Source organism: Hyperolius riggenbachi, chromosome 9 (assembly GCF_040937935.1).
Source record: "Hyperolius riggenbachi isolate aHypRig1 chromosome 9, aHypRig1.pri, whole genome shotgun sequence".
Taxonomy (NCBI): domain Eukaryota; kingdom Metazoa; phylum Chordata; class Amphibia; order Anura; family Hyperoliidae; genus Hyperolius; species Hyperolius riggenbachi.
The window spans coordinates 66,342,600-66,414,688 of record NC_090654.1 but is presented as its reverse complement, the minus strand read 5'-3'; the positions used below and the strand labels follow the sequence as shown (position 1 = coordinate 66,414,688).

Below are 72,089 nucleotides of genomic sequence, written 5' to 3'. Positions count from 1 at the left end.
TCATGACAAACTACCTGAAGTGTAGAAAGTCATTATTGGCCACCAGCTCATGTGTGCATGGGGGAAGGAAGCTGTGTGTATGGCTCCCCTCCCAGCAATACTCCTGGTCTCATAACATTCCTTTATCTGTGGCCTGTTTACCATGATAACAGGCATGCCACACCTAGCTGGAAAAACAAGCTTGAATTCAAAGGACAAATTAAATCCCATTCACAATCCTCAACCGAAGGAGGTGATCAGAGAATCTATTAATATGCAAAAACTGTGTTCCACAAGCAGTGGATTTTGCAGGACCTGATGCTGGGAATACACCAATACATCATACAGTTTTGGAAATGTATCTATCGTTACCATCTATCTGCCGAGCAATTAGACAAGACAACATTTATATCGCGCTTTTCTCCTGGTGGACTCAAAGCGCCAGAGCTGCAGCCACTAGGACGTGCTCTATAGGCAGTAGCAGTGTTAGGGAGACTTGCCTAAGGTCTCCTACTGGTGCTGGCTTACTGAACAGGCAGAGCTGAGATTTGAACCCTGGCCTCCTGTGTAATGCTGGATACACACCATGCGTTTCCGCGTCGAATGCGTCCGTCGATACGCGTCGATTCGATTATTTCCGAGCGCATTTCAATGATTTTTAGGTGGATTGCCATGTAAAGTATGGCAAATCGACCTAATGATCCATCGAAATGTGAATTGGACATGCTGGAAATAATCGAATTGATGCGTATCGACGGACGCATCGAACGCGGAAACGCATGGTGTGTATCCAGCATCAGAGGCAGAGCCCTTAACCATTACACCATCCAGCCACCAATTAGGCATTGTTCTACTCAGCAGGAGATAAACAGAAGACAATGCACCAGAAATAATGACCATTCTCTACAGAAAATCTAATTATGCAGTCTAAAGGTGGCCATACACTGGTCGATTTGCCATCAGATTCGACCAACAGATAGATCCCTCTCTGATCGAATCTGATCAGAGAGGGATTGTATGGCCACCTTTACTGCAAACAGATTGTGAATCGATTTCAGCCTGAAACCGATCACAATCTGTGGAGCTGCCGCTGCTGCCAGCCCCCTCCCCCTGCATACATTACCTGCACCGGCGGGCGGGAGTCCCCGCTGTCTTCTTCTCCGCTCCGGCTCCGCTCCGGCTACTGAACTTCCTGTCCAGGGAAAGTTTAACCACTTGAGGACTGCGGGCTTTGCCCCCCTTAAGGACCAGAGCCTTTTTTTCCATTCAGACCACTTCAGCTTTCACGGTTTATTGCTCGCTCATACAACCTACCACCTAAATGAATTTTGGCTCCTTTTCTTGTCACTAATAAAGCTTTCTTTTGGTGCTATTTGATTGCTGCTGCGATTTTTACTTTTTATTATGATCATCAAAAAAGACATGGATTTTGTCAAAAAAATGATTTTTTTAACTTTCTGTGCTGACATTTTTCAAATAAAGTAAAATTTCTGTATACATGCAGCACGAAAAATGTGGACAAACATGTTTTGATTAAAAAAAAAACCCATTGAGCCTATATTTATTGGTTTGGGTAAAAGTTATAGCATTTACAAACTATGGTGGAAAAAGTGAATTTTCCCATTTTGAGGCATCTCTCTAACTTTTTTGACCACCTGACATGTTTCATGAGGGGCTAGAATTCCAGGATAGTATAAATACCCCCCAAATGACCCCATTTTGGAAAGAAGACATCCCAAAGTATTCACTGAGAGGCATGGTGAGTTCATAGAAGATTTTATTTTTTGTCACAAGTTAGTGAAAAATGACACTTTGTGAAAAAAAAACAATAAAAATCAATTTCTGCTAACTTTTGACAAAAAATAAAATCTTTGACTCGTCATACACCTAGCAGAATACCTTGGGGTGTCTTTTTTTCTAAAATGGGCTCACTTGTGGGGTTCCTATACCGCCCTGGCATTTTACGGGCCCAAAACCGTGAGTAGTCTGGAAACCAAATGTCTCAAAATGACTGTTCAGGGGTATAAGCATCTGCAAATTTTGATGACAGGTGGTCTATGAGGGGGCGAATTTTCATAAGCAGGGTGGTCTTTTAGATGACATGTTGTATTCAGGGCCGGTTTAAGCAACAATGGGGCCCCAGGGCAAAATAAACCTGGGCCCCCCCCCCCCCCCCCAACATATACCCCGGAACAAAAATCGGCATTAGGGGACCTTTTTTGCAGCTGACATAGTCAGGGTGTGAAGTCCCAATCGGTCAGAGCTCCACATTCTGGCTATCCCAGCCTGCATGGGGGACAAGGGGTTAAAAAGTTTCAGGAGGGGGGACCCCACATAATTTTTAAAAAAAAAAAATTCCCACACTCTAAACATAAAAAAAAATTGGGAAAATAGGAAAAAATGCCAGGGATCTTCATACAGCCATATTGCGGCTGTATAGCGATCCCTGGCCAAAGCGCTGCGTATAGACCCCCCTGGAAACCCCTTCAGGAAATTTATTGCGCTTTCGTTTGATGCATGTAAAATTACCCTACCGTTAGGTTTGCTACTAAAAGTTACATTTACCGCATTTAAAACTATACTTTTTTCCTTCTAAACTTTAAAATCGATTTTCTCAAAAACTATAAGGTCTTTTTGAAAAATTGTTTTTTCCTCTTATTCCTAATGATCTCCTTAAAGGGGAACTGAAGTAAGAGGTATATGGAGGCTGCCATATTTATTTCCTTTTAATCAATACCAGTTGTCTGGCAGCCCTGCTGGTCTATTTCTCTGCAGTAGTATCTGAATAACACCAGAAACAAGCATGCAGCTAGTCTTGTCAGATCTGACTTTAAAGTCTGAAACACCTGATCTGCTGCATGCTTGTTCAGGGGCTATGGCTAATAGTATTAGAGGCAGAGGATCAGCAGGGCTGCCAGACAACTGGTATTGCTTAAAAGAAAATAAACATGGCAGCCTCCATATACCCCTCTCTTCAGTTCCCCTTTAACATATCCTGCAAATTTAGGGTTTCTAGCATGTAAGGTGGATTTGCTATTAACCATTAAAGTCGGCAGGTTTTTAAATGTGTTTTTTTTCCTTTGAAACTTTAAAATCGATTTTCTCAAAAACTATAAGGCCGATTTGAAAAAATTTTTTTTCCTCTTGTAGCCACTGGGGGCCCCTACAAGCTCTGGGGCCCTGGGGCAGCTGCCTCCTTTGCCTTAATGGTAGCGCCGGCCCTGGTTGTATTGGGCCTGATCTGATGGATAGGGGGGTGACAGGAGGTGATTGATGGGTGTCTCAGGGGGTGGTTAGAGGGGAAAATAGATGCAATCAATGCACTGGGGAGGTGATCGGAAGGGGGTCTGAGGGGGATCTGAGGGTTTGGCCGAGTGATCAGGAGCCCACACGGGGCAAATTAGGGCCTGATCTGATGGGTAGGTGTGCTAGGGGGTGACAGGAGGTGATTGATGGGTGTCTCAAGTAGTGTTGGGCGAACATCTAGATGTTCGGGTTCGGGCCGAACAGGCCGAACATGGCCGCGATGTTCGGGTGTTCGACCCGAACTCCGAACATAATGGAAGTCAATGGGGACCCGAACTTTTGTGGTTTATAAAGCCTCCTTACATGCTACATACCCCAAATTTACAGGGTATGTGCACCTTGGGAGTGGGTACAAGAGGAAAAAAAAATTAGCAAAAAGAGCTTATAGTTTTTGAGAAAATCGATTTTAAAGTTTCAAAGGGAAAACTGTCTTTTAAATGCGGGAAATGTCTGTTTTCTTTGCACAGGTAACATGTTTTTTGTCGGCATGCAGTCATAAATGTAATACATATAAGAGGTTCCAGGAAAAGGGACCGGTAACGCTAACCCAGCAGCAGCACACGTGATGGAACAGGAGGAGGCGCAGGAGGAGAAGGCCACGCTTTGTGAGACACAACAACCCAGGCCTTGCATGAGGGCAAGAAGCGTGCGGATAGCATGCTTTGTACCGCCATGCAGTCATAAATGTAATAAAGATAAGTGGTTCAATAAACAGGGACCACGCGGCAACGCTAACCCAGCAGCAGCAGACGTGATGGAACAGGAGCAGGCGCAGGAGGAGAAGGCCACGCTTTGTGAGACACAACAACCCAGGCCTTGCATGAGGGCAAGAAGCGTGCGGATAGCATGCTTTGTACCGCCATGCAGTCATAAATGTAATAAAGATAAGTGGTTCAATAAACAGGGACCACGCGGCAACGCTAACCCAGCAGCAGCAGACGTGATGGAACAGGAGCAGGCGCAGGAGGAGAAGGCCATGGTTTTTGAGACACAACAACCTAGGCCTTGCATGAGGACAAAAAGCGTGCGGATATAGCAGCAATGCTTTTTGCCGCCATGCAGTCATAAATGTAATACAGATGAGAGGTTCAATAAACAGGGACCGGAAATGCTACACCATCCCAGATGTTCATTGGTCATGTTACTTGGTTGGGGTCCTGGAGTGTTGCGTAGTCATTTCCAATCCAGGATTGATTCATTTTAATTTGAGTCAGACGGTCTGCATTTTCTGTGGAGAGGCGGATACGCCGATCTGTGATGATGCCTCCGGCAGCACTGAAACAACGTTCCGACATAACGCTGGCTGCCGGGCAAGCCAGCACCTCTATTGCGTACATTGCCAGTTCGTGCCAGGTGTCTAGCTTCGATACCCAATAGTTGAAGGGTGCAGATGGATTGTTCGACACAGCTACGTCATCTGACATGTAGTCCTTGACCATCTTCTCCAGGCGATCGGTGTTGGAGGTGGATCTGCACGCTTGCTGTTCAGTGGGCTGCTGCTGCATGGGTGTCAGAAAATTTTCCCACTCCAAGGACACTGCCGATACCGTTCCCTTTTGGGCACTAGCTGCGGCTTGCGTTGTTTGCTGCCCTCCTGGTCGTCCTGGGTTTGCGGAAGTCAGTCTGTCTGCGTACAACTGGCTAGAGGAGGGGGAGGATGTCAATCTCCTCTCTAAAGTCTCCACAAGGGCCTGCTGGTATTCTTCCATTTTGACCTGTCTGACTCTTTCTTCAAGCAGTTTTGGAACATTGTGTTTGTACCGTGGATCCAGAAGGGTATAAACCCAGTAATTGGTGTTGTCCAGAATGCGCACAATGCGTGGGTCACGTTCAATGCAGTCTAGCATGAATTGAGCCATGTGTGCCAGAGTCCTACCAGAATCCTCATCATCCTCTTGTGAGCGTTGTGATAGTTGTTGTGATGCATCATAGTCGTCACCTTCCTCCTGGTCTGCTTCTGCTGACCATTCGCGTTGAATTGTGGAAGTCCAACGTGCACCGCTCTGGCCCTCGTCAGTGGTGGCATGAAATTCCTGCTCCAACTCCAGCTGTTCCTCCTCCTCTTCTTCGTCATAGCTGCTGGGGCCAGCGTTCCCTGAGGCGGATGGCCTGATGTTGGTACCATCACGCTGATCGTTTTCTCCTTCAGATTCCCCCAGTTGCATCATGACAGCTGTTTCCTTGATTTTCAACATTGACCTCTTCAGTAAACACAGCAGTGGTATGGTAATGCTGACTGAAGAGTTGTCACTGCTCACAAGCAACGTGGATTGCTCAAAATTTTGGAGGACTTGGCAGAGGTCCAACATGTTGGCCCAATCGGATCCACAGAAGCTTGGCAGCTGTCCGGATGCGCCTCGGTACTGCGCCGTCATGTACTGGACCACTGCACTCTTCTGCTCACAAAAGCGTGCTAGCATGTGCAGCGTAGAATTCCAGCGCGTAGGGACATCACACAGCAAGCGATGGTGGGGGAGATTGAAGCGCTCCTGCATCTTGGCGAGTGCCCCCGAAGCAGTACTGGAATTTCTACAATGTTTGGCCACTCGACGCACCTTCAACAGAAGATCGGCCACGCCTGGGTATGTCCTCAGGAACCGCTGAACTACTAGGTTCATCACGTGCGCCAGGCAAGGGATGTGTGTCAGCTTAGCCAACCTTAAAGCGCGAATGAGATTACTCCCATTATCACACACAACCATGCCCGGTTTCAAGTCCAGCGGTGCCAGCCACAAATCCGTCTGTTCCTTTATTCCCTTCCAAATTTCCTCCCCTGTGTGCTGCTTATCCCCAAGGCAGATCAGCTTCAGCAACGCTTGCTGACGCATGCCAACAGCTGTGCTGCACTGCTTCCACAATCCTACTGCTGCTGGGTTAGCGTTTCCGGATGAGGTACAGCTTTGAGATGCGTTGGAGGAGAAGGAGTCAGAGAGGTAGGTGCTGCTGTTGTTATCCAGTGGGAGGGACGGCGGTGCAGCTGTTTGCGGCGTGGGCAACACCCGCGCCGTAGCAGGTGAGGAATCGCTGCCAGGCTCCACAAGGTTCACCCAGTGCGCGGTAAGGGAGATGTATCGACCCTGGCCGAACGCACTCGTCCAAGTGTCAGTGGTGAGGTGAACCTTGCAGGCAACGGCATTCTTCAAGCTTCGGGTTATTTTGCTGACCACGTGCTCTTGCAACTCAGGCACTGCAGAGCGCGCAAAGTGGTAGCGGCTGGGAACCACGTAACGTGGGATGGCCACTGACATCATGCCCTTGAAGCTGTTTGTCTCCACCACTCGATATGGCAGCATTTCGCAGGCCAGAAGCTTGGCTATGCTGGCTGTTACTGCCACGGCCCGGGGGTCATTTGCTGGCAATTTCCTCTTGCGCTCAAACATCTCCGACACAGACAACTGAACCGTAGCGCTGCACACGGAAGGGCTGTTGGTTGTTGTGTTTGATGAACACTGGGAGACCTCAAGAGCACTACTCCGGAAAGTGACAGTGTCAGCGTCGTCTGATGTTTGTGAATGTTGTGAACCACGCAATGGCTGGGCTACTGCTGCTGCTGAGGCGGGTCTGGTGGTGAGTCTGGTGAACCCAAGGGAGGCAGTGTTGCTGGTACCCTGTCCTGCCGCGTTTGCCCACAGAGTGGGATGTTTGGATAGCATGTGGCGGCTCATGCTGGTGGTGGAGAGGTTGTTAATACTTTTCCCCCTGCTCAGGCGAGTCTTGCACACCTTGCAAATCGCCATGGTAACATCCTCAGTGCAGTCTTCAAAGAAAGCCCAGACTTTGGAGCACCTGCCTCCTTGCTGGCGATTTCTGTTTCCTCCTCTTTTGCCTCTCACTCTAACTTCCACGCTTGTGGTGCCTGAAATTGCGCGCCGCCTACCTTGTGGCACAAGGCGAACTCGTGCAGCAGTGGGTTCTTCAACAGACTCATCTGTGCTGCTGCTACGACGGCGATGTTCTCGTTCACAAATAAAATCTGGGTCTCTGTCCACATTGTCCATACCCTCCTCTTCCATCTCCTCAAACTCGTCATATGTCATTGTGGGGGGCCGCCGCCGTGGAGTAGAGCTCCCCAGAACAACCTCTGCGCAGCTCACTCCAACGTCGTCTTCCAGATCTTGTCGGCCGACCTCCTGCAATTGCAACCCCTCCTGCCCAACTTGCTCTGGGATTTGGGTTTCCGAGTCCTCCTCGGACTCGCCTTGTATTTCAGTGCGCGGTGCATTTCCCACAGTTAATGGTTGTGAATCCGGGCACAACATTTCTGGCTGTTCCTCCATTGACCTTTCATAGGTGGAAGTTTGTTGGGCTGGGAATAGCTCCTGCGAATACCCCATTGTGTCCTGAGGTAATTCATAGGACTGGTTATCTGGCAGTTGTGTGCGTGGTGTCGCTGCCGGTTGTGTCAGCTTTGTGCCCACTGGCTCCTTGTAACTGGCTGAGGACTCGGACCTCGTGCGTGATGTGCTGGTGCTGCTTAACCCACTGCTCGACGCTTGAGAGGTCATCCAAGTAATTATCTGGTCCTGTTCTTTTGGATTTGTGAGGGTTGTTGTCCTGGACAACATGGGCGGTATTGAGTGGGTTTTCTTGGGTGCTCCCCTGTGGCCTGTACGTGAACCGTCAGGGGAAACACCTCTTCCCTTGCCCCTTCCTCTTTCACCGGATTTCTTCCTCATTTCACTTATCCTTACAGTACACGCTGACTGGCAGCAGTACAGTGGCAGTACAGAAATGCTATACAGTACCACTATTCCCAGCAGCGACACAGAGCACAATGCTATACAGTGGCGGGTGAGCGATGTACTACTGTTCCCAGGCCCAGCAGACACAGAGTGGCAGTACACACAATGCTATATAGTCTGGCTAAGCCGTGTACTCAGAGTGTCAGAAAACACAATGCTATATATAGCGTGGCTGAGCGAGGTGCACAGTGGCAGTACACACAATGCTATATTAGTCAGGCTAAGCCGTGTACACAGAGTGTCAGTAAACAATGGTATATAGTCTGGCTGAGCGGTGTACACAGAGTGTCAGTAAACAACGGTATATAGTCTGGCTGAGCGGTGTACACAGAGTGGCAGTAAACACAATGCTATATATAGCGTGGCTGAGCGAGGTGCACAGTGGCAGTACACACAATGCTATATAGTCAGGCTAAGCCGTGTACACAGAGTATCAGAAAACACAATGCTATATATAGCGTGGCTGAGCGAGGTGCACAGTGGCAGTACACACAATGCTTCATAGTCAGGCTGAGCCGTGTACACAGAGTGTCAGTAAACAATGGTATATAGTCTGGCTGAGCGGTGTACACAGAGTGTCAGTAAACAACGGTATATAGTCTGGCTGAGCGGTGTACACAGAGTGGCAGTAAACACAATGCTATATATAGCGTGGCTGAGCGAGGTGCACAGTGGCAGTACACACAATGCTATAGAGCCAGGCTAAGCCGTGTACACAGAGTGTCAGAAAACACAATGCTATATATATAGCGTGGCTTAACGAGGTGCACAGTGGCAGTACACACAATGCTATATATAGCGTGGCTGAGCGAGGTGCACAGTGGCAGTACACACAATGCTATATATAGCGTGGCTGAGCGAGGTGCACAGTGGCAGTACACACAATGCTATATATAGCGTGGCTGAGCGAGGTGCACAGTGGCAGTACACACAATGCTATATTAGTCAGGCTAAGCCGTGTACACAGAGTGTCAGAAAACACAATGCTATATATATAGCGTGGCTGAGCGAGGTGCACAGTGGCAGTACACACAATGCTATATATAGCGTGGCTGAGCGAGGTGCACAGTGGCAGTACACACAATGCTATATATAGCGTGGCTGAGCGAGGTGCACAGTGGCAGTACACACAATGCTATATATAGCGTGGCTGAGCGAGGTGCACAGTGGCAGTACACACAATGCTATATTAGTCAGGCTAAGCCGTGTACACAGAGTGTCAGAAAACACAATGCTATATATATAGCGTGGCTGAGCGAGGTGCACAGTGGCAGTACACACAATGCTATATATAGCGTGGCTGAGCGAGGTGCACAGTGGCAGTACACACAATGCTATATATAGCGTGGCTGAGCGAGGTGCACAGTGGCAGTACACACAATGCTATATTAGTCAGGCTAAGCCGTGTACACAGAGTGTCAGAAAACACAATGCTATATATATAGCGTGGCTGAGCGAGGTACACAGTGGCAGTAAACAATGCTATATATAGTGTGGCTGAGCGAGCGGTGTACTACTGTTCCCAGCAGCGACACACAATGACTGGGGGGGACCCTGGCTAGCGTGGCTGGAGAGCGAACTACCCTGCCTGCCTACCCAAAGCTAAACCCACAGACAAATGGCGGAGATATGACGTGGTTCGGGTATTTATTTACCCGAACCACGTGACCGTTCGGCCAATCAGAGCGCGTTCGGGCCCGAACCACGTGACCCGTTCGGCCAATCACAGCGCTAGCCGAACGTTCGGGGAACGTTCGGCCATGCGCTCTTAGTTCGGCCATGTGGCCGAACGGTTTGGCCGAGCACCGTCAGGTGTTCGGCCGAACTCGAACATCACCCGAACAGGGTGATGTTCTGCAGAACCCGAACAGTGGCGAACACTGTTCGCCCAACACTAGTCTCAAGGTGTGATTAGAGGGGGGAATAGATGCAAGCAATGCACTGGCGAGGTGATCAGGGCTGGGGTCTGAGGGCGTTCTGAGGGTGTGGGCGGGTGATTGAGTGCCCTAGGGGCAGATAGGGGTCTAATCTGATGGGTAGTAGTGACAGGGGGTGATTGATGGGTAATTAGTGGGTGTTTAGGGTAGAGAACAGATGTAAACAATGCACTTGGGAGGTGATCTGACGTCGGATTTGCGGGCGATCTATTGGTGTGGGTGGGTGATCAGATTGCCCGCAAGGGGCAGGTTAGGGGCTGATTGATGGGTGGCAGTGACAGGTGGTGATTGATGGGTGGCAGTGACAGGGGGTGATTGATGGGTGATTGACAGGTGATTGACAGGTGATCAGTGGGTTATTACAGGGAAGAACAGATGTAAATAATGCACTGGCGAATTGATAAGGGGGGGGGGGGGTCTGAGGGCAATCTGAGCGTGTAGGCGGGTGATTGGGTGCCCGCAAGGGGCAGATTAGGGTCTGATCTGATGGGTAACAGTGACAAGTGGTGATAGGGGGTGATTGATGGGTAATTAGTGGGTGTTTAGGGTAGAGAACAGATGTAAACCATGCACTTGGGAGGTGATCTGACGTCGGATCTGCGGGCGATCTATTGGTGTGGGTGGGTGATCAGATTGCCCGCAAGGGGCAGGTTAGGGGCTGATTGATGGGTGGCAGTGACAGGGGGTGATTGATGGGTGATTGACAGGTGATCAGTGGGTTATTACAGGGGGGATAGAGGCATACAGTACACAGGGGGAGGGGTCTGGGGGGGAGGGTCTGGGGAGAATCTGAGGGGTAGAGGGGTGATCAGGAGGGAGCAGGGGGCAGTTTAGGGCATAAAAAAAGAATAGCGTTTACAGATAGTGACAGGGAGTGATTGATGGGTGATTAGGGGGGTGATTGGGTGCAAACAGTGTTCTGGGGGGTGGGCAAGAGGGGGTCTGAAGGCTGGGGTGGGAGATCAGGGGGGCTGTGGGTAAAAAAAAAAAAAGTGTGGTGCATACTTACTACTGCTTCCTCCTCGCTGGTGGTCTCTGGAACAATGAGATCACGAGGCGAGGAGGAAGCGTGTATAAAGCACTTTGTTTACCTAGCAAAGTGCTTTACACACTTAATTTCGTTCGATTGCGGATTTCCTCCGCCCGCCGGCGCTGCTAATTGGCCAGGGACTGGAGTCTAAGTCCCCGGCCATCGATTCCCAGCGGAGGATGGCGTCACGGATGACGCAATCGCTCCGCCCATGCCCGTACAAGGACCGCCGCCTCCGTGCATGCGGCGGTCCTTGCGGGATCCACTTTCCGCCCGCCCCTGTGCAGTGGGTGGTCGGTAAGTGGTTAAACAGTAGAGGGCGCTCTACTGTTTAAACTTCCTGCCGGGACAGGAAGTTCTGTGTTGCTCTGGAGCCCAAAGCCCGAAGCTGAGAAGAGGACCAGGGATTCGCGCCGGCTGGAGCAGGTAATGTATTACCGCTGTATTGCGTCGGTCGTCGGGCATTCGAACGCTGCTAACGATGCACTCCCGACCCGCCGGCGACCAAGAAAAATCTTCCACACGGATGGGTCGACGGGAATCGATGGGAACAATCAATTTCGGACGGAAATCGATCGTTCTGTCAGCAGTGTGCGCGGCGATTTCACAGCCGTTTCGATCACTGTATATCGGCGGGAAAATAATCGGCTAGATAATGCTCCGGCATCGAGCCAGAACCGGATCGATTCCCGCTCGAATCAGCATTTCGTTTTTGCCCATTGTTCTCCCCACCGGTATCGAGCGGGGAATTGATCCGGCTGGGTATCGGACAGGTTGAATATTATCAATCAAGCCATCAGCAGCTCGATTGATAATATAAAACGTGCCGTGTATGCCCAGCATAACAGAAAAATCTAACAGAAAATTGTAAGGTGTATTCCCAGCATAAATGCAGAACTTCCCCTCTGCTCTAATGCTGGGCATACACTGGTCGATCCGGCGGCCGATTATCCACCGGATCGACCCCCGCCGCGTCCCCCCGGATCGATTCCTGCTCGTCCCCACCGGGGCTTCTTATCTTCCACTTGATTCGCCGCTATTGTCCGTCCGCGGGCAGAGCCGGCGCTACCATTAAGGCAAAGGAGGCAGCTGCCCCAGGGCCCCAGAGCTTGTAGGGGCCCCCAGTGGCTACAAGAGGAAAAAAATTTTTTTCAAATCGGCCTTATAGTTTTTGAGAAAATCGATTTTAAAGTTTCAAAGGAAAAAAAACACATTTAAAAACCTGCCGACTTTAATGGTTAATAGCAAATCCACCTTACATGCTAGAAACCCTAAATTTGCAGGATATGTTAAAGGGGAACTGAAGAGAGGGGTATATGGAGGCTGCCATGTTTATTTTCTTTTAAGCAATACCAGTTGTCTGGCAGCCCTGCTGATCCTCTGCCTCTAATACTATTAGCCATAGCCCCTGAACAAGCATGCAGCAGATCAGGTGTTTCAGACTTTAAAGTCAGATCTGACAAGACTAGCTGCATGCTTGTTTCTGGTGTTATTCAGATACTACTGCAGAGAAATAGACCAGCAGGGCTGCCAGACAACTGGTATTGATTAAAAGGAAATAAATATGGCAGCCTCCATATACCTCTTACTTCAGTTCCCCTTTAAGGAGATCATTAGGAATAAGAGGAAAAAACAATTTTTCAAAAAGACCTTATAGTTTTTGAGAAAATCGATTTTAAAGTTTAGAAGGAAAAAAGTATAGTTTTAAATGCGGTAAATGTAACTTTTAGTAGCAAACCTAACGGTAGGGTAATTTTACATGCATCAAACGAAAGCGCAATAAATTTCCTGAAGGGGTTTCCAGGGGGGTCTATACGCAGCGCTTTGGCCAGGGATCGCTATACAGCCGCAATATGGCTGTATGAAGATCCCTGGCATTTTTTCCTATTTTCCCAATTTTTTTTTATGTTTAGAGTGTGGGAATTTTTTTTTTTTTAAAAATTATGTGGGGTCCCCCCTCCTGAAACTTTTTAACCCCTTGTCCCCCATGCAGGCTGGGATAGCCAGAATGTGGAGCTCTGACCGATTGGGACTTCACACCCTGACTATGCCAGCTGCAAAAAAGGTCCCCTAATGCCGATTTTTGTTCCGGGGTATATGTTGGGGGGGGGCCCCCAGGTTTATTTTGCCCTGGGGCCCCATTGTTGCTTAAACCGGCCCTGTCCGCGGGTATCGAGCGTGGAATCGATCCCCGCGGTGATCGGACACGTCGGATATTATCTCGATTGATAAGCCTCCCTCGACGGCGTGTATGCCCAGCATGATGCTGGGCATACACGGTGCGATAATGCGCCGGTACCGAGCCAGCGGCTCGATGCCGGCGTGTCCCCACTTGATTCCCGCTCGTCCCCGCGGGCACTTCCTTATCTGCACTTCGTTTTTGCCCATTGTCCACTAGTGATGGGCGAACAGTGTTCGCCACTGTTCAGGTTCGGTTCGGCACCCCCGAACACCTCATGGTGTTCGGGGGTACCGCGATGACGCGTACGAGGGTACCGCGATGACGCGTACGAGGGTACGTGTCATCATGTAGATGACGCGTACCCTCGTACACGTCATCGCGGTACTTCTGCTCTCTCGACGCGACTTACAAATGTAAACAGGAAGTGCATCAGAGAGAGGGCGGAAGTACCAGATGGTACTAGCGCCTATGCTCTCCGGCTGCCCGCTTGCTGTCCTCTTCCTGCCAGCCTGCTACAGGTACTTTGGGGGGCTTCTATTTAATTTTATAGAGTCCAGCAGAAGGGAGAGCTTAGCGGGGAGGGGTGGGGGGGGGGGCATGCTCTCCCTTTATGCTGGGACCCTATAGGGGCCCCAAAGGGACATATTCGGGTTGGGTTCGGGGTTCGGCCCGAACATGCCGAATATCGGGGGCATGTTCGGCCAAACCCCCCCGAACCCAAATATCTGGATGTTCGCCCATCACTATTGTCCACCCACGGGGATCGAGCCGGTATCGATCCACGCGGTGATCGGACACGTAGGAAATGATCAATTGAGCCATCAGCGGCTTGATTGATAAGGAGCAGTTGAGCCGTGTATGCCCAGCATAAATGATATGCAACAGCATACATACAGGGTGCATTTCTCCATGTTTTCCTCCTGTCCTGTGCCAGAGTTCAGGTCCACTTTAATTGGAAAGGATAAAGAAAACCGTGCCCAATTTAGTGTAATGTGATCAGCAGCAGCTTAAATTAATGAGGGTTGCCCCTCCCTCGGCAAAGCATTGAATTCTTAGAACAGTACCTGGTTTGCGATATTGGGATTGGTTCCCACTATAATTAAAAAGCAATACTATATACTGCATACAGCAACAAACTTGCTCAACTGTGCAATAAGTCAGTTTCATAACTGGCTATAGTAAACCACAATAGTTTTATTAATACATTACATTGATAAAAACATATATAATGCAGAATTATAACTCAAATTATGGTGCTGCAGCGTCATATCACACCCAGCATTGGAGCTGCAATGCCATATTTTGAGTTATAATTCTGCATTATATATGTTTTTATCAATCCTATACTATAAAACCCCTGTGTCGCTGTGTCCAGCGTTTGTCCCTGTGTCCCTGTTATTTGCTATTGCGCAAGTGCGCAGTAACAGACACGGACAGCTGGACAGGACCAGGGAGCGAGGTGGGTGGGCGGTTGCGTGTGCATGCGGCGGGTGCGCGCATGCGCACTGACTGGTAGCGGCGGCGGCAGAAAAACAGTCCTAGAGCCCGTTTTTAAAGGGCTTAGGTCCACTTGTATTAATAAAACTATTGTGGTTAACTATAGCCAGTTATCAAACGGACGTATTGCACAGTTGAGCAAGTTTGTTGCTGTATGCAGTATATAGTATTGCTTTTAAATTATAGTGGGAACCAATCCCAATAGCGCAGACAAGGTACTGTTTTAACACTTTAATTGTAAGTTTTCTGTTGCGGGGGGGGGGGGGGGGGGGGAATGTTTGGGGCGGTTGGTATCTGGCATCGCAAGTGCCTGTTCCATGTGACACTGGCGCATGTGGGAGGGGGTTGGTGGCACGGGTGTAGGGGCCCAGAGGCTTTGGGGACTCCTCCTCCTTCTCCCCAACCACAAGTGCAGGCAATAAGCAGGAAAACCTCCCCATTCGCTCACAAAAACAGGCCCCTCCACCTCCTCTCGCCATGCAGAGTAGTGGGAGTGTCTGTAATTTTTCCTGCTTCCAGAAGCTGCTTCACAGTAGAATACTATCTGCTGCCATTCCGCACTCCCAATCATGTGACCCTCATTGGGTTCGGGGACCACCGGGGCCTCATGCTATAATTTTTGCAGGGGGGCTCTATTAAATCTTGTTACGCCCCCTGGTTGGCGGGGACACTTGTACACTTGGGGGTGGGCAGCCTGGCAGGCGGTGGCAGGAAGACTTCCAACAGATTGAAAATCGGTGTGCAGTGTGTGTGTGTGGCCTGATAATAGATTCCTCTCTGATCAGATTTGATCAGAGAGGAATCTATTTAATGGTTGATCGGACCATATATCGAGTGATGTTTGACTGCTTTAAGCCTTGTACACACCGAGGCACTTCTGTCGCACACCCTTTGGCGACAGTTTACCACCGATGCTGTACAGATGCACCACTAACCTCCAGGCTAGAGATGCTGTTGCTATGGAGGGACAACGAGCAGCAGAGCAGTTTACTGCAGGTGGAAGAGTGGGGAGAACAATGCGATCGGGTGGAGCTCAGGCGTCGGGATGGCTTAAGATCTACCATGCTGGATCTTTTGCAGACATTGGGAGGTGGCTGTACACAAGCAGTTTCTTTTCAAGATTCTTGCCCGAGGCAGTCTATGTCATCCGCTATGGCTGAGTTCAAACCAGCATATGTACGTAGCTTGAAGTGAGAGGCATGTGGAGGCTGCCATTTTAATTTCCAATGCCAGTTCCCTAAGACCAGTTGCGTGCGGTCCAGTATTAGTCATGGACAGAATTCGAAAACATAAGAAAAGTTGTGTAGGTGATACCTTTACAGGGCCGGTTTAAGCAACAATGGGGCCCCAGGGCAAAATAAACCTGGGGGAAACCCCCCCCCCCCCCCCCAACAGATACCCCGGAGCAAAAATTGGCATTAAGGGACCTTTTTTGCAGCTGGTATAGTCAGGGTGTGAAGCCCCAATCGGTCGGAGCTCCACATTCTGGCTACCCCAGCCTGCATGGGGGACAAGGGGTTAAAAAGTTTCAGAATTTTTAAAGCAAAAATTCCCACACTCTAAACATAAAAAATAAAATAAAATGGGAAAACAGGAAAAAAATGCCAGGGATCTTCATACAGCCATATTGCAGCTGTATAGCGATCCCTGGCCAAAGCACTGCGGCTGCGTATGGACCCCCTGGAAACCCCGTAAGGAAATTTATTGCTCTTTCTTTTGATACATGTAAAATTACACTACCGTTAGGTACTAAAAGTGACATTTATTTAAAAGTATACTTTTTTCCTTCCAAACTTTAAAATCGATTTTCTCAAAAACTATAAGGTCTTTTTGAAAAATTGTTTTTTCCTCTTATTCCCAATGATCTCCTTAACATATCCTGCACATTTAGGTTTTCTAGAATTTAAGGTGGATTTGCTATTAACCATTAAAGTCGGCTGGTTTTTAAATGTGTAATTTTTTTCCTTTGAAACTTTAAAAATCGATTTTCTCAAAAACTATAAGGTCGATTTGAAAATTTTTTTTTTTCCACTTGTAGCCACTGGGGGCCCCTACAAGCTCTGGGGCCCTGGGGCAGCTGCCTCCTTTGCCTCTATGGTAGCGCTGGCCCTGTACCTTTAATGACTAACTGTACAAGATTTCTATGCAAGCTTTCGAAACTGTTACAGTAAAGCTATTACTGAACAGCTTCTGTAACAAAAACGCCTGAAAAACCACTCTGAGGCCTAGTGCACACCAGAGCGGTTCTGCTGCGGTTTGCGATCCGCTTGCGGATGTGGAAACGCTAGGGTAATGTATTTCAATGGGCTGGTGCACACCAGAGCGGGAGGCGTTTTGCAGAAACGCATACTCCCGAGCTGCTGCAGATTTTGGATTGCGGATGCGTTTCTGCCTCAATGTTAAGTATAGGAAAAACGCAAACCGCTCTGAAAAACGGCAGTTCAGATCGGTTTGCCAGGCGTTTTTTGTTACAGTAGCTGTTCAGTAACAGCTTTAGGCCTCGTTCAGACTATACACGCTGCCGTGCGCATTTTGGCAGCGCGTATAGTGTGCGACACGCAAGAACGGTAGAAGGGCATAGACAGCCCTTCTACCGTTCCCATCATATGCGCTGCCTGGCAGCGCGATTGCGCTATCGCGTGCTGCACGCATTTTTTGTAATTGCAGCGCAGATCCCATTCATTGTAATGAATGGGATCTGCAGCGCAGCGCATATTAGCGCAGATGGCGTGCGAACGGACGCGTTGCGTTCCGATCGCACATCCTTCTGCGCTAAATGATGTGAACGATGCCTAACTGTAACAATACATGAAATCTACTACACCAAAAACGCTTCACAAAACCGCAATATGCTAGCTAAAACGCTACAGAAAAAGAAGAAAAAGCGTTTCAAAATCTGCTAGCATTTTGCGGATCTGCTAGCGGTTTTTGGTGTGCACCAGGTCTGATCTAGCGTTTTTCAGAGCGGTTTTCCACTTTCCTATACTTTAACATTGAGGCAGAAACGCCTCAGAAATCTAAAAAAAATGCTGCAGCCCTGAGTTTGCGTTTGTGGAAAAAAACGAGCCGCTCTGGTGTGCACCATCCCATTCACTTTCATTAGCCAAGCGGTTTTCCCCCTGCAAGCATTTTAAAAAACGCTCCAGAGCTGCTCTGTTGTGCACAAGCCCAATGTCAGACTTCAATCAGAGCGCCTGATCTGCATGCTTGTTCAGGGTCTATGTCTAAAAGTATTGAAAGCAAAGAATCAGCAGGACAGCCAGAGAATGTGCATTGTTTAAAGAGACACTGAAGCGGAAAAAAAAATATGATATAGTGAATTGGTTGTGTACTATGAATAATTATTAGAAGATTAGCAGCAAAGAAAATATTCTCATATTTTTATTTTCAGGTATATAGTGTGTTTTCTAACATTGCATCATTCTCTAATATGTGCAAATTACACAACACTCAGCATTCAAAATGATTCTTTCAGAGCAGTCTGTGAACTAATGACCTCTCCTCTGGCAGATAAAAAGAAAACTGTTTACTTACAGTTGAGATAATAAAAGTCAGAAGACAGCCCTCTCCACGACTTTGAAAGTCGCAGAGATTAATGGCTTTTTTGCATAGAGATAACAACTGGAGTTTCTTAACTCTTCCTGTACTGGAAACAATTACACTGATGTATCTGATCTTAGGCCTGGTGCACACCAAAACCCGCTAGTAGATCCGCAAAATGCTAGCAGATTTTGAAACGCTTTTTCTTATTTTTCTGTAGCGTTTCAGCTAGCGTTTTGCGGTTTTGTCTAGCGGTTTTGGTGTAGTAGATTTCATATATTGTTACAGTAAAGCTGTTACTGAACAGCTTCTGTAACAAAAACGCCGGCAAAACCGCTCTGAACAGGCGTTTTTCAGAGCGGTTTGCGTTTTTCCTATACTTAACATTGAGGCAGAAACGCATCCGCAATCCAAAAAATGCCTCACCCCGGGAGTATGCGTTTCTGCAAAACGGCTCCCGTTCTGGTGTGAACCACCCCATTGAGATACATTGACCAAGCGTATCCGGCCGCAGCCGTAAGCGGCTGCAGAAACGCTGAAAAAGCCGCTCGGTGTGCACCAGCCCTTAATGTTTTATTTCTTAGCTGTGCTACACATACAAATCATAACATCATAATTTTTTATTCGCTTCAGTGTCTCTTTAAGGCCCAGTGCACACCAAAAACCTCTAGCAGATCTGCAAAACGCTAGAGGTGTTTGGAGTAGATTTCAGAGCGATTCTAGGCATGTTTAGAGACATTTTCTAAACATGCTTAGCATTTTTTTGGGAGCGTTTTTGTGTAGCACATGTCAAATATTGTTACAGTAAAGCTGTTACTGAACAGCTTATGTAGCAAAAACGCCTGGAAAACCGCTCTGATCTAGTGTTTTTCAGAGCGGTTTTCTACTTTCCTATACTTTAACATTGAGGCAGAAACGCCTCAGAAATCTAAAAAATGCTGCTGGTCAGCAGTTTGCATTTGTGGAAAAAACGAGCCACTCTGGTGTGCACCATCCCATTCACTTTCATTAGCCAAGCAGTTTTCCCCCTGCAAGCGTTTAAAAAAACCGCTTCAGAATCGTTCTTGTGTGCGCCAGCCCTGCCTGGAACCCACTACAAAACGCTATCGCTAATCGCAATCGCTAGCGTTTTGTATGAGCAGTTTGTAAGCGATTTCATGAGCATTTTAGGGAGCGCTTTTAAAAAGTATCAATTTGCCAGCGATTGTATAGCGATTAGTGTTTTAAAGTCTGATTGGTCCTTTCAATTAATTTTAATTTTCTTACAGTGTGCAGTAACTTCAAAACGCTAGCAAAATCGCTCAGTGCAGGTTTTGATGAGCGATTACATACTTAACATTGAAGCGCTAACGCTCCCAAAATGCTGCATGTCCTGCGTTTGTGATTTTTCTAATCGCAATCACTCCAGTGGAAGTTGCCCCATCCATTTACAATAGCTGAGCGTTTTTACTAAACGCTAGCATTTTGAAATGCTCCCTAAACCCTCAAAAAAAAAAAAAAAAATCGCCCCTTTGGGTTCCAGCCCTAAAAGGTAATGAATAGGTCAGTTTCCATAGCCCTCTCATTTCAGGTGTGTTTTAATCAGCTGCAGAGACTGATACAGTCATATTTCTTTCTATTTCTACTACCACGATTCCACCACTATTTTTTGTGCAAACCGTTGGGTGTATTGTGCGATTGCATTGGGTTTCAAATTGTGATTTGGAAGAAGGGAGAAAAAAATTAAATTGGCAAATAAATCACGAAAAAATTCAATAATAAAAAAAAAAAAACTTGTACCGCACTGTGCTTGGTGTGAGATTTACCTGCACGCCTATGCTTTATATAGAGGTTCAAGTGTACAAAAAAAGAAAATGCATCAGGACAGATAATGTTGCAGACTCATCACACTTTTGGAAGTGTTCTGCACATTCTCAATTTGATTTAACAGTAAATAGCGTTTCAGGAATTGCATCGCAAAATGCTGCTAATGCAAAACAGCCCAAAGGCAAAATGCTTCCCTATACATATAACTAGCCATGCAAATAATTGATGCAGGGTAATTCAAATTCTGTATACAGATTTAAAATGGACAAATAAAATCCTGCCAGGATGAAATTCGGTTGGTCCATTTTCAAACTTCATGAATGTGAATTCACAATTTGCACAATCCTGGACCTGCTCGAAATAATTTGCATCTCATTGACCATCTCACAGCAGCTTCATTTTATTGGCCCCATTCCAAGCTGCATGGCTTTGCATAAAATTAACATAAAACCTGCATCAACTCCAAAAATATATAGCATCTTGTTGGCTCTCTCTACATACAACTATCCTGGTAATACCTAGTGTTGGGCGAACACCTAGATGTTCGGGTTCGCGAACGTTCGCCGAACATCGCCGCGATGTTCGGGTGTTCGCGCCGAACTCCGAACATAATGGAAGTCAATGGGGACCCGAACTTTCGTGCTTTGTAAAGCTTCCTTACATGCTACATACCCCAAATTTGCAGGGTATGTGCACCTTGGGAGTGGGTACAAGAGGAAAAAAAATATTTGAAAAAGGAGCGTATAGTTTTTGAGAAAATTGATTGTAAAGTTTCAAAGGAAAAACTGTCTTTTAAATGTGGAAAATGTCATGTTTCTTTGCACAGGTAACATGCTTTTTGTCGCCATGCAGTCATAAATGTAATACAGAGAAGAGGTTCCAGGAAAAGGGACCGGTAACGCTAACCCAGCACCAGCAGCAGCACACGTGATGGAACAGGAGGAGGAGGCGCAGGAGGAGAAGGCCACGCTTTTTGAGACAACAACCCAGGCCTTGCATGAGGACAAGAAGCGTGCGGATAGCATGCTTTGTACCGCCATGCAGTCATAAATGTAATAAAGATAAGAGGTTCCATAAACAGGGACCGGAAACGCTAACCCAGCAGCAGCACACGTGATGGAACAGGAGGAGGCGCAGGAGGAGAAGGCCACGCTTTGAGACACAACAACCCAGGCCTTGCATGAGGACAAGAAGCGTGCGGATAGCATGCTTTTTACCGCCATGCAGTCATAAATGTAATAAAGATGAGAGGTTCCATAAACAGGGACCGGCAACGCTAACCCAGCAGCAGCAGACGTGATGGAACAGGAGGAGGCGCAGGAGGAGAAGGCCACAGAATGCTATATAGTGTGGCTGAGCGAGGTACACAGAGTGGCAGTAAACTGAATGCTATATAGTGTGGCTGAGCGAGGTACACAGAGTGGCAGTAAACAGAATGCTATATAGTGTGGCTGAGCGAGCGGTGTACTACTATTCCCAGCAGACACAGAGTGGCAGTAAACAGAATGCTATATTGTGTGGCTGAGCGAGGTACACAGAGTGGCAGTAAACACAGTGCTATATAGTGTGGCTGAGCGAACAGTGTACTACTATTCCCAGCAGCGACACAATGACTGGGGGGGGGACCCTGGCTAGCGTGGCTGGAGCGCGAACTACATTGCCTGCCTACCCAAAGCTAAACCCACAGACAAATGGCGGAGATATGACGTGGTTCGGGTATTTATTTACCCGAACCACGTGACAGTTCGGCCAATCAGAGCGCGTTCAGGTCCGAACCACGTGACCCGTTCGGCCAATCACAGCGCTAGCCGAACGTTCGGAGAACGTTCGGCCATGCGCTCTTAGTTCGGCCATGTGGCCGAACACCATCAGGTGTTCGGCCGAACTCGAAGATCACCCGAACAGGGTGATGTTCTGCAGAACCCGAACAGTGGCGAACACTGTTCGCCCAACACTAGTAATACCTAATATAGTAAGGCCTCATTTCCACGAGCAGTTGGTAGGCAGTGAAAAGCCTCTCAAACTCTCACAACTGCTTGCTGCTGCCTGATAAGCACCCATTTCCACTAGCAATTGCAATCACAAATGCCAGGGATTGCGATTTTTCATTAATTTTGTTGTGATTGCGATTTTTCATTTGCATTGCATCATCACTCTTAAAATCGCTCCAGAAAGCAAGTGCGATTTGCAAATCAGATCACTATGGTGGAAAATAATTCTCATGATTTCTATGATAAAGTAGTAACCTTAGCGATATAAAAATCACTATGAGATTAAAGGCTCATACACACGTCAGATAAAAGTCTTTGGAAAATGAAAGATCACAGACCAATTTTACCCCCTTTCATGTAGTATGAGAGCCATACTCTAAACAGTCTATTCTATGGAGCTGAACTCCCCATCAGATAAAAATCTTTACAAGATGCTGCTCACACAGATGCTGTACAGACACAAAAGATCAGTATCTGCAAAAGATCTGTTCCTGCAAAGATCCATTCCTGCAAAATGCATTCATAGTCTATGACATCTGCAGATCATCATACACACCTTGTTTAATGGACATTCATCTGCAGATCAGACATGTATCTGCCGATCTGAAGATCCAACCTGGTGGATCTGATCTACAGATAATTGTCCGTTAAACAAGGTGTGTATGAGATCTGCAGATATCATAGACTATGAATGAGTTTTGCAGGAATGGATCTTTTGCAGGAACAGATCTTTTGCAGATACTGATCTTTTGTGTCTGTACAGCATCTTTGTGTGCAGCATTTTGCAAAGATTTCTGTCTGATGGGGAGTTCAGCTCCATGGAATAGACTGTGTAGGTATGGCTCTCATACTACATGGAAGGGGGTAAAATTGGTCTGTGATCTTTCATTTTCCAAAGACTTTTATCTGACGTGTGTATCCACCTTTAGCTATGCAGTGGAAAAGGGCCCTAACTGCTCACTGCTGCCTGGTAACTGCTCACTGAGCAAGCAGTTCAAATGCCAGTGGAAAGGAGGAGTCCTAACATCAACAATATTCAAATATTGCCTACAAAAGATCAGCAGAACAATAAGTCACTATTGTTGTGCCAACGTGTTACAGTCGTGCTGTATAACATATGGATTGCAAAGTGTGTAAACATAATGTGCATTGCCTGCTCTCTAGAAGGAGTAACAATCACTCGGGTTGGTTGTGGTAGGCAGCCATAGCAACATAGCTAACAAGACAGCCGTTATGCGTCCTTTTTTCCATCTGGTGGTGGATGGGGAAAAAAAGGCTTTTGTATTTGAAAAATCACTTCTGTTCTTTGCAACAAATATGGTAAATGGCCTATTGGTGAATCCCCACAAGCAGAAATCCAAGTCTGTTACATTGTCAATTCCTACCACAGAGAGAGTGGGTGCAGCAACGCGAACGGAGAGGAGTGTGCGGCGGTGGCGAATATTTGAAATCGTTCTCGTGTACCACAAATTTTGGGAGAAAGGCCAGATGATTCCATGCGGTCATATTCTCGCTCAACAAATACAGGCAAAAGCGAGGCGCAGTAATGGTGCCAACCCTGGTTGAGAAAGCCTGGTATAGACTGTTCAATTTAGTAATGTGTGTATGTAGAATAGGGTAGGCAGACAACCGTACTGTCAGGCCCGGTTCACATTAGCGGTTTTTTGCAGAACATATACTGTACAAACAGAACAGACGTGAAAGGATCCAATGTTAACCTACTCACATGCGTCCGTTGGTACGTCGCCGACGATCAGCAAAGCGCTGCTGCTAATGTATCCCTATGGATATTCTCATTGCAGCATTTGCTATTGTGATCAAGTGCAAACGCGACAATTGCGCAGTGATTCTTGTTCTATTGAAAGAGAATTACAATAGCAAATTGTGGAAAAATGCGAGATTTTGCCCACCAAATCACGATTTAGACGTCAATGTCAACACACCCATAGACTCAACCATCACTTCTGCTCTAGTGTAGATTTTAGCCAATGGTAGCAGTTTCTGCTGAGGCTCTGAGCTGAGTAAATGCACAACTGTAAGTAGTGTGTATACACCAGGTACTGCGAGGGTTACACTGAGCGCACCATTGTGCATCCTGCCTGTAGTGTGAACCTAGCCTTACTGTGAGAGCTGAACAGTCAGGCATGTCTTTCTTCACTGCACATTCACCGTCGGCGTGTATGGGGCTAATGAAAGAGCGGTGGATCCGGACGACGGACTGCAACCGCGACAGAGGACAGGTAAACACACACATTACATATATACATTGGGGAAGCCATGCCAGGCGTTTCGCCACTCGTCTAGATATCAGTCGCAGTTACAGTTGCACACCTGATCGAGCAAGTCCGCCCTGCATCTTGCAGCATGTCTGACCGATTCATGCAACCAATTTCAGACGGAAATTGGTCGCATCATCGATCGGGCTGCATTTAGCAGCACAGATTTTCATCCGATTAGATTATAATAATCAAATCAGATGGTCAATTGGCCACCAAGTTGCCTGCTGTATGGCCACCTTTACATACCTGAGCATGCTGTTCTGGGAACATAGTGCAGGTTCCAAATTTGAAAAAAGCGATGTGTGCTTAGTGAATTCTGGTAAAGCCAAAAACAAATTGTAATTAACGATTATATATAATATATAGTGTATATCAAAAATAGCCTATTTTAATCAGATTTGTGCAACACATATGCATCTAAGAAATTCAAACAGGAGAAAAAGAGGCTTTGAAAAATTTTATTAAGTAACGAGCTTGTCACCAAAAATATTCAATTCATTGTAAAAAAGCCAAAAGATAAATAGATTTTCTGACAATCTTTTATGCATTTGTGATAGAAAGATCAGAATGTAACAATAGGGGAGGGCTCTTGGCCTGGCCACTCCCCCAGGCACTACAGTGAAGAGGGAGGGGCTTCAGAGAAGAGCCTAATGGTAAGAGTAAAAAGGCAGAGAACAAAGAAGAGCATGATGGGACAAATAAAAGCCAGAGAAGAAAAAAATCATGATGGGAGGATTAAAAGAGAGAAGAGCATGATGGGAATAAGGCCTAGTTCACACTTGTGCCAAATAACAGGGACATTTTTCCGAACAAGTAAACGAGTTTCCCATAGCAGCTTATGGTGAGAATGCATCAGCTCTGTAATGTACACTCTGGCTGACAGTTTGAGATCCATCGCAAGTCAGTGAGAGGCAAATCGTTCTGAGCTCATACAGGACTGTGCAAATATATGCAGCTTAAAAATGGACATAACGAATGCCACTTTTCTGGGATTTGATTGGTCCATTTTCAAGCAAAATATATTTGCATACAAATTTTGCATAATCCTATAGGAACTCTGAAAGATTTGCATCTCATTGACCATTACTAGACACAAGTGTGGAGCAAGCCTTATGCCAGTCACTTCAGGAGGGACCTGTAGTTCCACAGTTGGCAGACATCAGATATAGATTTGCAGACACTTCCTTTAGTAGCCAGAAGACATCCTGCAACAGTGGCGCAGCACAGAAAGGCAGCATCTTGTCCTATGGACACTGCCTAATAAAACTGCATCAGCCATGACAAAAACATGGGAGCAGACACAGCTGACTTGTCTTTAAAGGTGCAAGTTCTGACTGTCATTAGCGATGCAATTTCTAACCTGGCATTTTTATCTTGATTTCACTATACACAAAAAGTCATGGGTCTGGAACTAGTATCTAGCCAGTGAATATCTGAATGCTTGTTACAGGGCAGTAATTCGCAAAGCACTGAAGCCAGAATCACAGCCCCAAAACTTGCACCTGAAAAGACAGACTCCATGTTTGCTTTGCTTAGGTTTTTTTTTGTTTGTTTGTTTAATATGTAGCACCATCACTTTATACAGTTAGAAGATACATACAGCACATACATGGGAATAGCAAACATGTAGCTGAACATTAGGCCTTTGTATGGGACTCTTTCACACAGGCAGCTGGCAGCAGTGCTCCGGTGTATCTGCTGGGTTATTGCAGGCAGCTTCAGGCATACAGTACAGTGTGACACCTGGCCCCCTACATGCACATCTGAGTGGGCAGCAGCTGCCTGCTAGATGTTTCATGCAGCTGCCTGAGTACAGTAAGGACTTGTTCACACTATGAGCGTTTTTAAAAATCACTAGCATTTTCAAAAGCGCTGTAAAGCCTCTTGCACATTAAATTCGATTCTGATTTTTTTTTTTTTTTTTTTTATTCAAATTAAAAATCAGATCATAAGAAAAAAAAATCGTAATCGAATGTAGTGTGCAAGAGGCCAAAAAGCGCTTGTGTAATGAAATCCAACGCGAGTGTTCTCACATGAGCGATGAGCTTTCTTTCCCATCACAAACGTGGGTCCTGCACCATTTTCTGAGCTTTTGTGCTTCAATGAAAGGTATAGGATAATCGCAAATCACTTGGAACAACGATTTTGTGAGCATTGTTTGCTTTAAAAGTCATTCAGTTCCAGGTCAAGGAATTCACTACCTGTGAAAATGTTACAGGTAGCACGTTCAAAATCACAACGTTGCAGTGAGAACACGCTCATAGGATGACACTGCTGTAGCGATTTGCCAATCGCTCAGTGTGAACCAGCCCTAAATCCACATTTCAGTCCCCATATTTGAATTCTGACAGATCCCTTAAATAAAAATGAGACAATAAAAAAAGTATGTGTGAAAGTGTGCAAGAGGCTGCAGTCTGCCCCATCTCTTCCTACCAGCATCAGTCGTTCATCTAAATAATAATAGTCTGCATGGCAAAACCTCCAGAACAAGATCAATATCTGATAAAATTCCCTTTTTAGTTTTACATGATTAAAATCACTTGTAATGTTTTATTTGTATGAGGACAAATGTGTGACTGACTGTACCTTGCCCATCATCACTCCTAACGGCCACTTCCTCAATTAGTGTTGCAGTAGCTCTCAGACCAAACAGCTAGACCCATAGTGGTGATTACACAGATAAGGATTGTAATCACCAGTCTTGTGAACAACAAGCAGCAACCACACTGCAAAGCCAGGAATCTGACATCACCACTTCCTGTATGCAGCTTCCTGTGTCACCTCCTCGCTGGCCAGTGCATAACCACCACCACTCAGCACTGACCAATGAGCACACACTGGTCAGCGATCCATTGTGGACATCCTTCATTGCAATATTGAACGCTGTTATCGTCAAGCACCAGTTCAAGCACTTGCAACCAAGATTTTCCAGCATGTAAAAAAAAACAAACAAACAAACCCAAAAACAGGTTACCATATTGTGGCACCAACTCTCTTCTAGTTCAATAAAACTATTGAATTATAAGGTGGATCAGGCTGCAATACTTAGCATACGGCCAACATTAAAGTCAAACGCTCTTAGTGCTAATTTTGAGTGTCCCAATCCCACACCGAATACAATTTGCATTAAACCTGCATACAAGTTGGATTCATTAGCATGGACCATCTCTACTAGTAACGCAGGAAGCTAAACTAGAAAGTAATTTTGTCATCTGAGTACCTGCACAGTGTAGCAGGGGTGTGTGAATAAAAAAAAACTGTAGGTCTTCAATAAATGTAATAATCATAAAATATAGCTGCGTGTACAGGAGCATAATATATACGTAGGCCTTATATATCCTTTCACGGTGTTAAATTGACCATACAATATGTAACCTGATTGTACAATCGTACCAACATCTACATGATACAAGAACCAACAAATTGGATGCGCTTTAGATATACCGTACATATTGTCTGGTGTATGGCCAGTAGAGATCGGCAATGAGATGCAAACAGTTCTGATGTGCATGCAAATTTATTGCAAAAACGGATGGAGCCCTGAATTGCGCCAATCTGCACAGGCCCAAATTACAAAACATTTGAATGCATTACAGAATCATTTGCCTCTTATTGAGCATCTCGAATAGCCCGCACTAATGGCCTAGAGCTACACATAAATTATACAATAAGCATTTAAATAAAACCTGAAAAAAAAAAGGTTTCACTTACCTGGGGCTCTGCCAGCCCCCTGCGCCCACAATGGTACTCCATGATCCTCTGGTCCCCCGGCCACGGCTCCGTTTCACTTTAGCCAACTTGCAAGTTTGCGGCCGCACGCCTCCATCGCAAGCGCAGTACAAAAAAAACCTCGTACTGTGCCTGACGCTCAAGGTGATGGAAGCGCAAACGAGCAAACACGTGGCAACCAGGAAGGGGGACTGGAGGATCACCAAGTACCGGCGCAAACACAAGGAGACTGCAGGGGGCTAGTAGAAGCCCCAGGTAAGAGTCATTACAGGTTTCCTTTAACCTCACGATTTGCAGGTAGATTGGTATTATAAGAAAGGCAACAATGATAATTATTTGTGAGAAACATCTGAATGAAGTGGCACGGTTTGAACATGACACACAGAGGTGCAGAATAGAGGTTAAGAATGTATGGCCTGTTAGCAGTAATGTTCTATGTACACTCCCGCTATTAGGAAGACCCATACACTACCCCAACGGCAGCAGAGAGATCAGAATGCTAATATGTTTTAGGTGAGCCAGCGAAAATGTCCATAGGGAAATTCCACTAATGTGATTGGGTGGTCAGCGCCCGCTTGAACTGCTAGGTTTCAGTAATAACATGCCCACATTGTTCAGCCAATTAGAATGCTTTAAAGTGAAGATGTTACTGTTGTTGGAGAACTGTTTCCTATGGACTTTCTAGCTGGCTCACCTCAACCATACTCAGAGATCAGATCTATACTTACAGCATATGTACCACTTATACCGCTACCGGTTTGTATTTCCTTCTTATAATGGAAACTCTACATCACCCCTTACATGAATGTCATAAAAAAAATAAAAATAAAATCTGAAAACAATTTGTGTCCTATTTTGGATTTGCGCTTGTGTTGTGTAGCACCTGAGCTGCAAGTGGGTGGAGCAACAGGCCAGAGTTATCCATAGATAAGCAGTGAGTGGCTGACGCCCTAGATCCAGGATAACACTCAAATTCTAGAATTTTGTCAATAAGTTACAATATAATTTAGAGTCCGCAGAAGACTGACATTTTGTTAAAAAGCAGGGTCCCCATTAAAACAAATTCACCTCCCCTGTACTTCATTAGGTGTAATAGGTTAAAAAAAATCCAACCAATAGTTTCCATGCTGAATGCCAATGCAAGGAGTAGTCCTACATCAGATGCCCTGGCACGAAGGTCAACGGGGGCTTCCCTGATGCCATGTCAGCCCTGGCACAAAAGGGAAGCCCTGAACTCAAAGCACCTCTGCCAGGGACAGATTAGACTTCTGGATGTCAGTCTGCCATCCGGTGATAAAAGAAGGGGGGAAAAAAAAAAAAAAAAAAAAAAGCAGTTTTTGATTGCAAGGGAAAATAAAATCTTCTGTGGTGGTCTGCTTGGCCGACAGGTCTCCCTTCTCTTTCGGTAGAGTCCAGGCCAGCGTTCTGCTCTTCAAATTCATAAGCTGGCAATAAACCCATAAACTAAATATATATTATTTGACAAGTCTTTATGAGGCCGCTAGGGACCCGGTACAGTGGCTGGTACAAGATGGAGGAGTCGGGGGGAAGGGGGAGGGGAGCGAGGGTTATAGAACATCCGCACGCTTGTCCCGGACGCGGTTCCTGGCTTTTGTTCTGGCTTTGAAGGCGGCAGAGTTGAACATATGCTAAGGAAGAGAGAGCAGAGATCAGGAGCAATGCAAACACAATACAGAGACATACAAGTTGTGTTCAAAATTATTCAACCCCCACTGAAATTGACTGTTTTGGCCAGTTTGACATTGATTTTGATCATTTCAGTCATCTTGTTTGCAATTAAATCAAAGAGGCACTTATAAGTCAGACAAATTTAACATGACATTTATAATGAAATGACCACAAACGTCTTTTCTGTGCTCACATCATTATCAGTTTCATTCAACCCCCAAGTGACATTCATTCTTTGTACTTCGTACAACATCCTATTCTAGTTAAAACAGCTTTTAAACGTGAAGCATAGCTTGACACAAGTGTCTTGCCGCGATCTACGGGTATCTTAGCCCATTCTTCATGGGCAAAAGCCTCCAGTTCAGTCACATTCTTAGGCTTGCACGCTGCAACTGCTTTCTTTAAGTCCCACCAGAGGTTCTCAATCACATTTAAGTCTGGTGACTGCGATGGCCACTCCTAAATGTTCCAGCCTTTAAACTGCAACTATGCTCTAGTCAGTGAACTTGGAGGTCCACTGACTAAACAGTTCTAATTTTGTTTCATCAGTCCACAGAACACTATCCCAAAACTTTTGTGGTAGTGCTCTGTGGACTGATGAAACAAAATTAGAACTGTTTGGGCCCACGGATCAACGTTATGTTTGGAGGAGGAAGAACAAGGCCTATGAAGAAAAGAACACCTTGCCTACTGCGAAGCATGGCGGGGGTCAATCATGCTTTGGGGCTGTTTTGCTTCTGCAGGTACAGGGAAGCTTCAGAGTGTACAAGGTACCATGAATTCTCTTCAGTACCAGGAGATATTGGAAGAAAATGTGATGCAGTTCGTCACAAACCCGAGGCTTGGGAGACATTGGACCTTTCAACAGGGCAATGATCCCAAGCATACCTCCAAGTCCACTAGAGCATGGTTGCAGATTAAAGGCTGGAACATTTTGGAGTGGCATCGCAGTCACCAGACTTAAATCCGATTGAGAACCTCTGGTGGGACTTAAAGAAAGCAGTTGCAGCGCACAAGCCTAAGAATGACTGAACTGGAGGCTTTTGCCCATGAAGATACACGTAGATCGCTGCAAGACACTTGTGTCAAGCTATACTTCACGTTTAAAAGCTGTTATAACTGGAAAAGGATGTTGTACTAAGAATGAATGTCACTTGGGGGTTGAATAAAACTGATAATGATGTGAGCACAGAAAAGACATTTGTGGTTATTTCATTATAAAATGTTATGTTATATTTGTCTGACTTACAAGTGCCTCTTTGATTTAATTGTAAACAAGATGACTGAAATGATAAAAATCAATGTCAAAAAGGCCAAAACACTCAATTTCAGTGGGGGTTGAATAATTTCGAACACAACTGTACTGAATATCTCTACATCCCACCGATAAAAAAAAAAAAAAAAAAAAACGCAAGACTGTGATGTCATTTCCAGAACCTGTCACACTTCTAAAACCCCGCCCACAGAGTTTTATTGGCCATTGTTGCCCTTGCTATAAATAAATGAATAGGTATGTTATTCTGTGTGGGCTACAATGTGCATACATATAAGGACAACTGTAGCTAGAAAGCTATGGAGGCTGCCAAATTTATTTCCTTCTAAACAATACCAGTTGCCTGGCAGCCCTGCTGATCTCTGGCTAGTGATGTATAACTCACATACCTGGAACAAGCATGCAGTTAAGCCAGTCAGATTTTTGTCAGAAACCTCTAATCTGCATGTTTATTCAGGGTCTATGGCTAAAAGTTTGAGAGGCAGAGGATACCCTCTGCATGGCGGTTCAGGAAGGCAATATTTTTTATTTTCATTATAAAAATATTGCCTTTCTGAACCCCTCTATACAGGACCTACAGCGCTATATATGCACAGGTGGATCATGGGACTTTGAAATGCAGCACACTACTTTTCCCTCGGCCCCTGGATGATCCCCCATGAGATATGCCATACAGGTGCAGGTAAATCATGGAGCGAAGAGACTCCATATGTCAGCAACACCCCGTTGTTCTCATACAATCGGCTGTATACAACCATAGACTCGTAAGTACTCACAGCACTACTTCCATATATGTCACAAGCTTAAAAAAGCCCTCCTACTAAAAAAGCAAAGCTTGGTGTAATTGCCTTCATAAAAACAGAAGGAAAATTTGCAATAATTCCGTTATAAATGAACATTTGTGGTTACCCCCAATGCACTACCACTAAATATGCAAATTATCCCTCTATACATTCCTAGTAGTTTGGGTCACCCTGAGCTGCTTGGTTACTCTGTTGTACTCGTCCAAGCCCTATTTCATACAGCCTCATCAATCCCTGCCATGTACTGATGAGGACCAAAAGTCCGAAACAGGCTGTCTACATGTGGGTTTGATATGGCTGTGTAAAACTTAAAGCTATAAGCTTGCTATACACCAGCGGTTCTGGATGCTTGCTTGGCTTACAAGGGCGAAAAGGGATAATTTGCATATTTAGTGGTAGTGCATTGTGGGTAACCACAAATGTTCATTTATAACTGAATTATTGCAAATTTCCTTCTGTTTTAAGAAGGCAATTTCACCAATAAACCAGATGAGACGAAAGGGTGTGTGAATGCACTGTGAAAATAGTTTGTGCGTGCAGATCTATCTTTCTTCATGTTTTTCACAAATTTTAATGGTCTGTGCGGTGATGTCTTCAATCATGGTTTGTTCACTATAAAAGCTTTTTTGAAGAAATGAGGCCTAATGTAATATTTTTTTGTCTCTCCATAAACAAGCCAATAAGCAGCTGCGGTGACCACATCCGTGAACGTGGCCTACCAGTGATCTGCCGAAGATGAAACACTATGCAGATTCTCACCTTCTCTACTCGTGAGATTTTACTAGCTTTGATCGCTGCAGCGTCCAGAACAAGCGGCGCCCCCAGGGAGAAGATATCACGCAGAACTTCATTGTGCTGGTGAGAAAGAGGAAGACATCAGGATTAAACCTGTAACTCTGCCCTTCCAGTTCACACCCTCTGGTCTTGTCACAGCGTTACCTGTAGGTGATCGCGCACACCAGAGCCCAGCGTTTCCTTGAAAGTGCTGTATGTCCTTCTACGCACCCAGCTGTCCACGTACATTACTTCCAAACCAAACTTTATCGTCTCCTCCTGGAACTCTTCATTCTGCACACAAAGCCAAAATGCATCAAATCTTTCCAAAAGACAAACCTTGAGATCAGCCAGTCTACAAAGAACGATAACAGCCCTGGACACTATCAGCACAAGCATAGCTGTAACATTACACTGCGGGCTGGTCAAACCTTAATCACAGCTGACTTGTTTCCCACCAACATAAATACGTTTCACAAAACTTGCTGCTTATCCACAAGCAGTCTGAGCTACCCGTTTTCCAAGGTGTAATTTGATTGGTCCATTTTCAAGCTACATACATTTGCATAATCCTGCATCCACTCAGAATTATTTGCATCTCACAGACCATCCCTATGCAGAACACAACTGCAAAGTTTTCCATACTAGCATTTAGCCAAATAATCAACATCACATCCAGAAAAGTAGCAGTAGTAGTAGTAACACCTGAAGTGAGAGGGATTTAAAGGGGAATTGAAGAGAGAGGTATATGGAGGCTGCCATGTTTATTTACTTTTAAGCAATACCAGTTGCCTAGCAGCCCTGCTGATCCTTTGCCTCTAATACTATTAGCAATAGCCCCTGAACAAGCATGCAGCAGAGCAGGTGTTTGAGATTTTAAAGTCAGATCTGACAAGACTAGCTTGTTTCTGGTGTTATTCAGATACTAATGCAGAGAAATAGACCAGCAGGGCTGCCAGGCAACTGGTATTGATTGAAAGGAAATAAATATGGCAGCCTCCGTATACCTCTTACTTCAGTTCCCCTTTAATGACAGCCATATTTTTTTCCATTGTAAACAATGCCAGTTTTAGAGGCAGAGAGTCAGCAGGACATCCAGACAAGGCAGCCTCCATTTTCCTCTCACTTCAGGTGTCCTTTAACCTCTCTGGCGGTATGAGTCTTTCCAGATCTAAATGGTCTAAAAGCAGTACAATTTTCTCATAAGCTTTTAGGCCTAAAAAAAAAAAAAAAAAAAAAAAAAAAAAAAAAAAATCATACTGCAGAGAGATCTGCAGCAGCCCCTGCACTGAGGCCTTGTTCACATTGCGTTCCACTCGCGTGTCCGTCTGCAGGGGGCTTTTTTTTTTTCACCAATTTCCTGGCGCTTGGGTGGGCGATTCGTTTTTTGTGGTTATCGGTTTCTGACGCGTTTTTCCCGAGCGTTTTGGTAATTCACTCCCTGACGCAAGTAAGGAAGTGAACTCTTTGATCCGGAAAAGAATACAATGTATTTATTCTTAAAAACGTGAATGCAATCGCTCCACAACGCGGTTTTGTGAGCGTTTTTTTCTGTACCTTTCATTGAGGCAAAAGTCTCAAAAATGGCTCAAGCGCCGCTTTAGAATGCGGAACGCAAACGAGCCGCTCATATGTGAACGATCTCATACAGAATCATTGTGTAAGCGCTTTCAGGGCGATTTTGAAGAAAAAAAAAAAAAAAAAAAAGTTTCAATGCGTAAAAGTGTAGGTGTTAATGTCCGCTATAGCTTCCTGCACCAGTGGGAATGCGTAAAAAGGTACGCATGGCAGCCGGCCAACACGAAACTGTCTGGCAGCGGGGGACCGGAAGAGCCATGACTGACTGAGGGCACAGGATGGCTGCATGAGGCTGGTAGAAGCAGCAGGTAAGTGAAACTTTTTTTCGGTTTAGGTTTCCTTTAAAAAAAAAAAATAAATAACGCGTGCAGTGTGAACAAACCCTTACTCACCTGCATCCAGGGCTGCAATTTTTCCTACTGTCCTCCTGGGTGGTAGCTCTACAACTATGGTGAGATTGCCATCTATCGTCATGTGACAAATGACAATCTCACCCGAGAGATAGAGAGCCTCCGAGGAACAGAAGACAAGCATACAGATCCCACTGCGCTGCAGGCTCTACATATACCTCCAGGTGGCCAACCCAGGCTCAGGATTACCACTCATAGCATCTTTTTTTCATCCTGAGCCTGGGTCGGAAATGCCACCAAGGGGGTTAAGGAGGCAGTCAAGATGGCAGCTTCTATAGCGGTGTACTCCAAAGACAAACTAATCCCTGCTGTTCGACAAAGATGCAGGGATGATCTTTACCTCAAAGTCTTTGTGCGCAGGTTCTGTGTTCTCTCAGGTAAAACATGAAACCAGCGCAGTCGGTGTTACCGGCTGGCTTGCAGTGCTCCGGTCCCCATTTACCAGTATCCTCATGCAAGGTGATAGGACCTGGACTTCTGCAAACCAGCCAAAAGCAACACCTTTGAGGAGGCACTGCTTTCCAGTCCCCACCCACAAAAAAAAACTAAAGGATCTGACATATAAGTGCCAAGTTCCATTTGTTAATTTCATTTACATTCATTGACCTTCTCCTCAGTGCTCACCTCAATGTAGTGTAAGACATCTCGGAAGATTGAGCGCTGCTTACGGCGGTCAGTTTTCGCCCGATATTTGTTGCTGTCAGTGGCCAAGGCTTTCAGTCTCACACACAGTGTGTCCACATCGTCATATTCAAAATCCTCCTGCAGACAGACAAATAAGTATTATGGGAGGGGCCTCATAACATGACACGGGGGGCAGAGCAAGGCGTGTGGCTACAAATAGGAACTTAAGTATCAGAACAGCAATGAGAGGAGTAGGGATTGTCTATGAGATGCACATAATTCCGAGTTAAGAATTATGCAAATTTTGAAGAAAAATTCATGAAGCTTGAAAAAGGACCAATCAAATTCCACCTAGGCAGGATTAGATTGGACTACTTTCAAGCTGCAAAATCCTGTATTCATTCAAATTTGCATCTCATTAACCAATTCTAGAGAGGAGCAAGAAAAACTACGTGCATAAATATAGCATGCCGATAGTTTGTAAAAAAAATGACCAGTAACCTGGTGCAGGAGATTCTAAATGAAACCTTCACTTCCTGTGACAGTTGGAGCAAGGGCAGGAAGCGATGGCAAATTTACAAATGTTACAGTTATCACCAAAGCAGGCTTGAGGAAAATTTCCAGTAAAGGAATACGTTCTGGTGACAGAGAAAAGTAGGATTTCCTCCAACTTCCTGCTGTGTGTTTGGGACAGGAAAGGAAGGGAAATCTTTTAAAAAGAGGCTAAGATAGCCATTAAAGTGCAAACGAGACCCATACTCCATATTCTAACTAAACCAATATTAGGCTGTACTTTACCTCCAGGTCGCGTCCTAGCTCATACAGAAGGGCGATGCTTTCTCCTGCTGCGATACGCAGACTGACATTCTCACTGGACAGGACTCCAGAAAAATAAGGTAGGTGGCTAAGAGACAAAGAGGTCATTTGACCAAAATTTTCCAATACACATACAGCAGCCAGCAACTTTATAATCTCATCACAGCACACAGATATACGATTACCAAATATAGCAGAATATAAACTGACATTTTCTTTGCCCACAAAATACAACCTTATATAAAATTTTATAATTAGGCCAGCATGCAAGGTGTGCCACCCTGGCTGCTTCCCTAAGTGAACCTACTATCACAGAGTAATTTAGTATTTTTTTTTTTTTTTTTTTTTTTTTTTTTTATCAACCAACTTTACCTACTAACCCAGTATTCTATTCAGTAAAATATTCAGTATTTTGTTTTCTATTGCCTGAGGATTCCTATAACTGTATAATGACTCACCTCTCCAGCGCTTTCTGTATGCGGCTGCCAGGGCAGATAGTCAGCAGCAATGCCCAGGATTGGATGGCACAACAGACAACGCCCTGCAGGCTGGCGGGAGAACTGTTATTCTCTGAATATAACAAGGTGAAAATTCCCTCCAGACAGGTGAGGCTGGTCGCCAGATCCTGCGGGATGAACAGGAATGGTTGTTGGAGGTTAGTTTGTATGAGAAGTTCTCTTGTACACAGATATAGGTACTGCTCGTAACATCAGGCCATGACCATACTTGTCTTTTTGCTTAATGAAAGTGGCATTCTGTTCAGTCTGGCTGCTATAGGATAAAGCTTGCGTGCCCAATTCACTCCTCTAATGCTGGGAATACACAAGGAGATTTTTTCAGCCGATTTATCGTCTGATCGTTTCTCGTTATCAATTTCCATACACTTCTATGAGAAATCGATCAGAAAAACAATTGGAAATCAGATCGGAAATTATCTATCGAACCATCTATTTGCCAAAATATCTAATGGTGTATTCCCAGCATAAAGGTGCCCATTAATGGTGCAATTTTTAGCAAACCATAATCATATTTGCAATGAGATCATTCAGATCAAAATAAAAGATTGTATTTCTTCTATCAAATGACAGTAACCAAGCAGCTCGGGGTGACCCAAAACCACTAGGAAAGTATAGGGGACTAAAAGACCGAAAAAGCCCTCCTACTAAAAAGCAACGCTTAGTGTGGTTTGTTTACAGGGGCATAAAGAGAATTTGCATATTCAGTAGTGGTGCATTGTGGGTAACCCCAGACGTTCACTTAAAGCTGAATTATTGCAAATTCCTTCTGTTTTAAGAAGAGAAACCACACTAAGCATCTATCAAATGGATTAAAGAATCCAACTTGCGATCGTATCTAAACCAGTTGTATTAGTGCCAGGCCAGAGCTAAGGGTGGCTGCGGCGGTTGTACGGAGTGGGGCCATGAGCAGGTAACTTGGCGGTTGCACCCCATTCTCTTGCATTGCTCATTTCCTACCCAGGCAGTGAGACTGGGAGCGCTTTTGACTGGAACTAATACTCTGACTTTAGGATTGTATTTATACTGGCGCTTTATGTCCAGGAGGCACTTTAATCTGATTTTGGTATATTATTGCACCTTATTTGATCAGCACATAGTTTGCACTATTTAGGGATTATTTATTGCTGTAGGTATTAGATATTGTGGGTTTTCTATTGTTGCATTAATAGATGCATGGTCTATTATTGTTCTTGCCCCACATATTGGTATATTCATTGCCCTCATGTACTCTGATTGTGGGACTTGATCCATCCCCCTTTACCTGCCTGATTCTGTGCATTTTACTGTTTATTGCTGATTGCCCAAACTGCCAATTTGCATTTTCCGCAGCCACCCTACCCCTATTGTGGGGATGTTTTTATATTGATTGTATAGTCTCCCCCATTTTTTCCTACAGTGTCTTTGTGGTTTATTATTTTTGCTGTGATTGATAATAAAGTTTTATGTTCAGATTTGCATACGATTGGTGCATTGTGAGATCTTTTCTTTCCCACCTGTGTACAGCAGAACAAACTAATTGGCCAGGTGAACAGAACAGAGTGTTTATACAGTTCTGGTTTCAAAACGGCCATAAAAAAAAAAAAAAAAAAAAAAAAAAGATGGATTTGGGTGGCAAGAATTGCAAGTATGTATGTGGCTTAGTAGCTTAAAGGGACATTTGTTCTCATCAGATACTGTGAATAGACTGCAGGAGAGCTCTGCAGAGGCAGCTCTTCATATAGTAGACACCGAGGCCTAACACTTTTTTCAGCGTTCCCTGCCAGATTGAAATCAATAAAAACTTAATGTTTTTTTCCATAAAGATTATCATACTGTGGTTAATCTTTTAGAGTAGAGAGAAAAAGTTCTGAGTTCAGTACCACTTTAATGCTAGAGATATGTGGCAAATTTGAAGAAACAAAACCAGTATGATCTGCTCAATTCGCGCACACACATACATACATACACACACATTATATATATATATATATATATATATATATATATATATATATATATATATATATATATATTCCAGATGGGAAAATAACCTCAAGTTAGTGAGTTCAGTGCAGTCATTGCTGGTGGGAGAGAGATTCGCTTGGACCAATCAGAAACCTTTGTTCAATCACCATTGTCATCCTTCAGATAAGCATCTGGTATCTATAAAAATTCCCTATAATTCATATTTAGGGATTTGCCTTTTATAATTATCTGGAACCTGAACAAACAAAGTCCTTCATTGTACCGCAGGTCACAAATCGGAAGCCATGAGAGCAATTCGATCAAATCTACTCATCGCCCAACCCCCAGCTCTATCCAATTAGTGTGTGTGGTGCCCAGTTATAATGACCGCAAATATAAACCTAAGAAAAGAAAAGTAGTTACCTCATCCTCTGTAGCAGCGATATAGCAGCAAATACCCAGAGCCACGGCACACTGCAAACACAATAAGAGAATATTCAGGAACAATGACAATAACATTTGTATAATAGAATATAAAAAAAAAAAAATCACACCTAAAAGCAGAAGAAATCATCTCTGAAAATATTTAGAAACAAGTGCACAGATTTCACACAGCTTCAGGACTAGTCACACTGATTGCTGGGCTAGTATAGCCCGATATCATATCCCGCTTAGTCAGGCTTAGTTACTTGGATAATCTGTCATGCGACACCCATGTGCCCAGCAAGACACAGACACTCCATCACCATTCAGGGCGCAGGAGGAGGCGTGACCAGGCCTTACTCTACACATATCACATATGGAGGCAAAATGTTCATTGCTAGAGTGTGAGGAAGAGAGAGGTTTCAGAGATTTTACCAGGTTTTCTAGTAATTGATGGAAACATGCAGAAAAGATATGACGAGGCTGACATTGCTAATCTTTGTGGGTGACAAGAACTAGTATTCAGACAAGACTTCTGCAAGGATTTGGGGTCCTTTGGTCCAGCAAGCAAAACAAGTGTAACAGTGTGTGGGTGTGTCTTTCTCAGGTACACGTTGTGGGTGATACAGATGGTAGGTTTGATCATTATGTGGTTGCAGTTTATGTTGGAATTTGTGACTTTATAGGATGTAGTAAATATGTATTTCATTCCAAAAATAGAGGCAAGGCAGGGCACCAATCCACAGTCTCAGCATTTTAATGACTAGTGACAGCACATACAACATCCAGACAAGGGTTTCACAGACTTCAGCCCGACAGCCGTTTCATGGACTCAGAGGCTACGTTGTATGTGCTGTCACTATTCATTAAAGTGCGTGTGTGTGCGTGTGAAATTTGAACGGGTGCCCGGCGGGGTCATACAAAGGCCCGGAAAGGCTTTAAGGGCTCCAGAGCCCTTGCTCTTCGGTGGTTGTGTAGTTACAGGTATTCTTTTATACAGGCACCTTTGGTTGGGTTTACAATGGGAAAGTGATATCAACTGATACACTTCAACCAAATCAGTTGTTCATTAGTGGCTGTGCATTTTCATCCACTTTTCTATGTATTGGGTGCGCAATGAATACAAAAATAGATGTAAACCAGCCCATTAGGAGACACTGTGATATTATAAGTTGCATGTTGAGTTAGGATGCTCAACAGCAATGATAGGAAACAGGCCATTATTTCCAATAACAGTTCCGGGGAGGGATGTGGGGGGCACTTACACTCTGCCGAGCAGGTGCTCTGGAGCTGGAGTCAGTCAGGATGTTGATGAGAAGATGTTTAACACTGTGGAAGACCTCTTGTCCCTCAGATCCGGGGCCCAGTTGGATGCAGAGAAGAGACAGCAGAGTGGCAGCTAGAGATTGCTCCTCCTCTTTACCTTTACAATAAGCCAATAACAATTACACGGAGAAAGTCACATGACTAATGTATTTCACAGGAAGAGGGACCTTCAGGTGTAAATACCTTTCTTTAGACATCGTTCTAGGGCATCGGTGAGGGTGACCCGCCTCTCCACAAGAAACTCGCCCAGCACCTGGGAAGACAGAGCGAGACGCAGCTTTCCCAGTGCAGACAGCCTCGTCTTGATGCTGTGAGAGGAAGTAATATGGGGTCAGCGGGAATAGCTAACTAGACCACACCCCTCTCCCAACCCTCCACCCTCTGCATGCTTCATTACCTCTTATCTGTGAGGTTGTCAATATCCTCCTTCAGCTTATCCTCCCGCTGCTCCTGATAAGCCTGGAGGTCCTGTGCATCACTGCCTGATGGGACATAAACCACAAACACAAGTGACATTACTAAAAGGGACACAAATGACATTCCTCAGACTTACACCACACAAGGTTACAGACTTTCTGCACTTATTAATGGAGAAAGGATATCGCTTGACTCACAAAAGCTGTAATGAGGAACTATCCTAGATAAGTCATAGGTTTCCATAACTTTGTACTGCATACAGTTTAGGGTTAAGCACCAATAAAGTCTCAGTTCCCATTTGTGCCAGATCACATGTGGCCAGCGGGAGCGGACAGTGTAGTATCCGCTCCGATGGGCCGGCAGTAGCCTCGGGCAGATGCATTACCCCATTGGGCTATATGGAGAACGCATCTGCTTAATGCATCTGCCTGTCCGGGATTATTGCACACTGCACAGAACTTCGGCCCACTTACCCCAATGGATCCATTGCAAAGTGACAAGTGTGGACGGCTCCCATTTATAAAATAGGAGCGGTTCACTGTCCGTTTAGCGCTAAACTGAGAACGGACAAAAAAAAAAAAAAAGTCGGTTCTCAGCTCAAGTAGGAACACAGCCTAAGGGCTTGTGTACACTGGAAGCCCCAAATGCTAGCTTGCCAGAGCTTAAAGATTTGGCTGTGAGCTGCATAAATCTGCAGTGTGCTGTCCAGATGTGCACTGAAGTACAATCTGGAGGGCAAGCCATGTTTCAGGCAGCGTTTCCCTGTGCACCTCACATGCAGGAAAACAATGCCAATCTGTATACAGTACAGTGGAAACGAGACCTAAAAGCATGGGGGGGCTGTAAAATAGTTTAAAGCCTCATCTATACGCGTAGATGAGGCTGCGATCCGGCGGCTCGATTAGCCACCGGATCGCCTCTTCCACTTCCCCGCACGTGCCCGCCGCGTCCCCGCTCCGTATTCGATTCCCCGCTCGTCCCCGCCGGCGCCGCTTATCTTCCGCTCGATTCCCTGCCATTGTCCCCTCGCGGGGAACGAGCAGGGAATCGGCGGAAGCAAGATCCGTCCTGTTGGATCTTATCAATCGAGCCACATCAGTGGCTCGATTGATAAGGAGCATCGCGGCCGCATCTACGTGTGTAGATGCGGCTTAAGGCTGGGAGCACACCTGTTTTAATTTGAGTTTACTGCATAGGAAGGCTGAGAACTAATGTTAAATCAATGGGTTAGTTCACATGTTTTCCCATGCAGCAAGAAAATAAATCACACACACACACACACACACACACACACACACACACACACACACACACACACACACACACACACACACACACACACACACACACACACACACACACACACACACACACACACACACACACACACACACACACACACACACACACACACACACACACACACACACACACACACACACACACACACACACACACACACACACACACGCTCCCAACCATAGATGTTTGTGTTAGAACATAAGGTTTGTTGTCCGGGTAAATGTTAGGGGTACAGTTTATAATTAGGTGTCCGGAAGAGATCAGGGTTAGGGCAGGAATGTAGGATTAGGGGTCATAAGGAGCATTTAGCAATAAAGGACTCTTAAGGGTTAGGCAATGGATTAGGGAGAGTTGCATAAATTCTGAAAAAAAAAAAAAAAAACCCAAGTGTCACAAATAGAGGATCCTATTGATAATCTGATTGTTGGGCATTTGTGCTGGATGAGTACCTAGCAGGGCCACAGTATTGTGAATACAGGACAGCAGAGATCTCCCAGGGAGAAAGGATATCCCGTAAGGTAAATTAACTTTCCAGCATCCACTGACCTCCCATTAAAGGTGGCCATACACCTTGGCGGCTGATCGATCATCCGATTCAATTATTATAACCGGATGGAAAAAAAATAAAATAAAAATAAAAATCGGTGCAGCCTAGTGCATGCCCGATAGACAATGCAACCAATTTCATGCTGCAAGATGTCGGGCTGCTGTGGTCGGTTGGGTTCACATTGGTAACAGTGAGCAATATCGGGACGAGCAACAAATGCGATGAAACCCCCTGGCGCTGCCCCCCCAATGTCCCATGTTCCTCCCTGCTGCCCAGTGTGCTATACATTACCTCTCATCTGCCGCTGCCTCTGGGCTGGCACAAGACATTGTCCTTCGTCCATACATGTACATCATGTAAATGCCCGAGTTTCTCTGGCAACCATGCATGTATGGACGAAGGACAATGCCTAGAGCCAGCAGTGGATGCGGAGAGGTAATGTGTAGCGCAGTGGGTGGACGAACATGGAACATTAGGGTAAATGGTGTTGGGCAGGCAAGGTGGCGGATGCTGTGTCACAAGGCCAATTCTGGATTGATTTCAGTAGGAAATAGATCGGGAATCAGCCTGTGGTGTATGGGCAGGGAACAGATATCTCTGATCAGATATGAACAGAGGAATCTGTTTCTTGGTCGATCTGCCCATACATTGATGTATGAGCACTTCAAGTGTAGTACTGTATATATTCAAGTATAAAAGTCTAGAAATTTAGGTCTGATTCACTTCATGAAAGTATAGAGGTCGACTTATATACGAGTCACTGGCAACACTGAGTAATGTGTGTACTAATAGTGACATTCCCATTTGCAGTAACTTTCCCAGTGGTAAGTGATACTTTGAGGAAAGGAAAGGTCAAGAAAACAAGTCTGAAAGCCCTGGCCACAACAAATAAGGAAAGGGGCAGGGGAAATACTGGGCTATCTAAAAGGGAGTGAATAATTGTAGCACTTGGGGGCCTGGAGGAGGCATTGTCTGCACTTAAGGGACAGGAGGGGTTAATGGCTGCAACACTTGCAGTGCAGTCATTAACCCCCCCTGAGCCCCAAGTGCAGACATTTACTTTGCTGGGTAGACTTAAACTTGAGTCAATAAAAAAAAAAAAAATTCCAGCTTTAAGCAGAACTGTAGATAGGATTAAAATAAACTGTTTCACTTACCTGGGGCTTATGCAAGCCCCCAGCAGCCGTCCTGCCCGCGCCGGTCCTACACGAGCCTCTGTTCTCCTGCCGCCAGCTGCTTTCGGTTTCACCGGCGGGCCACTGCGCCTGCGCGGCTCTGGCCATGCGTATCCTTTCTTCGCGTACAAGTCCGCAATATCGCAATTGCAGACGGAAACATGTAGAAAGGATATGCTTGGCAGGGCTGCGCTGGCCTCGACTTACAAGTCGAGGAACGGAACGGAGCCGCGGCGGGAGAACGGGGGCTCGTGGAGGACCGGCGCAGGACAGGACGGCTGCTGGGGGCTGGCAGAAGCCCCAAGTAAGTGAAACAGTTTATTTTAATCCTATCTACAGTTTTGCTTTAAGGAGGGTTGAATATTGGGTCGACTTGTATTTGAGTATATACAGTAACATTTTAAAATGCTTGCAGCACTCACCTGACCCCTCCTCCAGCACACTGACAGTCTCACTTGCACTGCTGCAGTGACTGAGGACCTCACTGGCTGCGTCATCATCGCTGGCCTCCGAGTCGGCGTGTGCTCCTTGCCGGGACCCTGAAACACACAAGACAGGTATAAGCGCTGTCACTACACAACAAGGACATTCAGGCACATAGGAGCAGATAATGGTTCATGCTTTATACGCCACACATCCATGTACAGACAGACATGAGAATATTTGTCTAACATTTACATAAAGAGGACCTGTCCATCTGTGAGAATGTAAAGGCTGACCCTGAAATAAGGACACTCATGCAGACAACTACTAAAATAAACTAAAATTATATATTGTTTACAATACTAACATATTAATCTACATGAGGGAGTAGTCAGAATAAGGAAGTGTTCAAAGTAATGGCTTATGGAACACAGTAATGGTCTATCCTAGCCTGGAACTACATTAGGGTCCTTTTCCATTCAATCCGATTTTCGGATCACTTGCGTTTTGCGAAACACGAAGACACCGCGATTAGCACGTAAATTGCATTGCTCTCTTTCTCCACTTTTGCAATTCGTTTTTTGCAAAAGCGCAAACACTGTCGTGCTGCATTTTTCATGCGATTGGCCTATCCCAAGTATAGGAAGGCGGGGGGCCTTTGGGGGAAATAAACAAACATCGCAATTGTACCACTATGGAATTTTCCTGCAATTCATATTTTCCGGTTTATTTTTTTTTTTTTTTTTTTTTTTTTTACTCCCACTGGAGACTGCAAACCCACAATTGTGCCGTACACCAGACGAATCGCGGTAGAGGAAACAAGAAAGAAACGCATTTCTTAGTGGAAAAGGGCCCTAACACACAGGCAGCCAGAAATGCTACAGAGGGCTGAGCCTGTATGATCAGTGCTGGAGGAGGTCACACTGGGGGGGGGGGGGGATGGTTATCCAATCCAAAAAAAGCTTTATTGGCAGGACCAATTACATTTAGCATTGTCAAAGCAAAACAAAGCATTAACATTGGGGAGGAAATAAGGGAAGGGTATAGAGGGTTGGGGTATGTAGTCCCAACCCCCTATACCCTTCCCAATGCTGGGCTCCACAGTACATACTGCTGAATTGGGACGTGGCCTGTGGGTATTTGGTTTGGTCAGACAGACAGGCACAAGTAATTTGGTGCAGCGTCACTAAAAAGGGCAGTCTGCTGTGGTAATGGCAGGCACACGTTCACACACCAAATTCCTTTCTTCCCTCCTAAACATTGTCAAACACAGATACTGTAACCAGGGGCAGTTTGTGGTAGCTGATGTAACGTGGTAAATAAAGAAGCTTGCATTAGAGAGTGCTGGAATCCGCTTCCTTTTTTTTCTGAACATATGCTGCAAGTATTCTCCAAATGTCTGACCAGTGATGGAAGGTGCACGGTGCTACATGGAATTCCACGTGTGAACTGGACACCTGTGTCCTCTGAGCTTGTTTAAAGATCCAGAACGCAATCTTTAAATAACAGTGACACCCTCCCCCCCTCTTCACGAGTTATGTTATCCTCACCCTCTCGTCATGTGCCACGCATCATACTCCCCCCCCCCCCCCCCCCCCTTACATAGCATTAGACTGCAATAGCAGAGGAGCGCATCTGTACAGCACTCAGCCCCAAACTATCACCTGACTATGGGCCATAACCCTTTTGTGTACACACACACACACACACACACTTGTATACACAGCAATTGGAACCTGAGCCCTCTGGCAACAGCTCGGGGCCGAGTGCCGTACAGACACATTGCTCTGATAAGCAGTCTATTACTATTGAGGAGGTGTGGCGTGATGATGGCACGGCACACGGCAGAGCAGGAAGGGTAAGGAGGAGAACAGCAGCCTTGGCCGTTGCATGGATGAAATGATCCAGCATACCAGATCTCACGTAGATGCATTGGGGCCGCCGTACACTCTCTAGGTTCACCTTGGCCAAGAACCATCTGCATGTATTAAAGCCATAAAACACAACTGAAGTGAGAGAGAGATATGGAGGCTTACACATTTATTACATTTTATGCAATACCAGATACCTGGCTATCCTGCTGATACCTGGCCTCTGATACTTTTAGCCACAGACCCTGAACAAGCATGCAGCAGATCAGGTGTTTCTGACATTCTTGTCAGATCTGACAAGATTAGCTGCATGCTTGTTTCTGGTGTGATTCAGCCACTACTGCAGCCAAATAGATCAGCAGGGCTGCCAGGCAACTGGTATGGTTTAAAAGGAAATATGGCAGCCTCCATATTCTCACTACACTGTCCTACAAAGTAAAAGAAAAAAAAAATCCCTCTCCATATGTAAATATTTGATGAAGTCCTAAAGAGCCTTCTCTTTCCTCTCACAGTCCTGGGGTTCCAGCGCTTTCACCCCCATTAGCTGCCTTCTGCCAGCTGGTGGAAAGTAGCTCTGTCAGCCTACGGGAACCCTTGGAAGCACTTGTGTCTCAGAGCTTCAGAAGATGAGCAGCTCTGAACTAGGCAGGCGTGAGCAGCTCTGAACTAGGCAGGCGTGAGCAGCTCTGAACTAGGCAGGCGTGAGCAGCTCTGAACTAGGCAGGCGTGAGCAGCTCTGAACTAGGCAGGCGTGAGCAGCTCTGAACTAGGCAGGCGTGAGCAGCTCTGAACTAGGCAGGCGTGAGCAGCTCTGAACTAGGCAGGCGTGAGCAGCTCTGAACTAGGCAGGCGTGAGCAGCTCTGAACTAGGCAGGCGTGAGCAGCTCTGAACTAGGCAGGCGTGAGCAGCTCTGAACTAGGCAGGCGTGAGCAGCTCTGAACTAGGCAGGCGTGAGCAGCTCTGAACTAGGCAGGCGTGAGCAGCTCTGAACTAGGCAGGCGTGAGCAGCTCTGAACTAGGCAGGCGTGAGCAGCTCTGAACTAGGCAGGCGTGAGCAGCTCTGAACTAGGCAGGCGTGAGCAGCTCTGAACTAGGCATGCGTGAGCAGCTCTGAACTAGGCATGCGTGAGCAGCTCTGAACTAGGCATGCGTGAGCAGCTCTGAACTAGGCATGCGTGAGCAGCTCTGAACTAGGCATGCGTGAGCAGCTCTGAACTAGGCATGCGTGAGCTGCTCTGAACTAGGCATGCGTGAGCTGCTCTGAACTAGGCATGCGTGAGCTGCTCTGAACTAGGCATGCGTGAGCTGCTCTGAACTAGGCATGCGTGAGCTGCTCTGAACTAGGCATGCGTGAGCTGCTCTGAACTAGGCATGCGTGAGCTGCTCTGAACTAGGCATGCGTGAGCTGCTCTGAACTAGGCATGCGTGAGCTGCTCTGAACTAGGCATGCGTGAGCTGCTCTTACAGTAGGCAGTACGCAGCCGCAAATCTGAACGGGGTGACTGGGATGCCGGGACCCCAAGCCTTCCCTCTCCATAGGCAAGCATCTGATTGCTTTAAAAATTTTTTAACCACTACAGATTTGCTAGATGCTTCCCTGCAGAGGCGGCTGTCTGGGACCACCTCTGCCAAGAATGATCAGACATTCTGGCGCAATAAATACCAGCAGATTCAGTTAGACTCAAGCGGGCAAATTTAGGCGTGTATGGGTACCTTCAGTCTTGCAATTATCAGCATCCATTGCTTATTGATCTCTGTATTGTCCGATTACCTCCATATTGTCCTTCCTGCTAACCGCGTTAAGATTTACCTGGCCATACACTATGTGACACTTATGCTGGGTACACATGGTACGATTTTCCATGCGATAGATGGCTCGGATAGATAAAATCCGTCATGTCCGATATTGCTCCCGATCGTTTCCGCGCTCGATTTCTCATAGGGGTGAATGTAAAAAGATAAGAAAAACAAATTAAGATAAGAGAGTCAAGCGCAGAATAGAGTTCGGAATCATGCCGAAAAAACGATCGGGTCGCAAAATCACACGAAAAAACGTAACGTGTGTACCCAGCATTGGGGTACAAACACACATCCAGATTTTATTGGCCAAATTTACTACCTCCTTGTACTATGACAGCTCACCTACATAGGCTCTTCAAAGTATTCAAAACCTGTCGGAGGTGGTGATATTGGGCATTCAAAATTGGATTTGTTTATGCACCCTGAAGGCCCATTCACATTGGGGGTGATTAGCGGCCGCTTACCACTAATCACTGGCGATTGCAAAAGCGATCTTTGCAATGAAAACTATATTGCAGCGATCTCCCGCGATTCACAGTAAAACACAAAACGCGCTACATGCAGCATTTGCTTGCTATTTTAGAGCGATCACGATTGCAACGCATTTAAAACCTGAATCATGATCACTCAAAAATCGTGAAAATGTACAGCGATTTTTTTTTTTCACATTGATTGCAACACACACACACAAAAAAACAAACAAACAAACCACACACCGTGGCAAAAAGCTAACAATAATGCGATCGTCAGTGTGAATGGGACCTAAGGGCTTGCACACATGAATTCCAGTGCCGGACAGCTTTCCAGAGACTGCCAATGGACATACAGAATGTGCCACACTTTTCTATGGCAAAGCATGGACCCGTTCACACATATCCGACTGCACCGTATCTGGGTTTGTCCGTTGTATCTCTGCAATGCACAGACCTGAACTGCAGGATTTATATTTGGATGGATTGCCATAGAATGGCACACGTCTGCACCAAATACAGCAGGTACGGCGAATGCTGCCACTGACCACCAGAGTGGGCACTGTATCTATGCATAGGCTGCCAATCTGTATAGATTGCAGAGCCCTACCCAGCTGGGCAACCTGTCAATATTTCCCTGCATGAAAACTGGGGAATAGTAATAGTTTTATCTCAGATGTAAAAACATAATTCACCAAACTCCTTCCAAGACACATATCACAACATGTTTATACAACATATGCGTGATGTAAACATTACACAGAATCGATATCTGATCTCTAAACATTATATAAATAACCAAACAAGTGTTTATAATAATGATAAATACACATATAATCTACATAGAACAACATCAAACAAATATGAATAACCAATATCAATAATTCTATTTAAACAATTATTTCTACATAGCAAATGCATAAATATGTTACTTCACTAAGGGCTGGTTCACACGGGCGTCTGCTGAGCTTTTGCTTGGCATTGCGTTCAAACGCCAGCGTTTAAAAGCTAGCTTTTGCAAGCTTTTGAAAAGCGTTCAAGGCTAGCAGTTCTGGTCTCTGCTATTGTTTCCTCGCGTTTACTGCCTCTGAAAGCAGCATGTTGCTTTGAGACTAGACGCAACGCTGGGATCTACTGCCAGGCTTTCATGAAAGCCTGCAAAAGCCAGCTCTAAACGCTCCCATTCACTTGCATGGGATGGCAGTAGATCCCAAAAAACGCTGCGTCTGAAACGCTGCATTAAACGCCACAAAAACGCCCGTCTGAACCAGCCCTAACACAAACACAAAGAGTGGCATCTCATATCGCTGTCTTCCAGGAAGAAGTGTTATTAGCACAACAATTCCCCTCTTGTAGTGCAAAGAGCTAAGAAAAAAAATAAAAAAATAATACTTTAGCAGCACAGAAAAAAAAACCGGTTAGCAGCACAGACCTGAGATCAGTGCTGCTGCCGCACTTTTTCCAATGGACTGGCAAGCTCCCTTTCACAGACTCCAGGGAGCCCACTGTCCAAACCACACCCACCTAGCGGTCTGAAACACACCAACGGGGGAGACAGGACTGTGCTGCCAAAGCAGAAGATCAAAGGGAAACTACTCACCACTATTCAGCAGGATATATGGAGCAGAGTGCATGTGGAATAAAGCTAACAGGGAAACTGGGTGCCAAGATATAGCCGATAGTTAAATATCATTAACATTTACCAATATTCAACTATTTTGGAGTGTTAATTTTCAGTAGTAAAATATTGGTAAATATTACCAATATTTCACTACAGCTAAACCTAACTCAACTCTCACACAGAACCCTCCCTCTCCCGATGCCTAAGCCTATCTCTCCCCCCCCCCCTCCAAACCTTATAACCCCCTTCCTTATGCCTAACCTTAACTGCCCCACAAGAGCAAACTTAATCCAGCTCTTGCTGGAACCCCAACCGCTACTAACACCTTTCCTGATGCCTGACTTTAACCACTCCAACCCCCTTCAAAAAAAAAAAAAAAAAAAAAAAAAAAAAAACTAGGAACTACTACATAACTTATACTATTGATAACTTAAAATTTTACCGGGCACCCAGTTGCCACTAATTAACATTAGCAACAATGGCAGTGCCCAAATTTCCTGTCTACAAGTGCAGGATGAGTTGATTGAGGAGATGGTCCCCCAGCAGTTACATAGCAACACACTGCACTTCCAGGATGCTGAATCATTCAAATCCATCCAGTCAAATTAACATAGCCATGGTCCATAAGCGATCTGCTAAACGGACTCACAGGAAGCCGCAACCCAGAAGTGCAGCCCACACCTGCGTAGCCACCAGGACGACTGTTTCCTCAGGCAAGTATGTATGAGCCACACACCCTGCCTCACAGTGGTGGATGAGGTGCTTCCATCTGTTTCTAAAATGTTCTTCCTACCTCACTGCACTACTGGAAAGGGGAAACAAGGCAGTGGGAAAAAATTACTTTTGCCTGGAAAACAGAGTTGCCAGAATGGGGAGGATTATTAAGGTGTCATTAGGACAAGAACAACACAGGAACTGAGAGGAGGTGATTGTGCTGAAATGGGGGATGATATAATGTGATGCACCAGGCTTGTCACATGTCAGTAAAATTTTTAAATTATCATATTATGCAGATTTTCAATAAATATGGCCCTGATTTGAAGGGTTCCTTCTGTTTTGGAAAGATCTCTCTTTTAGGAGAAAAACTGTCAAATAGGCCCTATGTGTGATGGATGAACTCATCAACCAATCAGAGTTTAACTTATATTGTTGTGACAGAAGTACATTTGGACATTGACTGGCTGACACAAATGACCGCGCTGTGGTCGGTGGGATATGTGCTGGTATTTTCCCTTTGGACAGCAGCCAAGTCACCAGCAAAGAAGCAAACGTCACCTCTGACCTATTTTTGTTCTAACAAAACTTTTAAATAGAAAAAAAGAGGCTGCGGTGGCCTGGTGTGACATGTGACAAGCCAGTGTGGAGGGCAGGCACATTCTAGAAATGAGCTATGCAGCAATGAGGCAGCATGCAGGTGGTCAGGCATGCCAGGTACACAGTCACATGGGATACCTCTCAGCTGGTTCAGCTTGTCGGAGACTTTCAGTTGCAGCAACTCCTGCCTGAGAGAGCCTGGGGAGGGGTGGGGGGGATGGGGAAGGGAGGAACAGGTCATACTGTATCAGTACACAGATAAAGAGATGTTGTGGGATTAGGAGTGAAGGACATGTTACAACACTATGTACATTACTAGAAAAGCGCTGGACAGACTTTCCAGAGATGTGGAGTCAGTGAGCCAATGAGGCTAGTAGGCCTTCTCACTTGAGCGATTATCGGGCGATTCGAGCTAATCGCCGAAGAGCTAGTGCAATATTAACCTACTAGTGACTTAGCCCATTTAAAAAACAGGCTAGGTCTGTCACTAATACCGCCGCGCACATCCATCTCGCTGCCGCGCACATGCACACTTGCCCAGTCCTCCTCTGGCTCTCCGCAGTGTCTCTGCGTCTGTCCCTGCACATGCACAGTGACATTAGGGTTTTATTATATAGGATGGCAGTGATCTCAGTGCTGATTATATATGATTGCTGCCGCTTGCGGGCGTTTCGTGATTAGCACCAATCGCAAAACATGTTCATTGCAACATTTTCCCACGATTCAGTGCTTATAAATGCGCTGATCGCGGTCGCTCTGAATTGCAGGCGTATACATTGATGTTACTGCACTAATCACGGTAAAATCGCTCAAGCAAACCATTAGCGCTACAGTTTTGCGCTTTTAAGTGTGAATGGTCCCCGTCTGTTACACTCAATGAAATGACTTTCTGGCACCCTGATGGTGGCCACACACACAATACGATTTTTTCTTTACAATTCAAGAATTACAATCAACCTTTCTGATCAATTGTAAAGCTGGCCATACACATAGATTTCCGCCCAATGTTCCAAAAAAATCGATTATTTTCTGAAAACAATTGATTCAGATCAGTTGATTCAAAAATCGTTTCCTACTATACACTGCACATCAATTTCCAATAGATACCAGCAGGAAATGTGTTGAAAAATCAATCCAACTGCAGAGTTGCGCTGTTCGATGCAGTGCAAAACTATAGGCCATCGATTTGCCAATGCTCTTGCCCCACCCACAATTGTTTTACATTTTTTCCATCCTGTTCAATCGATACTTTTGATCTATTTTTCGTCACAATTCAATATTTATTTTTATCGATCTGACATTTTGGGAAATAGATTCCCAGCTGATGAATCAAATCTGCAAGGGATCAAATGAGAAGAAGAAGGGAGAAATGTATTTATTTATTTTTTTTCGATGAGTGTATGGCCACCTTAACATTTGAAAAATATTTCCAATGTAATCACACATGTTAAATTCCCTCCCTTCAATCTATCCTACACCCAGGGCTGTGGAGTCGGAGTCGTGGAGTCGGGCAATTTTGGGTGCCTGGAGTCGGAAAAAAAATGCACCGACTCCTAATGAATTTGTAACTGTAATTAAAATAGAAAATATGATAAAATGTTCTATTTCTCAGATAATAGTCATTAAAAATAATGTATATATACAGTATATATACAGTAATAGCTGTGCTTAGTCCACAAAAATGAAATAAACCAAAAAAAAAATTAGTTACTTGTGCTGCTTCAATAAAGCAGTCCCCGTATTTTTAAGGTCAGATATACATATCTGATTGTGACTGTATATATGATGTGTACACAGGAATCTATGCTGTAAGAATAAAGCCTGATGTGTAGCTGTGTCACTAATAGAGATGGTCAACGAGATGGAAATAATTCTGCATTGATGCTGATTTATGCAAATGTATGCACTCCCTTTGCTGATGAAATCAAATAATTTGATATGTTAAAATTTTGTTTGGTGACTACAAATTAAAGGGTACCTGAGACGGATGAAAAGTAAAGTTTTATACATACCTGGGGCTTCCTCCAGCCCCCTTCAGGCTAATCAGTCCCTGGCTGTCCTCCACCACCCGAATCTTCTGCTATGAGTCCTGGTAATTCAGCCAGTCAGCGTTGTCCGGCCGCATGCCGCTCCCACAGCCAGGAACATTCTGCACCTGCGCAATAGTGCTGCACAGGTGTAGTATGTTCCTGGCGGCGGAGTATGTGCATGCGCACTACGCCCGACTGGCTCAAGTACCTGGACTCATAGCAGAAGATACAGGTGGTGGAGGAGGACAACGAGGGACTGTTTATCCTGAAGGCGGCTGGAGGAAGCCCCAGGTATGTATAAAACTTTAATTTCATCTGTCTCAGGTTTACTTTGTTACACAGTAGTACTATACTCTACATATGCACTCCCCACAGAGGTGCTGGGAATCCACTGAGAATGCTGTGCACATTGAATACAGAGGTGTTGTCTGTTTACAATCTCCTCATTCCCCTGCAGAGTACCTGCACATCATTCTTACATGTACCCACACTTACATTGCCTAGGAGCTGATAGATGTTCTTTGTTCCGGTTTGTACCTTTTACAAGTACTCTTACCAAGGACTAGTTTTAGTCTAGAGGGAATAAATCTAGTAGTCTACATATCCTTCTCACTTCAGTTGTCTTGTAAAATTCCTAAGCGTTGGCAGTTAAGAGACGAATTTCATGTTACATACTTTTAATCAACAAAATTGTAATATGCAAATTAGAGGAGTCTGAGGAATCCTAAACTGAGGAGTCAGATTCGGAGGATTTTTGGACCGACTCCACAGCCCTGCCTACACCATTTAATTTTCATAAAAACTGACCAGCTAAAAAAAATAAATACATAAAAATAAATAAATAAAAAAATTATAGAGGGGGAAGCCTCAGGGTCCCAATGAGGCTTCCTCCTCCCCTGTAGCTGCAGGCAGTCCAGCACTGGCTCCCCCGAAATGTCCCGGAATCCTCCCTCGACAAGCCTGACAAGCGCTGATTTACTTAATTTTCCTTGCTCCAGCACAGGTGCAGTATCGGCTCTTCGCACGGAGATAGGTGAAAATAGCCGATCTGTTGGGTCCGCTCTACTGCGCAGGCGACTTGCGCCTGCGCAGTAGAGCAGACCGACAGCGATCGGCTATTTCCACTTATCTCCGAGGCGGAGAGCCGATACTGCGCCTGTGCTGGAATTGGGAAGGTAAATATTTACATCCCCGCTGTTCGGGGAGCTTTATCGCCGCCGCCGTGGGACCGAGTGGGATCAGTACAGGATCTAACATCACTCATATGTATATAGCTAGATGTATTACACTAAGGGCTGGTTCACATGGACGTTTTTGTGACGTTAAATGCTGCGTTTCAGACGCGACTTTCTTTGGGATCTACCACCGTCCCATTCAATGGAAGCATTTAGGGCTGGCCTTCATGAAAGCCTGGGGTTAATCCCGGCGTCGCGTCTCATCTCGAAAGCAACATGTAAACTCTGGGAAAGTGTAGGGACCTGCACCGCTAGTCTTGAAGGCTTCCCAAAAGGGTTCGAAAGCAAACGTCTACACTGGCAGGGCTGTGGAGTACAAAAATCATCTGACTCCAGGTACACAAAATTGCTCCAACTCTTTGACTCAACTCCTTAGGGCTGGTTCACACCGGCGTCTGCTGAGCTTTTGTTTGGCATTGCGTTCAAACGCCAGCGTTTAAAAGCTAGCTTTTGAAGGCTTTTGAAAAGCGTTCAAGGCTAGCAGTTCTGGTCTCTGCTATTGTTTCCTGGCGTTTACCGCCTCTGAAAGCAGCATGTTGCTTTTGAGACTAGACGCAACGCTGGGATCTACTGCCAGGCTTTCATGAAAGCCTGCAAAAGCCAGCTCTAAACGCTCTTATTCACTTGCATGGGATGGCAGTAGATCCAAAAAAACGCTGCGTCTGAAACGCTGCGTTAAACGCCACAAAAATGCCCGTCTGAACCAGCCCTTAGTCTAATTTTTACTAAGGCTATGGCTATGGATTTGGTACAAAAATCATCCAACTCAGTTTATGGAAAGTACCAACTCAGAGTACTCATAATTGCTCCGACCCCACAGCCCTGCGCAGCACCGAGCAAAAGCTCAGCAGACGTTCATTCGAACCAGCCCTTACTTAACTTACCGTAAAAAAAAATAAAAAAAATAAATAAAAATAAATATATAATGAAACTGTGTTACAATATTTTACAAAGCAAAAAGATACAGACACAAGAAGACCATTTAGAGCCGGTTTCCACTGAGCCGGCATGCGTCTTGCGAGTACACATGCAAATCGCTTAGCCATGCCCTGCAATGCACTGGGTGCCGAAGCGAGATTCAGATGGCAAACCGTTGCAGGTATAGGCAGCTTTTCCCCAAGGCTGTGGAGTAGGAGTTGAAGCCAGAGTCGAGGAGCCGGAGTCTAAGCAATTTTGGGTACCTGGAGTCGGAGTGGAGTCAGAGGTTTCATAAGCTGAGGAATCTAAGTATTTTTGTACCAAATCCAAAGCCCTGGTAAGTATTAAGGGGCGTACACACATGCGACTATAGTCATTTGAAATGATCCCCGATCATGTCAAACGACGATCGTTTAAAAAAAAAAAAAAACCTCCAACAATCATTAAGTCAAACGATGGACGAGCTAGATCGTTAAAAACAAAAGATCTGCCTTGGCGGATTTTCTTTTAATGACGATCGTTTGCAAAACTAGTACATCGTTAGAAAACAGTCGTTCATACTAGGCTTGACATGCGCATTTCGTTATATCTCCATAGAACTTTTCATTTTAATGCGCAAGCGCAACACGTGGTTTTCGTTATTTAACGTTCGTTCTATGCATGTGTCCTGTGACACGTTAATTGCTCCATGATTATACCATAATTGTAATTTTTAATGTGTTTTCAACGCTGTATTATCTAAATGCTCTACATACATACATACAGTATGAGTTCTTGGACTGTAATGTCATATACGTAACGTTAGTTTTATAGTGTAACGTTTTGAACCGCTCGTTACGAGCGGCAGAACTTCCTATGACGTCACTTCCAGAAACAGTATTCGACACTGTACAGAAGATATAATAATGGCTAGACGTGAGCCCGTCGCAGAAAACACACATTTTCCTGTATTCTACTGTGATGTTACATAGTTACATAGTTATTTTGGTTGAAAAAAGACATACGTCCATCGAGTTCAACCAGTACAAAGTACAACTCCAGCCTGCCCCCCACATACCCCTGTTGATCCAGAGGAAGGCGAAAAAAAACCCACAAGGCATGGTCCAATTAGCCCCAAAAGGGAAAAATTCCTTCCTGACTCCAGATGGCAATCAGATAAAATCCCTGGATCAACATCATTAGGCATAACCTAGTAATTGTAGCCATGGATGTCTTTCAGCATCTAAGCCCCCTTTAAAGGGGAACTGAAGAGAGAGGTATATGGAGGCTGTCATGTTTATTTCCTTTTAGACAATACCAGTTGCCTGGCAGCCCTGCTGATCCTCTGCCTCTAATACTATTAGCCATAGCCCCTGAACAAGCATGCAGCAGATCAGGTGTTTCAGTGGTTCAGACTTATAAGTCTGATCTGACAAGACTAGCTGCATGCTTGTTTCTGGTTTTAATCAGATACTACTGCAGAGAAATAGACCAGCAGGGCTGCCACGCAACTGGTATTGATTAAAAGGAAATAAACATGACAGCCTCCATATACCTCTCTCTTCAGTTCCCCTTTAAATGCAGGTATAGAGTTTGCCATAACGACTTCCTGTGGCAATGCATTCCACATCTTAATCACTCTTACTGTAAAGAACCCTTTCCTAAATAAATGGCTAAAATGTTTTTCCTCCATGCGCCGATCATGTCCTCTAGTCCTTTGAGAAGGCCTAGGGACAAAAAGCTCATCCGCCAAGCTATTATATTGCCCTCTGATGTATTTATACATGTTAATTAGATCTCCTCTAAGGCGTCTTTTCTCTAGACTAAATAAACCCAGTTTATCTAACCTTTCTTGGTAAGCGAGACCTTCCATCCCACGTATCAATTTTGTAGATAGTCTCTGCACCTGCTCTAAAACTGCAATATCTTTTTTTTAATGTGGTGCCCAGAACTGAATTCCATATTCCAGATGTGGCCTTACTAGAGAGTTAAACAGGGGCAATATTATGCTAGCATCTCGAGTTTTTATTTCCCTTTTAATGCATCCCAAAATTTTGTTCGCTTTAGCTGCAGCGGCTTGGCATTGAGTACGATTATTTAACTTGTTGTCGATGAGTACTCCTAAGTCCTTCTCCAAGTTTGATGTTCCCAACTCTATCCCATTTATTTTGTATGGTGCTAGACCATTGGTACGACCAAAATGCATGACTTTACCTTTGTCAACATTGAATTTCATCTGCCATGTATGTGCCCATATAGCCATCCTGTCCAGATCCTGTTGCAATATGACACTATCTTCCCGAGAGTTGATGATTCTGCACAATTTTGTATCATCTGCAAAAATAGCAACATTGCTCACTACTGCATCTACTAGGTCATTAATAAATAAATTGAAGAGCACTGGACCCAGTACAGACCCCTGTGGAACCCTGCTAACAGTCTCCCATTTTGAGTACAATCCATTGACCACAACTCTTTGTTTTCTGTCCATTAGCCAGTTCCCTATCCATGCACACAAACTCTTCCCCAGTCCTTGCATCCTCAACTTTTGCAGCAGACTTCTGTGGGGAACAGTGTCGAAGGCCTTTGCAAAGTCCAAGTATATCACATCTACAGCATTCCCAATATCCATATCAGCATTCACTACCTCATAAAAACTGAGCATGTTAGTCAAACAGGACCTGTCTTTAGTAAACCCATGTTGATGCTGAGAAATAAGTCATGTATAGTATCTCTTAGTAACCCCTCAAATAGTTTGCATACAACTGATGTTAAGCTTACAGGTCTATAATTTCCTGGATCAGATTTTTTGCCCTTCTTAAATAATGGGAAAACGTGGGCTGTACGCCAATCCACTGGGACTCTGCTAGTTGCAAGAGAGTCACAAAAGATAAGATAAAGGGGCTTAGCTATAACTGAACTTAATTCTCTTAGGACCCGAGGATGCATGCCATCCGGGCCAGGTGCCTTGTCTATTTTTAATTTATTTAGTCTTGCCTTTACTTCTTCCTGCGTTAAGTATTTAATATTACAGTTAGAAGATTGAGACTCTTCTGCCTCTGTAATTTGCAACAGTGCTGTTTCCTTTGTGAAGACAGAAGCAAAGAAAGCATTTAATAACTCTGCCTTACCTTGGTCATCCACCATTGAGTTCCCACCCTCATCCTTTAGGATTCCTATACAGTCAACCTTTCTTTTTTTAGATTTGATGTACTTGTAAAACTTTTTTGGGTTAGATTTGATATCCCTAGCGATTTGATTTTCAGCTTCGATCTTTGCCAGCCTAATTTCTTTTTTACAATTTTTATTGCACTCCTTATAATTGCTTGGTGCAGCCTCCTTTTTTAGGACCTTATAGGCATTCTTTTTCCTCTTCATTTTATCCCTAACCTTTCTATTCATCCATAGAGGCCTTTTTTTTTATTCCTAGACATTTTGTTTCCATATGGGATATACATACTACAATATTGATTGAGAATATGTTTAAAAGCTTGCCATTTCCCTTCAGTGTCCTTCCCTTGTAGTACATTATCCCAGTTCACCAAACTTAGTGCCTGCCTAATTTGATTGAACTTTGCTTTTCTAAAATTCATAGTTTTAGTGGTCCCGCTGCCCATCAGTCACCAGATCAAACGTTATCATGTTGTGATCACTATTTCCCAAATGTTCTTGAACCTGCACATTTGATACATTATCTGGTCTATTAGAAATGATCAGATCCAGTAACACATTCCCCCTAGTTGGTTCCGTTACCATTTGAGTCAAGTAATTGTCCTGTAGTGCTGCCAGAAATCTGCTGCTTTTACCAGAATGGGTAGCCTCAATACCCCAGTCAATGTCTGGAAAGTTGAAGTCGCCCATAATTATGACCTCATTTTTACTTGCAGCTTTTTCAATCTGCTGTAGTAATCGCAGTTCTGCAGCTTCATTAATAAGAGGTGGTCTGTAGCATACCCCAATAAGCAATTGGCAACTTTTATTTCCACCATGAATATTTACCCAAACGGACTCCACATCTTCGCAATCTTCCTCCATCTCATCGTTGAGGACAGCTGTAAAAGAATTCTTAACAAAGAGACAAACCCCACCACCTTTTTTCCCTGTTCTATCCCTCCTAAACACATTGTATCCTCTTAAATTAGCTATCCAGTCACGGCTTTCATCCATCCATGTCTCGGTTATTCCCACAATGTCATAGCCTTTGTCATTCAGAATGAACTCTAGTTCGTCTATTTTATTTGCAAGGCTCCGGATTGTTCGTTAAACGATCAGATTGTTACACACTTTTAAAACCTACTTTTGCTTAAGTCGTTCATCAATTAAAAGATCGTTCGGCGTTCACAACGAACGATCGTTGTCGTGTGTGCGCGTAGCTTTAAACTAAGGAGTCAGGAGTTGAGGAATCAGAGACATTCTGGGTACCTGGAGTTGGAGGTTTCATAAACTGAGGAGTCGGACGATTTCTGTACCGATTCCACAGCCCTGCTTTTCCCCACCCGACTCACCTGCAGGGAAATGCTGCAGATTCAGACCGCATTTGGCCCTAGTGGAAATGGACCTAAGGCTATGTACAAAGTGGGGCACGGACAAATATCGCATTGTTAATGCAATTTTATTTTAACGGTATGTTCTCTTCGGCACGTTAACAGTGTGGTGGAATCCGCCAGCATAGCACAATGCATGCAGTGCCGTACTGTATAACAGGCATGTTAACAGGTGCAGTAAAGAATACATTGTATGTTACTGTATATGTGTTGCACTGCATGTATTACACGCAATGCAACTTTTCCCCTACAAATTTGCAGACTATAAAATGCCACACCCAGTTGCCTTACAGCTCCATGACTGTGGACCAACGTTTTGTCTTTAAAGCGGAACTGTAAATACATTTTATGCACACTGTTTCACTTACCTGGGGCTTCTGAAAGCCCGCAGCAGCCGCCCTGTCCCGCGCCGGTCCTGCCCGAGCTGCCGTTCTCCCGCCGCCAGCTCCGTTCTGTGGACTTCTAAGTCGATGGCAGCGCAGCCCTGCCAAGCGTATCTTTTCATCGCGTTCCCCTCTGCAATAGCAGGGTGCGCGTAGAAAGGATATGCGTGGCCAGAGCCGTGCTGGCGCAGTGGCCCGGTGGCGAAACTGAAAGTAGCTGGCGGCAGGAGAACGGCGACTCGGGCAAGACCGGCGTGGGACAGTGCGGCTGCTGGGGGCTTGCAGAAGCCCCAGGTAAGTGAAACAGTGTGCTTAAAATGTATTTACAGTTCCGCTTTAAGTACTCTGTGACCGCTTAACGCCAATTGGCATCAGGTCCTGGAAGGCGGGGATTAGCAGGGAACGCGTGCATGTTCCTTGCCGAGTGACACAGGGGGGATCCAGGCTGTAAACAAAAACAACAACAAAAAAATGGCATCAGCAATCAGATACCACCAACAGAAAGCTCTGATGGTGAGAAGAAAAGGAGGTAAGATTCATTTGGGTGCTACGTTGTATGGCCGATCGACTATTAAAGCTGCACAGTGCTGAATCGTAAACACAAAATAAATAAAATCGCCTGGTCAATGGTAGGTGTAAGCCTGTGGTCCTATAGGGGTTAAAGGGGTTCTCTGGTATTTTTTAAAAAAAAGCGAAACAAAAAAACAAAAAAAACCTGACACTTACCTGGAGCTTCTATCAGCCCCCTGCAGCTGTAATTTCCCGGAGCCATCATCCTCCGATGCGCCTTTCCCCGCTGCCGGTAACCTGCTAATTATTCGTCTAACTAGACCAATAGAACTGCGGCAAACGTAAAATCGATTGGAAATCAGATCACATCAAACAGATTGGAAATAGTCGATCTGGCAAGAAATCTGCCAGAAAATGTCATTGTGTGTACCTAGCATAAAACACAGTATGACAAATAGATATTACACATTATAGAGACTATTCGCACTAGCGGCAAACCACGGCCATGGTCCACACGTGATTCCAGATGCAGAATATCTAGCTATTGAAATCAACAGGCTGTATCATAAATTGTGTGGTTGAGGTTTTTTAAAACAGGGGTGCCCATTGGGTAGATTGCGATCTACCAGTAGATCGAAGGACTACACAGTAGATCCTGACCACACTACATCTCAGGGCTGTGGAGTCGGAGTCAGAGTCGAGGAGTCTGAGTAATTTTGGGTACTTGAAATCGGAGTTGGAGATTTCATAAACTGAGGAGTTGAGGTCTGAAGATTTTTGTACAAAATTCACCGCCCTGGTAAGTATTAGACTAAGGAGTCAGTCATTTTAGGTACTCGGAGTCAAAGTTGGTGATTTCATAAACTGAGGAGTCGGAAGATTTTTGTACCGACTCCACAGCCCTGCTACATTTTCCATTACGTCCATACAATTGTACATAGATAGATCATTTTGACTTGCTTTTTAAAGTAGCTCACAAACCGAAAAAGTTTGGGCACCTCTGCTTTAAGGCTGGTTTCACAGTGGGACGTTACAGCAGCCTGTAACGCAGCCCACCGCACAGTAATGAAAAATCAATGGGGCTGTTCACAGTGCCCACGTTGCGTTACATTGTAACGCTGCGTCACAAGACAACGTACTGCATGCAGTACTTTAGACGCGGCTGAGCCGCGTTAGACTGCTTGCACATGCTCAGTAATGTTGTGGAGGAGCGGAGAGCATCCAGGCACATGGCTAATTAATATGCACTGAACGTTGTGACGTGCAGTGTTTACTTCCTGGAGCCGCCGCTCTGTGCGGCGATTGGCCGGCGGGACCACGTGATGCCGCATGCGCACAAGAGTGCGCATCACGGCATCACTGACGCCAGAGTGAGCTGCACAACGCGGCTCACTCTGACGTCCAGATCCAGCACCACCAGGCGTTGCGTTAGGGGGACGTTATGCGACCTTAACGCCCCCTCTAACGCAACATCCTGGTGTGAAATTAGCCTAAAGGATACAGGAGCTAGAAGAAAAAAAAAAAAAAAAAAAAAAAAAAAAAAAGGAAGAAGGGGGCTTTACTCGTCTGGGGCTCCAGCCTCTTAAAGTCTACCTGTCCCACACTGTAGTTTCACCATGCTTGAGGCTGCAACTGTCCCCTCCATAAGATTGGGATTTGGGACCCACTACTGGGTCGCAGTTTTCTGCTCATGTGCAGGCGGACAGACTGTACGCCTCTTGTGATTGCGCTCCTTTGGGCATAAGTGCTCTGTAAACTGCACAAGTGCAGTGTTCCCAACCACAAGAGTGCGATCATGAAAGACACACGGTTCGCCTGAGCAGAAGACCACGACCAAGCTGCGGGTCGCGATCTTACAGAGGAGACAACCTAAGCGCAGCCAGATTAAGCGTTTTTAAAGGAAATCCAAAATAAAAAAGTTTAACTTACCTGGGGCTTCTTGCAGCCCCCTGGAGTCGCCCTGTGCCCACAACGTCCGTCCGAGTCCCTCCGGTAAAATGCAGTGATCCCCACAAAGCAGGCTAGCCACGTACCTCCTCATCAGCAGGAGCGCAATGCAGGGTGTGCATGGCTTGGGGCAGCGCATGCACAGTAGCCACCGACTGGCCAGCTTTGGCACAGGATGACTCTAGGAAGCTGCGAGAAGCCCCAGGCAAGTTTAATTTGACCTAAGTAACCCTATATTAAGTGGAGAAAAAAGTAGGGTAATTAGCAAATAGCCCCCTCAGTAAGTAATGATCAGAGTCATCTGTAAACATGTGAGTTCCATAGTAATGCAAAACAACAATTACAGATATCCCTCAAACACAATGATATCCCTGCATCAGCCATAGCCCTTGTATATGACACACTAATACTCAGTAACACAGTATATGGGGATACAGCAAATAGGAGGACACTCAGCATGGGGGACACAGCAGCATATGGGAGCCCGCAGCGGTCACCAGCCAGCAACCCAGAGCCTTTCCCAGCCGCTTTCCCCCGCACACCACCTCCTCTGCACTCACCCCTGGTATTGGGGCCTCTCTTGGCGCTCCTCCGGGCCCGGGGCATGCTGTGCTGGAAGCAGCTGTCACCGTGCCGCACTGCCAGCCGGGATCTGGACTACAACTCCCGGCATGCCCCACCCTGTGGTCACATGTCACTGCTTCGCTGGACAACCCCTCGTACAGGACGGAACCACCCACTAGATAATCCCGTCTCAAAGACGAAGGTTGTAGCTTTGGTATGTAACCCCGCCCAGACCTCTGTGTTCCACCGCCTACATTTTAGAGTACTAGTGTGTCTCTATAACAGAGCAGAGTAACCGAACGAGATTCTGTCCCTTTACTTTCTCCCCGACACCAAAGATGAGACTGAGCTCCATTCCCGCCCGAAATACTAGTGATGGGAATTCCGGCTCTTCTCGGAGAATCGGCTCTTCTGAATCGGCTCCCATGAAAGAGCCGGCTCTTACAGCTCTCAATCGGCTCTTCATTAAATATCACTGGACACCACTCAGAATCGGAGTAAAAGCCCCGCCCCCGTCTCCATGACAACTCCAGACTGCTTTGCTGACTGCTCCAAACCCTCATGCTATTGCTCTGCTCTGCCCAGTGGCGTAGCTTAGGAGCTGTGGGCCCCGATGCAAGTTTTACATGGGGCCCCCCCAAGCACTCTGTACATAACAAATGATATGGCGCGCCAAAACCTGCCAATGGCAACTACAGTGTCAGAGGTGCAATAAGGGGATGGGGAACAGTTTGTTAATGATTACTACTGTTCAAAGTATCTATAGAAGTGATTATTATGAGCACAGGACCAATAGAGAGCTAATGCTGAAGTTCAGGGGGGGCCCTACGGGGCCCCTCTGGCCCAAGGGCCCCGATGCGGTCGCTACCTCTGCACCCCCTATTGCTACGCCCCTGGCTCTGCCCCATACACACCTACAAGCTGCAACTACAGGACTACAGGCACGTGCACAGGGGGGTGCTCTGGGTGCCCAGGCATCCCCCTTTTTAAAATCTTCAAAAAAGGCCCCTCTCGCAGCGCGAAATAAGCCCCGCCCCCGATAGTGATAAGCCCCGCCCACCCGCGGGAAGCTCCACCCCCGCCTGGGACATTTTCAAGTAGAGAGGCCCAGACAGGAATCCTAGTGTGGCATACTGACCTCTCCCTCCACCTAGGACCCATACTGACCTCTCCCTCCACCTAGGACCCATACTGACCTCTACCTCCCCCAGCACCCATAGTGACCTCTCCCTCCACCTAGTACCTAGTGACCACTCCCTTCCCTAGCACTCACAGTGACCTCTCCCTCCACCTAGGACCCATACTGACCTCTCCCTACCCAGTACCCACAGTGATATCTCCCTTCACCTAGCATCCACAGTGTCCTCCTCTCCCTCCACCTAGCACCCACAATGACCTCTCTCTTACTCAGCACCCACAGTGACCTCTCCCTCCACCTAGCACCCACAGTGACCTCTCCCTCCACCTGGGACTCATAGTTACCTCTCCCTCCCCAGCACCCACAGTGACCTCTCCCTCCCCCAGCACCCACAGTGACCTCTCCCTCCACCTAGCACCCACAGTGACCTCTCCCTCCACCTGGGACCCATAGTGACCTCTCCCTCCCCAGCACCCACAGTGACCTCTCCCTCCCCCAGCACCCACAGTGACCTCTCCCTCCCCCAGCACCCACAGTGACCTCTCCCTCCACCTAGCACCCACAGTGATCTCTCCCTCCACCTAGGACCCATAGTGACCCCTCCCTCCACCTAGTACCCACAGTGACCTCTCCCTCCCCAGCTCTCAGGGCCGGGCCGAGGCATAGCCTGGAGAGGCTCCAGCCTCAGGGCGCAGTGTAGGAGGGGACGCACAATTCATTCAGCTGTCATTCTTAATTGTGTTTGAAGCAGAAAGAAATAAGAAAAGGAGATACATGGAAGTGACTACAAGCCAGATAACTAGAGATTAACTAATTCGCGTTCCGTCGTTTTCACTTGAGAAATGTTCACCTCCCATTCATTAGCCTATAACTTTATCACTACTTATCTCAATTAACTGATCTATCTTTTTTTTCCGCCACCAATTAGGCTTTCTTTGGGGGGTACATTTTACTAAGAGCCACTTTACTGTAAATGCATTTTAACAGGAAGAATAATAAAAAAACTGAAAAAATTCATTATTTCTCATTCTCAGCCATTATAGTTTTAAAATAATACATGCCTCCATAATTAAAACTCACGTATGGTATTTGCCCATATGTCCCGGTTATTACACCGTTAAAATTATGTCCCTATCACAATGTATGGCGACAATATTTTATTTGGAAATAAAGGTGCATTTTTTTCCGTTTTGCATCCATCACTATTTACAAGTTTAAAATAAAAAAAATATAGAAATATTGCATCTTTACATTGATATTTAAAAAGTTTAGACCCTTAGGTAATTATTTACATGTTTTTTTTTTTTTATTGTAATGTTTTTTTTTATATTAAACATTTTATTTGGGTATTTTTGGGAAGGTGGGATGGAAACAATAGGTTTTTAATGTAAATGTGTGTTGGTTTTTATTTTTTTTTTACTTTTAGTTGTAGTTTTACTTTTTGGCCACAAGATGGCGGCCATGAGTTTGTTTACATGACGTCACTCTAAGCGTAACACACGCTTAGAGTGACGCATGGGGGAGGTAACAGCCAGAAAAGGCGCAGCTTCTGAGAGAAGCTGTAGCTTTTTCAGCGGGGGAGAGGAATTAGTGATCGGGCACCATAGCCCGATTCACTGATTACCTGGCTAACGAACCGCGGGCCGGGAGCGCGCGTGCATGCACGCGATCGGCCGCGGGAACGCGCATGGTTCCTGGACGTAGTTTCTACGTCCAGGAACCAAAATAGGTTAAGGTGTTAGGGGCCCTGGGCACCTCTTAGTCTAATAGCAATCAGTGTGTGACGGCTGGGCTGGAGGGATAGAGGGGCGCACTTTGGTGTCTCAGCCTTGGGTGCTGAAGGACCTTGTCCAGGCTCTGCCAGCTCTAGCAGTGATCCTGCCTACCCCAGCACCCACACTGACCTATTCCTCCCCCAGCACCCACAGTGATTTTTCCCTCCCCCAGTGGCTACCCTCCTGTCCCCTGCAGCACCCACAGGGACCTCCCATCCCAAAAGCAGCACCTACAGTGACCTCTCCCATTTCCAGCACCCACAGTGGCTTCTCCCAACACCCAGCATCCACTACCTCCTCCAGTAACCACACTGACTTCTCCCAGCACCCACAGTGGCCTACCCTTCCCCCAGCACCCACACTGACCTCTACCTCCCTTAGCAGCAACTATGCCATTCATAGCAGCACCCATAGTGACCTCCCACCCTCTGCACCCACAATGACCTCTACCTCCCGAGACCCACAGTGATCTCCCCCAAAGGACCCACAGTGGCCTCCCTTTCCTCCAGCACCCATACTGACCTCTACTTTCCACAGCACCCACAGTTACTTCTCCCCCCAGCACCCACAGTGACCTACCCTTCCCCATCAACCACACTGACCTCCCCTAGCAGCAATTATGCCATTCATAGCAGTACCCACAGTGACCTCCCACTCCCTGCACCCACAGCAATCCCACCAATATTCAGCACCCACATTACACTCAACCAGTAACCCCCACTATAGCAAGCACCCAGTACTTGCACCAAGCACCCTGCACCCAATACTCACATCCGGCCTCAATATGGCACTTAGTACTTGTATCAAACAGCCACATGACACCCAATACCTGCACCCCTTCACCCTATAGCTGGCACCCAGTACTTACACCTACATGGCACAGTACTTGCACCCAGCTCTGACATACACTCACTACTCACACTCAGTGTTCTCCCCAGGCTCTTTTAGCCGGGTGCTCCACCCGGCTAGTTTTGGTGAGCACCCGGCTGTCATCGGCTCACCTCCTCCTATTCTGTAAGCAGAGTTGCACACAGAAGCACCGGGTCTGCATTCTCTCATCTCGCCCCACCCGGCTATTTTTTCATGCCACCCGGCTACTATTTCTTGCCACCCGGCTGGAAAAGAATTCTGGGGAGAACACTGCACACCTGCACACAGTCTCCACATGGCACCCACTCACATAACCAGTACTAGCACCCGAAGTACCTGCACTCAGAACCCACGTGACACACAACACCCACCCAGAGCTAGCACCCAGTACAGGCATGGCACCAAGTATTTGCACCTATGTGATACCCAGTAGTACCTGCACCCAACACCCACATGTTTCATCTGCAGTAGTTACAGTTGCACTAAGCCTCCACTTAGTGCCCAGTACAAACACCAAGCACTCACATATGACATCCAGTACTTGCACCCAGAACTCACAAGGGACTGAGTACCTGCAATCAACACCTACATGATGGTTGATACACACCCATACAGCCAGAATCCACATGACACCCTGTGCCAGCACCCAGAACTCACATGGCACCCAGCATCTTCCTTTAGCACCCACATGACAACAAATACCCCACTAGCCAGCACCCATCACCCATATGTCACCATGTACTCACTCCCAGTACCCACTTGGCACTCAGTATTTGCACCTAAGACCCACATACCCCCATAATCAACACCCACATGGCACAGTACTCACACGTCACCAAGTTCCAAAGCCATTATATGCACCTAGTACCCGTCCATGGCCAGCACCCAAATAGTACCCAGTACCCATCCTTGGTCCGAACACATATGAGACACAGTACACTCCCATGGCACACATCCAGACCACACATGGCACTCCCTACTCACTCATGTCCAACACTCACATGGCTCCCTGTGACAATTAGCACTCACATGGCACCCACTATGGTTTATCACCATCTGCTACTCATTCAGCACCCAATACTGCATAGCACCCACTGCAAATAAACACCCAATACCAACTGGACCTTGGTACCCAAAGCAGCTTGACACAGACTTTACTTTGGCATCTCAGCACCCACTGCAACTTACCACAAAGTGAACCTGTGCGTCTTACCATCTACTGCATCTTGGAACCAACTGCACCTTGGCACTTACTGCAGTTTTGCATCTACTAATGCTTAGCAACCACTGCATATTGGTAACCACTTGTGTGCCTGAAAAGAGGCTTGGGTGCTGATCAAGAGGGACAGAGGTCCCAGTAATGAAAGGTGAGTCTGTGCCCCCACAGTGGGCTCCACTGTGCCCACTCTAACCCACTGCGGCTGCCTGATACTGCTATAAAGGTGTGTGGGGGAGGGGGGGGGGTTAAGACTGCCTTATGCTTTCTGGAGAGGGGGTATTACATACACAATTTAGCACGATTTATTGATTTCAAATTTGAGCACCACACCCATGAGGCCTGCCCCTTCCTGCAGCACCCACACTGATCTCTACTTTTCCCATCAGCCACCCCTTTCCCTCAAATCTGGCACCCAGTACTCACACTCACATGACACCAAGTATCTGCACCTAGGCCTAAAATTGCACCCAGTACTCACACCTGCACACAGCTTCCACATGGCACCCACTATCTGCACCAAGTAGCCACCTAACCCATACCCGCACCCAAAGTACCTGCATTCAAAACCAATGTGATGTCCAAAGCCCACCCATAGCCAGCACCCAGTACAGCATGTCACCAAGTATTCGCACATATGTCACACTGGGTACCTGCACCCAGCACCCACATGACATCCAGTACAAGCACCCAGATCTTACATGGCACTAAGTTCTTGCAATCAACACCCGCATGACACTCGATATCCAACCATAGCCAGAACCCACACGACACTCAGTACTTACACCCAGAACCCACATGGCACCCATCATCTGCATTCAGCAGCATGACAATCAATACCCCCCTAGCCAGAAATGAGGAAGGGGGGGGGGGGGGCATGCGGGCGAAGGTATTGCCAGGCCCCTTTTTTAAATTTGAGCACCCCCCACTTAAGGACTCTCTGCATGGCCCTGCAGGACTACATCTCCCAGCATGCCTCAGCGCCCTTTATTACACAGCAAATCAGAGCTGTGTGGGGCGGCTGAGGCATCGGCTCTTTAAAAACTGAGAACCGGCTCTTGTCGTTCACAGCAAAGAGCCGGCTCTTAGAGCCGGCTCGTTCGCGAACGACCCATCACTACGAAATACCTCTCCTGCCTGAGTCTGCAGCTAATAGTAGCGAGTGAAGCCAAGCGGCCAGTGACCGGCTAATTTAGAGATGGGAAGTTCGGATCTTTTCAATGATTCGAATCGGATCATTGAAAAGATCCGGATCTTTGATCCGAATCTCGGATCATTTTACTAGGGAAGCATTAGGAGGTGAAATGACGGAACAGTGCTTTTCAGTGCTGCTAGATTTGGGCGCAGCCGGCGCCTCCATAGACTTCAATAGGAATCATTCCTGTTGAAGCGCTCAGTGAGTAACGTCGGCTCCGTCAGAAGACGGAGCCGAAGTTGCTTAAAAGCATAATAATTCGGCCTCCAGCAGTCGCTGGAAGCCGAATTATTTCATTCCCCCACTATCCATGTCGGCCTGGAGGGGGAATAGTAATTAAATCGGCCCGGACTTGTGCAGAAGCAGGATCAGCTATATACCGCTGTATCCTGCGCCCAAGTCTACCGGCGCCGATTTCAAATGTACTCGTGACATGACTAGCAGGACAGGACTTTTCCTGCAGTGGACAGAGAAGGGGAGGGGGGGTGGACACGGAGAAGGGGAGACGGTGGACAGAGACGGGCAGGTAATGGACAGAGAAGGGAGGAGGGACGAGCAGAGATGTTTGTTTGCACACAATACCCACATGCTGCAATCATATGCTTTACATATATTTCACCTATATGTTCATCTGTATACTTTGAATGCAAACGTCTCAGGCAGGGGTCACACTTGTCTTTCAGTTTTTACACTTTTCAGAAAACTGAAAGAACAACGTGACCTCTACCTTACAACAGCTAATGTAATTTATAGAGAAAACTGACAAATTGCGCAAGATGTCTTTTTTTTTTCTGCGTGCGAAATTTACATTCAAGTGTGACCTAGCTCATTGATTAACATGAGTTCTCAGTTGAAAACAGTTTTTCTGTGCAGAAAACGCGCACGAAAGCCGACAAGTGTGACCCCTGCCTCACAGTCAAAGAAAGCATTCCCAGAAGCTCTTTAGAGCAGTGCAGGAGGATCATATTGCACAGCAATCACAGTGCCTGTCATTCCAGCCCAGCACGCTGTCTGCAAAGTTACTGAGCTGTGCTTCTGAGCCAAAACGTTCCTTTCCTTATGCCTCCATGGCAGCACTGATGGGTAGTTGCCCCGCCCACTAACCCCATTGGACAGGTAGATAGATAAAATTAGCTCCCACCCCCTGTACACCTGTCTATGTTTTTCGTCCTCACCTCGGACAGGGAAGACTTTTTGGTGCAGATGCCTGCCACGATGTGGTTATCCATCAGGTTCAGCCTCTCCTGATGTGGACCCCGTGACTACTAAAGGTAGCCCTGTGGTAGCCCCAGTTCTGCTGGTCTTGGGGGGCTCGGATTGCCGCTGGCTGTCAGGATAGGGGATTAATAATCTCCTTGCGGCATGTCCTACTTCGTAAATATGCATAGCTAAATGCTGTGTCCTTGTGCGGATCCACTAGTTTGTGTGTGGCGTGGTGTCATACCTGGGGCAGTGGGCGTTGCTCAGGCTGCTCCTGCGGGGTAGCGGGGCGACGTCAGCGCATGTCACGCTTGCTGAGGAGAGGGACGGCCGTTGGGCTCAGCGTGTCGTCACTTCCGGTTGCGCTCCGGCAGCCGGAAGAGATTAGGAACTGCGTCCTCGCGGCCACGCCCACTTCCTGGAGCGGGGTTTTTCAAGCCTCCAGCTCGGCGTTTGGCGTCCACTAGGCGGAATCCGTCTACCTGTGTGGAGCTGGACGCGGATCGCTACGCTTCATTGCGGAGGGCACTCTAGGCGGTAGGTGTGCATTAGGCTGCGGGGACTGGGGGGAACATGGTACTGTACTACTGGCTAGGTTTACACTGCATTTTGCTCTTTCCTCTCCTCAGACACTGTCAGCAATATACCCCTAGGGGGTCAGCATGGATCATGATGCACAGATCACAGACCAGCCTCATGATGAAAGGTATGATGCACCAGGTGAGTATTATTAGGAACCACCCTAAAAGAGTGCGAAGAACTAATGGACACTAATATGTCTCCTGACAGCCCAAGAAGACTACAGGACGACATGGCTCCTGCAAACCCGGACCATATATACGACGGAAGCTACGCAGACAAAGAACAGTATAGAAGCCGCACAGACACGGACTATGTGGAATATAGAGACCATAGAGATCTACAACCGCACTATTCTGAGAGAGCACGCTCGTCCAGAAGGGACTACTATTATAGGTCCTACTACAGATCTAGGAGCAGATCACCGGGGGATTACCATAGAGAACGTCGCCATCACAGACACTCCTCCAAGGGTTGCCGGGCCTGCGGAAACAAACCTATGCCAGATAAATTACTATGCCAGTCATGCTTTTCACAAATGGCAGCGGAGCAACAACAACCGGTCGAGGTATCAGAACTCATTAGGAAAGCAGTGCAAGACTCAATGGCGGAATACATCGCCAATAGGCCACAGACATCACTTATGGAACCACTACCATCTACATCACAGGAAGAAGGACTAGATATTGAAGAGACAGAGGGATGTTTTGACTTCAATCTGGTAGACCCATATATCGCAGCAGTAAAACAAGCGATTGAATGGGAAGATGATGACAGCGAGCCTCAAAAGGACACTAAAAAGAAGCCAACGTACTTTAAGCATCTAAAAAAGTCGACAGCTACGTTCCCGTTTATGGATGAAATTTCAG

At 46.0% G+C, this 72,089-nt stretch overlaps 1 protein-coding gene across 6 annotated transcripts; it reads right to left on the bottom strand.

Annotated features, from left to right (window-relative positions):
• Window positions 1–24,731: 24,731 nt before the first annotated feature.
• IFRD2 (interferon related developmental regulator 2) lies at window positions 24,732–63,456 on the bottom strand. 6 transcript variants are annotated; one of them, XM_068252962.1, is made up of 15 exons: window positions 63,244–63,295; window positions 60,953–61,066; window positions 57,514–57,633; window positions 51,276–51,335; window positions 44,060–44,176; window positions 40,594–40,678; window positions 40,380–40,504; window positions 40,136–40,293; window positions 38,871–38,921; window positions 36,444–36,610; window positions 35,968–36,073; window positions 35,170–35,307; window positions 32,723–32,851; window positions 32,543–32,638; window positions 24,732–29,667 (listed from the first exon to the last, which is right to left on the bottom strand). In XM_068252962.1, exons 2-15 carry the CDS (start codon window positions 60,999–61,001, stop codon window positions 29,587–29,589), a joined length of 1,482 nt encoding a protein of 493 aa, XP_068109063.1. In that variant the 5' UTR covers window positions 61,002–61,066; window positions 63,244–63,295; the 3' UTR covers window positions 24,732–29,586. The 6 variants fall into 6 exon arrangements, with proteins under 6 accessions (XP_068109063.1, XP_068109064.1, XP_068109065.1 ...); XM_068252963.1 differs by lacking the exon at window positions 60,953–61,066 and having other exon boundaries at window positions 63,244–63,456; XM_068252964.1 differs by lacking the exon at window positions 51,276–51,335 and having other exon boundaries at window positions 63,244–63,294.
• Window positions 63,457–72,089: the final 8,633 nt, after the last annotated feature.

Bases quoted from the DNA above. Each gene is read 5' to 3' on its own strand.
- IFRD2 (XM_068252962.1), bottom strand. From the start codon at position 61,001: ATGATGGCTCCGGGAAATTACAGCTGCAGGGGGCTGATAGAAGCTCCA. The intron at 38,922-40,135 runs GTAAGTGCCCCC...TTGTGTTTGCAG, and splicing joins GAGCACCTGCTCGGCAGAGT to TGTGCCGTGGCTCTGGGTAT. The intron at 29,668-32,542 runs GTGAGAATCTGC...TCTCTTCCTTAG, and splicing joins AAATCTCACGAGTAGAGAAG to CATATGTTCAACTCTGCCGC.